At 43.0% G+C, this 62480-nt stretch overlaps 4 protein-coding genes across 10 annotated transcripts; 3 read left to right on the top strand and 1 right to left on the bottom strand.

Moving 5' to 3' along the window:
- Nucleotides 1–669: 669 nt before the first annotated feature.
- On the bottom strand, nt 670–4168 carry LOC139382528 (eukaryotic translation initiation factor 3 subunit K). Its single transcript, XM_071126626.1, has 8 exons — nt 3972–4168; nt 3459–3557; nt 2191–2311; nt 1883–1960; nt 1525–1591; nt 1351–1428; nt 1081–1206; nt 670–814 (listed from the first exon to the last, which is right to left on the bottom strand). The coding sequence occupies exons 1-8, from the start codon at nt 4031–4033 to the stop codon at nt 783–785; spliced, it is 663 nt and encodes a 220-aa protein (XP_070982727.1). The 5' UTR covers nt 4034–4168; the 3' UTR covers nt 670–782.
- A 2644-nt stretch (nt 4169–6812) lies between these two features.
- Nucleotides 6813–27550, top strand: LOC139382896 (mitogen-activated protein kinase kinase kinase kinase 5-like). Of its 6 annotated transcripts, XM_071127157.1 has the most exons (33): nt 9889–10067; nt 10262–10295; nt 13583–13640; nt 14553–14643; nt 14797–14861; nt 15633–15688; nt 15820–15867; nt 16165–16207; nt 16319–16391; nt 16498–16629; nt 16968–17030; nt 17167–17248; nt 18414–18530; nt 18722–18803; nt 18928–18980; nt 19451–19512; nt 19684–19728; nt 19846–19866; nt 22010–22055; nt 22741–22900; nt 23094–23194; nt 23274–23315; nt 23628–23783; nt 24049–24109; nt 24283–24385; nt 24656–24714; nt 24906–25009; nt 25481–25658; nt 25788–25856; nt 26022–26114; nt 26234–26357; nt 26450–26575; nt 27462–27550. In XM_071127157.1, exons 3-32 carry the CDS (start codon nt 13631–13633, stop codon nt 26544–26546), a joined length of 2436 nt encoding a protein of 811 aa, XP_070983258.1. In that variant the 5' UTR covers nt 9889–10067; nt 10262–10295; nt 13583–13630; the 3' UTR covers nt 26547–26575; nt 27462–27550. The 6 variants fall into 6 exon arrangements, with proteins under 6 accessions (XP_070983253.1, XP_070983252.1, XP_070983257.1 ...); XM_071127152.1 differs by lacking the exons at nt 9889–10067; nt 10262–10295 and adding an exon at nt 6813–7116; XM_071127156.1 differs by lacking the exons at nt 9889–10067; nt 10262–10295 and adding an exon at nt 8581–8775.
- A 572-nt stretch (nt 27551–28122) lies between these two features.
- Nucleotides 28123–33767, top strand: LOC139382424 (WD repeat-containing protein 20-like). Its single transcript, XM_071126467.1, has 4 exons — nt 28123–28596; nt 29286–29468; nt 30694–32061; nt 32275–33767. Exons 1-4 carry the CDS (start codon nt 28123–28125, stop codon nt 32320–32322), a joined length of 2073 nt encoding a protein of 690 aa, XP_070982568.1. The 3' UTR covers nt 32323–33767.
- Nucleotides 33768–42378: 8611 nt separating this feature from the next.
- Nucleotides 42379–59997, top strand: LOC139382507 (hypoxia-inducible factor 1-alpha-like). 2 transcript variants are annotated; one of them, XM_071126599.1, is made up of 15 exons: nt 42379–42538; nt 47178–47365; nt 47546–47700; nt 48576–48660; nt 48757–48872; nt 51009–51196; nt 53078–53184; nt 55414–55561; nt 55680–55885; nt 56165–56307; nt 56429–56521; nt 56665–56795; nt 57053–57164; nt 57713–57836; nt 58016–59997. In XM_071126599.1, the coding sequence occupies exons 1-15, from the start codon at nt 42507–42509 to the stop codon at nt 58075–58077; spliced, it is 1890 nt and encodes a 629-aa protein (XP_070982700.1). In that variant the 5' UTR covers nt 42379–42506; the 3' UTR covers nt 58078–59997. The 2 variants fall into 2 exon arrangements, with proteins under 2 accessions (XP_070982700.1, XP_070982699.1); XM_071126598.1 differs by having other exon boundaries at nt 42394–42538; nt 47543–47700.
- Nucleotides 59998–62480: the final 2483 nt, after the last annotated feature.

Consider the following 62480-nt stretch of genomic DNA (forward strand, 5'->3'; position numbering starts at 1 on the left):
TGCTGATTTAGGTCTACACAATAACTGGTATTATCAGGCTGTATAGCTAATTACGCTTGCTCTTACTCAGTACATTTATTAGCTAGCTAGTGATTAGCAGCTAACAAGATTTAAGAACTTGCTAAGAAAAATACAAACTAGCTGTTTGCAGATGTAAGAAACATAAGCTAATAGAACGCTAGTAGATTTTTATTAAGAAGCAAAGTGACAACTGCATCGTTGTCATCAACAGTGCTGCGTTGACCATGCAGACTGAACACAAGTGTCTCGTGGTTGAGGAACATCAAATGCGCTCCTTGAGTGTCAGGGTGGCGTGGCTAGGTCTGTGTGGAAAGCAGAATAGAGAGAGTGGAGAGAGATGACTCAAGTAAGCGAAGTAAACTAAAAAAATGGATGTTACACACTGCGTATCACATTTAACAAACCAAACATTAAAATACCGGTATAGAAGGTAAAGTAAAAACCCAGTGGCCCGTGCATCAACACCAGTATATCACAAAAAAACAGTATACCGGCCAGCCCTAGTGATACAGACAACAGTGTTTATTTAGTGACATGCCAAGTCAAAGATAAAATAGCAGTCCCTATTTTTGGTAGTAATTCCTGGAATGGACTTAATGTTATCAGACTAGGTCAATGTAATCAGTGAAAAGATCGGCACACTTCGGGTCTGATTTTGAATGGATAATTAACATTTATTGTAAAAGGTTGGTTTGAGGAATATGTACTGCTGTCTGGCTGATTTTTTTATTGTGCATTGAGTGTGCAGATGCGTCTGGGTATCACTGAGATGTGGCCATGATGCTGGATACACCTGTGGAAGAGGGACAGAAACAAAGGAAAATACAGGAGAGAAAACAGGGAGAGGAAGACAGGGGAGCAGGAGAAAAGGGAAAGAGAAAAGAATGTCAACAAAATTGTCTTTCCATGAAAAGTCTTAAATCTACACTGACAGGAGGGGGTGTAAGGAAAAAGTTTAACTTTGAAGTTCTAAAAGTGACTACAGACTAGACAAAAGCCACTTCACTGGATACCAGCAAGCAAGACAGAAACTGAGACACAAGACAAGGAAACACTCACTCTCAAAGTCAATCTTCTCCACAATGTTCTTGGGCTTGACACTCTCCTCCTGGTTAAAGATGAAGATCTGCCCTTCCTCATTCTCCGTCCACCCGTACTTGCTCATCCACACCTTCACCTGTGTGTCTGAATGGGGAGCAGGAAGTCAACTGAGCAGGGGGAAGTGGCATATGACTTACAGATAATTAACACTGTAGAGTCACTGAAAGAAAGGAAATCAATAGGACAACACTCTCCAAAAGATATACATCATAAATGAATGGCCTTTACCAAGGGGGTCACCCAGCATCTCAGCTAGAAGTCGATGCTCAATGTTCTGGTATGTGATTCCAACCACATGGCAGATAACTGTGGAGAGAGCAGCAGTTAGAAAGGCTATTATCAAGTTTGTATTGCAATATTATACAGTAAGCAACTAACTTGATTTCCATATGTTCTACTCACACTTGCGCACTGAGTCCTCAAAGCCTGTGATGCCATCAATGAATTCCCTGTTCTCCTCCAGGCTGGACTGAGTGACAGACAAAGGAATGAGTACCATACAATCATACCATTTGGAGTACTGGAGGTCACACTTCATAATCAAGTCATGATAGGGGTTGTCTATTGGTACAGCCGTCAATCTCCAGTTAGAGCCACAATGTACAGTCATGTTTAATCTCAATGTTCTGTTTGGAACCATTCCTTCATATTAGAATACGACCCCCAAAATTCTGACAATGACTGGAAAGTTGAGTGAAATGAGCAGGGCAAAAAGCAGGTGAAATAAAGAGACAGACCAAGATATGTATTGTGTACATACCCAGAAGGACTGGAAATGGCAGGTCTCCAGGAGGTTCCCCAGGTACAGGATCTGCCTTATGGGGCGCTCCTCCTGCTGCTTTACTGTAGTCAAGGCAAAGCACCACACACACAGCAAACAACTGGCCACATAATAGACAGTAACGTCCACACCAATACCACTCAATAAGGTATACCGCCCAGGACTAAATGATTGTCTGTTTTTGAACAAATTATTGTCAATGTTGTTGTTGACAGGGAGTACAGAAATGGACTAACTGCACTAGTTGCAGGGTTTATACTAGAATATACAGAGCACCGAAAGGATACGTGTGTCTGGTCAATCATGCACTTGCACAGAGTAAAGTCTGTGTGTGGTAGGTTGGTCAGGGCCTTGAGCAGAATTTGCGACGTCACTGTGACCTGGAAGTAGGCAGGGTTGAACTGGTACCTATAGGAACAAGAACAGCATCTCTGTTATTGATATGGCCATGAGTGGTGTTCTGCTAGCCCAAGAATGTACACCTTAAGGGCCAAGTACCTTATGTTATTTTCAGAGGTAGACTGGCTCTGTCAGCGTAACAGCCAGATACTCCATATAAATGTGAATCGTTTCTCAATTGCGATACGGTTCTAGAAACATAAAGCTCTTTCCATTCATATCACATCAAAATAATTTCACAAATGCAAAATATACACTTACTGTACACAGTTTTAACAGTCTTTATCACAGTTGCAGCCGACAGCATTTTTCATTGACAACACGTTTCTGGCGGCCTTCTTTAGTTACATACATGTTCGGAGCATGCTAGATAGCAGGGATGTGCATCCCTCCCTTACAAGCACAATTCAATACGCATCTAGAGACATGGGCTCCGATACAGGTACGATACTATTAGTTTGAAACGATTTGGTGCGTTTTGATGCAACGCACAAACAATTGTTGCATGAACACATTCATTTCCCATTCTAAATCGATATCTGATACTGATCGAGCTCAGGAGCTGGATCGGTCTGAGTTGACTTCTCTGAGCTGCCCTGTGTGTGTTTGTGTGTGTGAATGATGTAGTATGTGCTGAGCCATATGGCAGACCGAGCGTCTACCACTGTTCATGTAAAAATGACCAAATGCACTGACTGTTTAAATATTTTGTACGGTGTACATGGCAATCGGAAAGCCCCAATCAGCAGTTGTGCTGATGTGCGATCAGTTGTGTCCACCCGGTAGCCCACACAGCTCCACTGATAAAAAAAAATATTTTGGGAACAATGACCAGCAAATGACATTGGTTGTCATTTAAGATCGTAAAAGCCATTTAACAAACATCTGAACGCTGAAGGTGACTTGCAGATGTAGCCGGTTTTCTTTTGGAATTGTGGAAACACTAACCTTGTTAATGTTCAGATTGCCGGGTTGATAACAAAACTTGCCCATACAGAAAAAGCCTTCACCCAATTACTTATGTGTAATGGAATTGAGATTCATGATCAAGGGCTGCTTGCCACCCAGCAGACAAATCGAACTACATATGTTAACCATTTTGTTCTAGCCTAACAAATGTGATAGTAGTCAGACAGTCAGAGGTAGGGTGACTCACAATTTGAGGATAGCCAAATTGGCCTCTAGGTCGTATGCATTCTCTTTAACTTGTGTTTCCACGTAGCGTTCCAATGTTGCAAGGTTCTCTGGGTTGTATCTGTAAGAAATCATAAACAATGTAACATTAAGGGCATGTGTTCAACAGATAGCCGACACAGCTAACAAACTACAACAAGTTGAGCAAAAATATGCATAGAGTCAATCAAGCTACAACCAACCAACTGTCAAATGATGTTGTGTTAGGTAAATACCGTTAGCTTAACGTTACAGTTTACCGGTAAAAGCCTGTGTACCTAAATAGCTAACGTTAGCTTACAAGTAGCATTGGGTAAAACAAAGATCTGACACAAACACGTCGTTAGATGTTGGATATGTCTAATTAATGACCCAAACAGCTAACTGTAACTTTCTATATAATGTCAAACAATCAAATGTAGCTAGCATTACGTAGTAGCAGCAAGCAAACTGAATGGGCTAGCTAAGCTAGTATTTGTCAAACAAGTCTGCATACCTATCAATTCCTCGTAAGAGCTTTCCCACGTTGGCTCTCATCTGCTCGAATGAAGACGCCATTTAATCCAAACTCGTATTGCGGTCTTTTTGGTGCTAAATTTGAGAAAATCCGCACGTGGACCGAGAAGTGGAAAAGCGAGTGAGTGGAGCGTAAATGTCTTGGAACGGAAAGGGCTGTGGTGACTTGACGTAAACAGGAAGTTAGTTTACTGACGGACCACTAGTTAGAAACTGCAGAACATTTCGCTGAAATATGCATTGGAGACAGCATATGATCAACAAATCAGTATGTTTCATTTGTGAACATATAGACGAATGGCCAAATATATGCACTATAATTATCATTGACGAGCGTTTCGAATGACGTGAATGCACCGAGGAGCCTGAATGTGATGGTTTTACTACCACTAGACTGAAACCAATTTGGTTCCTGGTTCCTACCCAAACAAAATGACTGCTGCATTGTAAATTTACTGCCTCCTATTGTTGTGATGGAGTATGAACTATTAAGATAAATATATTGGTTGCTGTAAAAACAGTATATTTAGTATTGCTCTCACATTGTAATATGTTCTATAGTTACAGGGTTTTGCTAATTAGCAAATCAACCTTCATTTGTTTATTTTACCTGAGAACACATTCTCATTTACAGGGGAACAGTTACAGGATGAATGAGCCAATTGTAAACTGGGGATGATTAGGTGATGGTATGAAGGTCAGGTTAGGAATTTAACCAGGACACCAGGGTTAACACCCCTACTCTTTTGATAAGTGCCATGGGATCTTTAGTGACCACAGAGAGCCAGGACACCCATTTAACATCCCATCCAAAATACAGCACCCTACACAGGGTAATGGCCCCCATCACTGCCCCAGGGTATTGGGATTTTTTTATATATTTTTTAACAGTGGAAAGGGTGCCTCCTACTGGCCCCCCAACACCACTTCCAGCAGCATCTGGTCTTCCATCCAGGACCAAACCTGCTTAGCTTCAGAAGCAAAGCAGCAGTGGGATGCAGGGTGGTAAACTGCTGTTGGGATCATCAGCTAGATCCAGCAGGGGACAGATTTTTTCTTGAGGGGATGCTCAGGAGGCCGGTACAGCATTACAAATTATTTGTAGACTGCAATTTGACTGCAAGAATCCCAAACATATATAATATTTGACTAAAACATAATCATTTCAATCCTTGCTTACATTTGTATACAATCACCTATAGTGTCTCTAATATGCGTGGGAATACTTGGGAAAAGATTTCCAAAAAGTAAATAATTTGGAGGTGATTTCCTGATGTTTTTACAGTATTTTATGTCCAACAATGAACATTTGAAAAAATACAAATGTGTATTTATTTTTGCTCAGAAAACCATTGGTTTCCAGTTGGGGAACACTGTGCTAGTGCATGTGGTATGTGATATAGCCTGTGCCTAATGCAACAGTGATCTATTTTTCAGTGGTGATGTGTGGTTTCTAGGAGACTACACAAGTGCAAGACATTACTTCCTTTTATGGCCAAACCTTTAAATGACATAGGCATCGACTTATCTCTCTGCCTTATCTCTCTGCCTTGAAACTCCATTATAAAGTGACATTTCTATTATCAGTTAGTGCACACTGTCATATGCATATCACAACTAACGCCAAATAGTCTAATTTCAAACCTGATCATCAGCCGTACTATCCCATAGGCCTTAATTGCCCTTTCGTTATTTTAATGAAGGTTATCTGTGGTTGCTTTCTATATGCCTATGGCAAACACCAGTGGGTGTTTGTGTGCTATGGCCTTTGACAGACACAATTTGGGCTTTCTTGTATGCTCAGACACGCACACACACTTTCACACTCATCATCATACGCTGCTGCTACTCTGTTCTTTATTTTACTCATATTATGATCTATCCTGATGCATAGTCACTTAACCCTGCCTTTGTGTACATATCTACCTCAAATACCCTGCACAGTGATCTGGTACTGGTACTTCCTGTATATAGCTCCACAGTGATCTGGTACTGATACTTCCTGTATATAGCTCCATTCTTGTGTATTTTATTCCTCTTGTGTTAATTATTATGATTTTTAACTCTGCATAGTTGGGGAGGGCTCGTAACTAAGCATTTCACGGTCAAGTCTACACCCGTTGTATTTGGCGCATGTGACAACATTTGATTTGACAATATTATGCGATAAAGCCTGCTGTCATTCTAACAACAGTATATGCATATTATTGTACAATGTTTTTAGTGCTCTCAGCAGGTCCAGAAAATGTTTTCTCTCTTTTGATTTCTTACAAATTTCTTATCACCAATACTGGAGCAATGTGATGCCTTTGACTTATGTCCTTTGGTAGTCAGTGAGTCAGAGAATTCAATCAATTAAGTATGCGTCAGAAAGTTTTTTTCAAGTTTCCTCATTGGAAGTAATATTTTAGATAATGAACGCTACCACTCTGAAGCATGGCAAATAATGGTTTAATGTTTAACACTGTTCTTGTTTCTCATGTGTATCGACATGCTACTGTTGCTCTACAGGAAGTCAGGCCATTATAAATGGCTCCAAACGAGAGCAGTGTTGCAGATTTGTAGCTCACACCTCTGCAGGCTTGCCCAAGTGACAAGAAAGAACCCACACAGAAAACCGAGTAGCGCAGCTGCACGCACGCACGCACGCACGCACACACACACACACACACACACACACACACAAATAATGTAAAACAGCCAATGGTGAAACTAAGTCTCATTCCCTCTCTCTCTCTCTCTCTCTCTCTCTCTCTCTCTCTCTTTCTCTCTTTCATACACTCATACCTTCACAGACATACACCCAACAGGAAATAAAACCAGAGTAAATGTAAATGAGCTTCACTGAGCATGCAACAGAGAGAGAAGAAAGATACCAGAGGGAGGGGGGTTTAAGTGGGGAGTGAAGAAGGAAGGTGAGAGAGAGTGTAGTGTGGTGTTTGTTCACCTCAGCCGGAGCAGCAGTCAGTGGAGCGAGTTTGCGTCTGTGTGTGTGTTTGTGCCATGCCCCAGGAGTAATGGACTCCCAGAACCGGGCTGCACTGGACATCTCCACCCGGAACCCCCAGGAGGACTTTGAGATTCTGCTCCGGGTCGGTGGAGGCACCTATGGCGAAGTTTACAAGGTCAGAGATTAAAACAACTCACAGCCAGGACATTTTCAGAGAGTTTTATGCTACCTTGTTGTTGTGCTTTTAACTTTTTTTTGTCATGCTTCTAATGGTGGCCTGTGTTTCGAATGTCAATAGTCTGATTAACAGTAACATTTTCCCATTTAAGATTGTATTTGTGGGGGCAGGCAATGGTTTGATTTCATGTAGGCCTAAATCATGTCTCAAGTAAATTAACCTTGTTGGATTATTTCATTCACATTCTCACGGAATTTAGACTTTGATTTTTTTGTAATTCCTATTAAGTGGTTTTAGAAAAATAGATTTTAGATGAACTTTTTTCATGTACAGGTTTCCTTTGTCTCTTCATCTTTCACTTTTGGTTAATGAATATGGGCCTTTGTATTACCTAAAAGTGTATTACATTAAAGAACACTTCAATCACTCTTGCTTTATCTCAGTTCTGTTTCCTCAAATAGTGAAAGATTGGCTCATAGCTCACCAGGGAAAAGAGGTTGATCTGTTGTCTTTCTTCAGGTAACTAAGTCCTATACTCTTACCATGAGGTCAGTTGTGTTTACTTCTCACAGCTCAACCCCAGCCAGTTACACTGTGGCTTTGTATGTAGCAGTTTTGTTCATGGGCAGAATGTCTTCTCAGTCAGTAACTGTGTTGGAACAAGACAAACTGTCACTGCTCTGGAGAATTCACCGTCCTAAAGACACATTTATTGTGACCACATTAGATACACAATGTGTTCACCTTGAATCAGGAGAGGTGCGTAAAGGATGTGACCAGTAAGTGAGTTGGAACATCACATCCATTAAAACAAATACAGAATCTTAATCATTGATATGCATGGATGTTGGGAGGCAATATCAAACTGTATCCTGCAGTACCACTTGTTTTCTACAAGTTGCAAGGACACATTCTATTTCTTGAGTAAGTCATACTATCGCCAGTCACAGAACTTTGCAGAAATGCAGTGTGCTTTGCACCTGTTTGAACACCACATGATGAGTGTGCTATTCTGCACCAGCCCTGATCATTTCATTCAGTTGCTACGTGCCTTCTCTGTGCTGGACGCTAATGCTACAGTATAGGAACATTTGGTGCAAATTGTGTATCTTATGTGGAATGTATACCCCTTTCCAGGATCCTGATACACTCTACAATGTCAATAATGGTATTGTAGAAAAATGACAAAGATTTTACAATATCATGAGTGGCCTTACTGAACGAGCATAGGCAGAGTATGCCAGCTGCTGTGTTCAGGAGCTTGCCCACTGTACATCTGACTGATGCAAAGTCTGAGGGATATGGAGCTCACTTCCTCTCCAGAGAGAAACGGAGGCCATCGATAGATTCTGCTCTATTTTCACAGTACTTTGCATTTTTTCAACAACTTATGGTAGCAATGTCTGCAAACAGTTTTTTTCTGCAAAGTGAATAAATACACATTCAAAGCACTGAAGCCACAAGGGCTTTCACAATAATACACTCACCCACAGGCACATACACACAAGCCGACACACATAGACACACACAAACACACACACTTATTCACTCTCTAAGGCCTATGTGTTGATTCAACAAGCAGACAGAACACTGATGGAGACCTGCAGATGCGGCACTTTGCTTACCCACAGTGTCAAGGAAACAGGCCAGCCTTGAGTGAGCATTTTGTATTTTTTAAAATTATACCTTTATTTAACTAGCATGTGGGGAAGAGGAAGAACATGTTTGGTTTGCATGCTGTCTACGTTAAGTGTCTGGAGGGGTTGAGGTGGGGGCGGTCAAGGAAAGAAAAATAAACACCAGAAAAATACCTGGACTTCTGCCAATGTTTGTCAATGTCTCATATGTTCATTATCGTGGCAAGTTGTTCTTGCTGGGCTACAACATGAAGCTCAGTAATTGAAAGAGCTGTGGGGTTTTATGTGTTTGTAACTTTGTACTTCTGCTTTGGCACGCTGTTCTATGAAAGCAGAATACTTTTTTTTGGGTACACATTTAGCTAAGACTCTTTTTTCAACTTCAACTCCTATCCTCTATCTAGGTTAAAACCATTTGAATTCAATCACTTTTTAATAGCACCCGTTTTGATTTGAATTAAACCTTCCATACATGCAGTATTTGCCCATTGTAGAAGTCGTCATAAAAGTGACTTTTTGGACCTGAATGCCAAAACATTCAAGAATAAAGGTGCTCAAAGTTGACCTATTTTGTATACCCCACCATACCATGAGACAGTGATCACTGGAAAAGATAAACAGTTGAGATTTATTTCATTTAAAAGCTTATGAACAGGTTTGTCAAACGGTTTTGTAATTCCTTGATAAAAACAGTTTTTATAACAATTTAATATTTTGATAACCTTAAATGTAAATGATCTAAAAAAAACATGTACATCTTTTTTTTTCTTCTTCTCATATTTGCATATGTTGTAGCTTAGATCCTGTTTAACATCATCTGAGGTGTTTGTGTTGTGCCCGCCATCAGTTGAGGCACAACATGCTCCTGAATACAGGGTAGGTGTCAAGTTTTGGCTGATAAATGTACTAAAATGGGAATAAAATAGAAATGTCTACTTTCAAATGGTACCACAAAGATGGTTGGAGGTCCACACATCATAGAATACCGTTTTTTAAAAATGTTATATACTTACGTCAATCCTCCATAGGAAAGTATTGAAATCCTAGAAATATAGATGATAGAATAGACATTTAAGTTGACATTCGACCATGGGTGGACCAGCGGCCATCTTTGTGGTAGTAATTAGAAGTAGAAATTTAAATTCTATTTAAATGTCAATGGTGGACCAGCTAAATTGCAGTGGTCTGAAGGGGTAGGTCCATTCTATGAAAAAAAAAATCACTGATTGAAATGATACCCACCCTGTATTCAAGAGCATGTTGTTTCTCAACCGATGGTGGGATCAACAAAAAAAACTCAGATGATGTATGGTAGGGTTTTAGCTGCTACATATGGAAATATGAAACAAATCTGAGTTTTTGTGTTTTTCGATAATTGACACTAAACGAAAATGTATGTCATAATCTTAATTGAAAAAATATTTTCCAAGAAGTTCTAAAATAGTTTGACAACCTTGTTAGTAAGCTTTTAAATGACATAAAATTCCACCGTTTATCTTTTCCAGTGATGAAGACATGGATGACTCATAGTATGGTGGGGTATGCCAAATTTGAGCACCTCTATCTCCTGAATGTTTTGGAACTCAGGTCCAAAAAGTATCTTTCTGACCACTTCTTCCATGGGCAAACATGTATGGATACTTTCAAAAAGTGGTTCAATTCAAATGGATTTACCCTCTATGGAAGTAGACTTGTTTTGTTTGTAAGCAGGGATCCTACTGATGTGACATTCAGAAGAACTACTTACACAATCTCAAGTTCTCGATGCAATACAATTTATCCCACAGGCTCAAATGCATTGACTCGTCATGTACCAAACTAAAAAGGACAGGATAAGGTTGAGTTTCCAATAAAATGCACTGACATGCTGTACCAGGTGCAATCTTTGGCAACAGGCCAGAAAGTGGAAATAAAGAAGTGAGAGAGTCATTAGTATTTATAGTATCTACACTTCACAAGAAATAGTGTGTGTATGGGTGTGTCTGTGTGTGTGTGTGTGTGTGTGTGTGTGTGTGTGTGTGGACTTGTGTGGACGTGTTTAACTAGACTTGTAGAAGTCCCCACAAGAATAGTAAACAAAAAAAATTGAACCAACTGGGGACATTTTGTTGGTCCCCACAAGGTCAAATGCTATTTCTAGGAAGTTGAGGGTTAACGTTAGAATTAGTGTTAGGGTTAGAATTAGGTTTAGGGTTAGGGTTAGGAGCTAGGGTTAGTTTTAGAGTTAGGAGCTAGGGTTAAGGTTTTTGGGTTAGGGTTAGGCTTAAGGTTAGGGTTAGGGGTTAATGAAAATAGGATTTTGAATGGAACTGAATTGTATGTCCCCACGAGGTTAGCTGCTCAAGACTTACACTGTAATGGTAAATGGTGACACGTGACCTTTAAGAGTGTCCCTGTGTTTGAACTTTTTGAACTCATAACATAACTTCCTCCCAGTGGTACTTCACAAAGTAGAACTGTAGATGACCTCTTACTTTTTGTTTGGCTGAATTCTTTATTTTACTCCTCCGCCCAAAACATCTTCTGCATTCGCCTATTTTTATAGATTTAATTTGAGGGATCATAAGTCACTCATCATTATTGACTGCTGTGCTTCTTAAGACATTTATCCTCTATGAGTATAAGAGCTGGTGAGTGTCTGCATCTGTGTGGTGTCAATCTGTCAATAATGTCAGTGACGTCACCATGGAAACGGCCTGACTTCGATCACAATGTTTCCAGTGGTCTGTGAGAGGAGCACTGTTTGTTTTGTGGCTTTCCTTCAGTGACCATCTCTCTCCACTCAACCCAGCCCCCCGCCAGCTAACCCCGCCCTATTGTCTGCCTACTTTCCACTGTGCACACCCAGGGGCTTCAGTTGAAGTCGGAAGTTTACATACACTTAGGTTGGAGTCATTAAAACTTGTTTTTCAACCACTCCACAAATTTCTATAGTTTGTTAACAAACTAAAGTTTTGGCAACTCGTTTAGGACATCTACCTTTTGCATGACACAAGTAATTTTTCCAACAATTGTTTACAGACAGATTATTTTACTTATAATTCACTGTATCACAATGCCAGTGGGTCAGAAGTTTACATACACTACGTTGACTGTGCCTTTTAAACAGCTTGGAAAAATCCAGAAAATTATGTCATGGCTTTAGAAGCTTCTGATAGCCTAATTGACATAATTTGAGTCAATTGGAGGTGGACCTGTGGATGTATTTCAAGGCCTACCTTCAAACTCAGTGACTCTTTGCTTGACATCATGGGAAAATCAAAAGAAATCAGCCAAGACCTCAGAAAAAAACTGTAGACCTCCACAAGTCTGGTTCATCCTTGTGATCAATTTCCAAATCGCCTGAAGGTACCACGTTCATCTGTACAAACAATAGTACGCAAGTATAAACACCATGGGATCACGCAGCCATCATACCGCTCAGAAAGGAGACGCGTTCTGTCTCCTAGAGATGAACGTACTTTGGTGTGAAAAGTGCAAATCAATCCCAGAACAACATCAAAGGACCTTGTGAAGATGCTGGAGGAAACGGGTACAAAAGTATCTATATCCACAGTAAAATGAGTCCTATATCGACATAACCTGAAAGGCCGCTCAGCAAGGAAGAAGCCACTGCTCCTAAACTGCCATAAACGGCCAGACTGCGGTTTGCAACTGCACATGGGAACAAAGATCTTACTTTTTGCAGAAATGTCCTCTGGTCTGACAAAACCAAAATAGAACTGTTTGGCCATAATGACCATCGTTATGTTTGGAGGAAAAAGATGGAGGCTTGCAAGCCAAGGAACACCATCCCAACCGTGAAGCATGGGGGTGGCAACATCATGTTGTGGGGGTGCTTTGCTGCAGGAGGGACTGATGCACTTCACAAAATAGATGGCATCATGAGGTGGGGAAATTATGTGGATATATTGAAGCAACATCTCAAGACATCAGTCAGGAAGTTAAAGCTTGGTCGCAAATGGGTCTTCCCATTTGTTGTGGCAAAATGGCTTAAGGACAACAAAGTCAAGGTATTGGAGTGGCCATCACTAAGCCCTGACCTCAATCCTATAGAGAATTTGTGGGCAGAACTGAAAAAGTGTGTGCAAGCAAGGAGGTCTACAATCCTGACTCAGTTACACCAGCTCTGTCAGGAGGAATGGGCCAAAATTCACCCAACTTATTGTGTTAAGCTTGTGGAAGGCTACCCGAAATATTTGACCCAAGTTAAACAATTTAAAGGCAATGCTCCCAAATACTAATTGAGTGTATGTAAACTTCTGACCCACTGAGAATGTGATGAAAGAAATAAAAGCTGAAATAAATCATTCTCTCTACTATTATTCTGACATTTCACATTCTTAAAATACAGTGGTGATCCTAACTGACCTAAGAGAGAGCATTTTTACTACGATTAAATGTCAGTAATTATGAAAAAATGAGTTTAAATGTATTTGGCTAAGGTGTATGTAAACTTCTGACTTCAACTGTATGTTTAGTGTTGTTGTGTCAACCAACAATCAAGGGCTCTCATTGGTGTTCTCTAGTGTATGTCGGGTGTGTGATTGGGCAGTGCTGAAGTAAATAGGACAGTCTGGACTGTCCTGTTAGGTGTTTCCTCACAGCGGACCACAGATCTTTTTAGCACAGTAAACAAAACAGTGAACGCCACAGAAAAGCTACACCATATCAACTCTCAACAGATAATGAACACAGTTTTTCAATGGAAAGTAATTGTCGCATAAACTCATAGACCCAACATGATCTGTCCTGAGGTCAGTGAATCAGGTTATACTCCCCTTCCATAACAAGTCCACTGACTGATGCAGCTGTCTGTTACTCAGGCTCGGAACAAGCAGAACGGGGAGCTGGCGGCCATCAAGGTCATCAAGATGGAGCCAGGTAAAATAACCCCCCTCCATTACTACAGATACTGGAGACCACACATGTGCTCAAATCAATTATTTATATATACACTAGATGACTGATAGGGGGTGCTGTGTTGAAGCCACCATGCCTCCATCTTGGTACTCCTCCATCGGTGTAAAAAATGTTTTGGAAACTATAGAAATACATTTATTAATGTCTATATTCATTTTGCCTTGTTTATTCTATTACAGACACCTTAATGCATACTTTAAATTATATTATGTGAGCTAAACATACAAATTAAAAAATATCTATATATATTTTTTATCCTTAAAGTATGATTTTTTGAGATTACTAATGTTACTGTCCCCACTACAACAACAAAAAAATACTTAAATACATGTAATTTTGTCCTTGAAACATTTAATTGAAATACTGTAGAATTCCATTCATTCCTATGGAGGACAGCACCTACTGGGGAGTGCCAAGATGGCCGACCGGTGGCTTCGAAGCCTCTCAATGGCCAATACATAGCATCAGCAATCCAGGGTTTATATACATCATTGGTTCAAATACTATTTCATATCTTTCAAATACTTGGAGCGTTTGCTTTAACCTGTCTGGAGTACCAGGTGGGTGGAGTTTGGTCATTCTAGACATTTATGTTGGTTCCATTACAACAGGCAAGTTTAATTGAGCACAAATATAGTATTTGAAATGATTTCAAGTAGTATTTGAATCCAGGTCTGAAAGAAACAAACCTTTCAATCCACACTGGTATCAGATTTCCGAGGTAATGCTGTTGTCAAATGTTACCGTTCCACAAAAAGAATTGGTTACAAACCAAGATGATGTTGTGGTGCTATATTGTGACATCATCTGGCATCACCATATACATTGCAGTGTGGAACATGATATAAAATGATATAACCTTTTCCCACACAGAGGAGGACTTCTCAGTAATCCAGCAGGAGATCGTCATAGTGAAAAGCTGCAAGCACCGCAACATTGTGGCCTACTATGGCAGCTATATACGGTGAGTGGGCCAGGCCCTGCCACACACAGCCACATATCATACTCTAGTTGGAATGGGATGATACAGACTAACTGGGAATATTATCAGTTGTGATCATGATAAAGTTACTGGAAGTATAAACCTTTAATATGACAGAACCATGTGTGTTTCCAGGGCCAACACGCTGTCGATCTGCATGGAGTTCTGTGGAGGAGGCTCTCTCCAGGATGTCTACCATGGTGTGTGTGTGTGTGTGTGCGTGTGCGTGTGCGTGTGTCAGCTTAGGTTGATTTGTGATGTATTAACTGAGAAAACTCTTGAGGAGGAAGGTGAAATTGTTAGACTAACAGAAGGTGAGAGGTGATCTACAGTATGTGTGGATGAAAGAGACATAAAGCTGTTTGATCAGGCTTTGACTACAGATCAGTCTCACAACCAGCAGGGTTTACTCTGTGAAGTACCTCTGGCAGGAAGTTTTGTCACGTTAGGACGTGCACAAAGTTCAAACACAGCAACACTCTTAAAGGTCACCTACACTCTTGTAAAAACAAAGAAGGTGCTATCTATAACCTAAAAGGGTTCTTCAGCTGTCCCCGTAGGAGGACCTTTTAAAGACTATTTTGGACTCCACGTAGAACCCTTTCTACAGAGAGTTCTACATGGAACCAAAAAGGGTTATCCTATGAGGACAGCCGAAGATCCCTTTTGGAACACTTTTTTTCTAAGAGTGTATCACCATTTACCATTACGCTGAAAAAAAACCTCCGCCCAAAACCTCTTCTGCATTCGCCGATTTTCATAGATTTAATTTGAGTTACTCATCATTATCATTATAAGTTACTCATCATTATTGACTGCTGTGCTTCTTATGACATTTGTCACATTGTCCTCCAGAGTAATGTGTGTGGGTGTGTGTGTGTGGGGGTGAACTGGAGCAGATTACGATCTACAACTGTAACAGAGTTTATAAAACAGTGTCCTACTTTACACCCTCTCTCCTCTCCCTCTAGTGACCGGACCTCTCTCTGAGCTTCAGATTGCATTTGTCTGCAGGGAGATGTTGCAGGTTAGACCACTCATATCACACATTACAATATAGCATGGATAACATGTCACTTGGCTGTTTTAGGTAATAGTTTTGATATCTCCAGCTTTGATATATCAACACGTAACAGTGTACTAACTGTCTACCTGCAGGGTCTGGATTACTTACATGGCCAAAAGAAGATTCACAGAGACATAAAGGTGAAATGACCAGGTTTGACTCCCTAATCTGCTGGGATGAGTCATGCCTCTATAACGGGTATGAATGGCCCATGGGGGCAGGAGCCTATCTCCTGTTTCAGTAGCATGAGTCAACTTGATGTACTAGTACACCTCCTAGACAGGACACTAGTCTGTCGCTAAGGGCCGTTCTGGCTGAGACAATGCTTGCTTTAAGTTATGATGCAATGTTTGTTGTGTTTTCATGCTGTCCAGACAGCATATACTGTACACATTGCTCTGTCGTGATGGCTTTTGTCTCTTCTTCCTGTTGTCCAGGGTGCCAACATCCTCCTGAACGACCTTGGAGAGGTGAAGCTAGGTGTGTGACTGTGAAGCCCTAGTACACTCATCAGGAAGTAAATAATGACACCGAAATGATACATTTTCTGTCCTCACACTAAACAAGTGACGTATTTATCTGGCTGTTTAGCGGACTTTGGGATTTCGGCACAGATCACGGCTACTCTGGCACGGCGGATGTCCTTCATCGGGACTCCTTACTGGTGAGGTTGAAGGTCAAATGAGTCTCCTCCCTTTGGCTCTTCTTGAGGTTGTATCTGATGTCAGATGGTCTTGATGTTGATGGTAGCGGTTGCCCGTGTCTTCCAGGATGGCGCCAGAGGTGGCTGCCGTGGCGATAAAGGGGGGTTACAACGAGCTGTGTGACGTGTGGTCTGTAGGAATCACTGCTATCGAGCTGGCTGAGCTGCAGCCCCCATTGTTCGATGTGCACCCACTAAGGTAATCACACACACACAAACACACACACAAATCATTCCTCTCATACACACACACACACGACATTCTTTCTTACATTCACACTCCCCGCAGAAAGAATCAAGACGTTCCTCTTTCTACACCCCCTTATGTTCCAGTTGTATGTACATTCATGCCTGACCTTTATGCACATGCCGTTTACCCACTTTTTTACATTTCATTTCACCTTTATTTATACAGGTAAGTCCATTAAGAACTCATTCTTAGTTACAATGTCGACCTGTGATGACACACACCCACAAAAACACACACACAGACAGACAGACACACAAACCTCACATCAAAGTCTTGTCTTTTCTCAGGGTGCTGTTCCTCATGTCCAAAAGTGGCTACCAACCTCCTAAACTAAAGGAAAAGTCCAAATGGTATGCAGTAAAACCATTACTATCCACCTGGGCTGTGGCAATGATACCTGTATTCTTTAATTCCGTCAATTAATCTACAGTCTGTAATATGCAGTTGGTTAAAACAACAGTATTTCTTCCACCACTTTCATGTTAGGTCCTCGATTTTCTATAACTTTGTCAAGGCAATGCTGATCAGGAACACTAAGAAGAGACCCAGTGCCTCAAAGATGCTGACAGTGAGTAAACCTCAAGAAACACAGAGAATGTCTCTCTTCTCTGCTCGATCTCACTCACTCACCCACCGGTTCTCTTTCTCCTTCCCTCACTTTTCTTCTAATGCACTAGCTGCAATAGTGAAAGTGGGCAGTAAGATCACAGGAGTGCAGCAGAGTAGTCCGTCTGACCTGTACAACAGAGAAGGGGTGAGAAAGGAAGAATCCATCCTGTCTGACTGTTCCCACCCCCTACAACATGAGTTCCAGGTCCTACCCTCTGGCTCCCAGTTTAGATCCCCCACTGTTAAGACTAACAGGTCCAAGCACTCCTTCACCCTTATGGCCATTGCCCTTTTCAATACCGGGAAGAGAAGGAGGTAGGCTAGGGATGATGATGATGATGTTGAGGATGACGACCGTAATATGTTGTTGATGATGGTGGTGTTGACGATGATGTTTTTTTTGTTTTTGCCGGCACGTTGTTGATATATTGTTGACTAGATGATCTGAAAATGCACTGAGCACTTTACTTATTAGGTGACTTTGGCTTGCTATACTTTTGTGCTGCTGCTAATGTCAATCACTAGTAGGCCTATTGTATACACTCAGTATACCAAACATTAAGAATATGGTATTGATATTGAGTTGCACTCCTTTTTGCGCTCAGAACAGCCTCAATTATTCAGGGAAAGGTGTCGAAAGAGTTCCACAGGGATGCTGGCCCATGTTGACTCCAATGCTTCCCACAGTTGTGTCAAGTTGGCTGGATGTCCTTTGGGTGGTGGGCCATTCCTGAAACACACCGGAAACTGTTGAACGTGAAAAACCCAGCAGCGTTGCAGTTCATGCCACAAGGCCTAAAAATCCTTCTTTAACCTGTCTCCTCCCCTTCATCTACACTGATTGAAGTGGATTTAACAATTGACATCAATAAGATATCAAATCTTTCACTTGGATTCACCTGGTCAGCCTATGTACACTCAGTGTATGTGTCTATTGATGGCTGCCCTATAACTTCATGTACTAGCGCACAAATAAAGTTGAAACTTGGGCTCATCTATTCATCTCTTGTAATCACTGTACGCCTTTTTCTCTCCTTGATACCCCCCCCCCCCCCTCTCTTGCTCTCTCTTTCTTTCTTTCCCTATCTCTCTCTGTCTCTCTCTGTTTCTCTCTCTTCCTGCAGCACCTGTTTCTGACCCAGCCGTGTCTGAGACAGGATCTGATCTTGGATCTGCTGGAGAAGCAGCGTCACCCTGAGAAACTGAAGCCCTCGCTGCCATCTGAGGAGGAAGACGTGGAGGTCAGAGCATCACACACATACCCTTCACAATCAAACACACACACACAAACACTGTAATATCATATAGTAATATATTTTGTATACACAATACACATGAATGATACATATCAATAAACATGATCACACATTGTAAAAGACATGTAAAATGTAAGAATGCAGTACTCATGGCTATATGGTGATATCTCCTATAGGTTGTGGTACCCGGCTCCCTGAGAAGGATCTACTCCATTAACAGACACAACCAGGCAGAGAGAACCAACTCTGACATCAGCTGTGAGATAGATATATATATATAATTATTATTTTCCTTTGTGAACCTGTCCAGGAAATGTACTCGGTTGTATAGATGTGCGACTAATCACTGGATTTGTGTGTGTGTGTGTGTGTGTGTTATCAGTGGAGCAGCTCTACACCAGGAGGCCAGTAAAGACAGCCTCACCAGAAGCAATGGTAAGTGTGTGTGTGTATGAGTGTATATGAGTGTGTGTGGGCAGTGGTGTAAAAAGTACTCAATTGTCATTCTTGAGTAAAGATACCTTAATAGAAGGTTACTCAAGTAAAAGTGAAAGTCAGCCAGTAAAATACTACTCGAGTTAAGTAGTACTTTAAAGTATTTTTTTACTTAATACATTGCATATTAAAACATGAGCTAGCGCACACCCAGAATAATAGTTTGTGTGGAGGTGCTGACTAACGGCGAATAAACTATAAACTATCAAAATAAAGGAATCTCCCAGCAATTTATTATACATGGAGTGTGTGACTTTCTCTCTTTTGATAGTTTATACTTAATACTTTACACCACTGTACCTGTGGTGTATCCATGCCTGTGTACCATTGTGCTTCCTAGTGTGGATACAAATGTAGGCCTGCGTATCTTATTGATCAGAGTCTTCTGTCATTGTCTTTCTGTACTTCAGGTACGGTCTACAGTGCAGTGGCACACACTGGGATCCACTGGCAGCGACAAGAGCCTAATTAGGTAGGGGGATTACTTCTCAGCAAACCAATAACACACTGACTGATGTCTCCATCATCTCCAAGTCTTCCACTTACAGGACAAATTATCCTATGGGTAATAAGAAGACCACTCTTGACTACCGATCTTATCTGGCACTGTGTTGATCTCCTTCCCTTTCTCTCTTCCCCATAGAGACCAATGCATGGACTCAGATGATGACTATGATGACGTGGACATGTAATCCCAACACACACTTGACTATTCATTCATTAGTTTATTGAAATATCTTCAGTTGTACATTTATCTGAGCTGTTTGACAACCCTCTCTCCCTTCTCTCTATCTTCTTTCCACAGTCCGACCGTCTGCACCAAAAGGTAAGCAAGCCTACTGAGACTTACTTCACCCATTCAGTCTCATCTGTATTTCTGAGCCCATATTCACACAGTCCCAAAGTAGGAGTGCTGATGGATCAGCACCACCTCTCTTATCCATTATGATAAAACTGATCCTAGATTAGCACTCCTACTCTGAGACACTTTAGTGAATACAGGTCCGGATGTACACTCTTAGAAAGAAGGGTTCATCAAAGGGTTCTCCTAGGACAAATAACCTTTTTTTTCTGAGTGTACTGTATTTCTCAGTTGGGATGGAGAGGATGGACTTCGCTCAACATCATTGTCTTTACCATGGTTAGGTTCTGAACAAATGGAGTAAAAACTCAAAGACAACTAGTACAAAGCTCAAACCAAGTTTATTCACCCACTGGGACAAACAGCGGTCTTATACACATGTCGCGCTTCACATATCACTGTTGTTGACAACACACATAACAAAAATGATTCACAATTGTCTCCCTATTTCCATATAATCTGTCACAGTTCCCCTAGGCAACCTTTTATCACCATCCACATTCCCACTCACTGACAATGTTTCATCAGCACAGATATTCTCAAATATCTCCTATTCTCCATGGTATGCATTTCTGTCCTTTGTCCTTCTAGATGGGCTACTTCTCTACAACCTTTCGTACTAGTACACAAGCATGACAATTTATCCATACACACGCACACTCTACGGCCTCACGGCCACCACGGCTGGGACTTTCGTCCCAACTACGGATCTTGCCCCACTAGGGACCTATCCTTACGCAACCTACCCTACACTGTAGTGTCACCCACGGATCTCGAGGAGAACCAGCTCCACTCGGGACCTATCCTTACGGAACCTACCCTACACTGTAGTGTCACCCACGGATCTCGGGGAGAACCAGCTCCACCCGGGACCTATCCTTATGGAACCTACCCTACATCAAATATTCACGACTGGTCATTACACAATGAGCCTACTGAATAAACTCATGCTTTCTAGGTCTGTATCCTATAATTGGTTCAGCCTACGACTCTCATCTTCCCAAGATGTCAGAATGAATGGTAAAAGGTATAGGAACTGTGCCTACCTTGTTTTTGGTGCCGGCTCCTGTTTCACTGATTCGGACTCTCTAGTTCGACTGTAAATCGTGGTGAATCCTGCCGACAACGCCAACTGTTATGTTCTGAACAAACAGAGTAAAAACTCACGGACAACTAGTAAAAAACTCAAAGCAAGTTTATTCACCCACTGGGTCAAAACAGCTGCAAAGACATGATTACACAAGCACATATATTTATACCCCCTACTAGGAGTCAACTCCTTGCACATCGAGACAGCCCTCTGTTGCCAGTCAGTGTTATGAAATGTAATTTTTTTAAATTGTATATAACTGCCTTAATGTTGCTGGACCCCAGGAGGAGTAACAAAGCAGCAGCTAATGGGGATCCTTAATAAATACAAACACAAATGGGACAAAATAGACAGGGTTGGCATAGAATGTTGACAACATGTAAACTATATTTTAGTCTCCAAATGTTTATTGAAAACATAAATACATTTGCACAATGAACACTTGATGTCTCTCAAATACATCGTTACAGTTGTTGGTTAGCTAGCTAGCGAATTTTTGCCAACCCTTAGGAAAAAAGGTTGTGGTCAGAGTGCAGTATAACTGCAGTACGCTACAAATACTGTGTCCAAAATAACACCGTTTTCTTTTGCAGTGTAACTGCAGTTACAGTACAGTATAACTGCTGTTCAGTTATTCTGCAATTACTGCGTCCAAAATATCACAGTGGACTGCAGTTACTGCACTTTTACTGCAGTTTCAAAACTTCAATTTTTTTGTTGTACTGGATATTAGCATGGACATGTCATCAGTCAAAACACCTCAAAACAAGACATGGTATCAATAATAAGACACAAAGAGCTGAAATGAGCCGCCAACGATACCCCACATGGCAGCTTCTTGTAATTGTTGCTAGCTAGCTGACCGTTCAGAATGATAACAACGCCCAACTTCTGGACATTTTCGTGACATTGTCAGCCGACCGGTCTATATAGGAGCTGCATGGGAAAATAGATCCGAAGATTTGGATGAAAACAACAATCTGAAACACTGAACTATTTCTGTTTCTCCCTGAACAGTGTAACAATCCCACGAGATGACATCCCACCCCCACTCCCTCCTAAGGTAAACAAACACTACATTTTCTATACTATGGCCATTCGTTACCTCTACATATCCCATGTGTCTATGAATATGGTGTTGACATAGCCTACAGCATAAAGTTGATTAAAGCCACAATTCCAGTGCTTCATATTACTACGCAGTGGTGGAAAAAGTACCCCATTGTCATACTTGAGTAAAAGTAAAGATAAGTAAAAGGCATCCGTTAAAATACTACTTCAGTAAAAGTCTAAAAGTTAAATATACTTAAGTATCAAACGTAAAAGTAGAAATCATTCAAAATTCCTTACAGTAAGCAAACGAGACAGCACCATTTTCATGTTTTTTTTTTAAATTTACGGATAGCCAAGGGCACACTCTAACACTCAGATATAATTTACAAACTAATAAGTTGTGGTTAGTGAGTCTGCCAGATCAGAGGCAGTAGAGATGACCAGGGTTGTTCTCTTGATAAGTGTGTGAATTGGACCATTTTCCTGTCCTGCTAAGCATTCAAAATGTAACGAGTACTTTTGGGAGTCAGGTAAAATGTATGGAGTAAAAAGTTTTTTAGGAATGTAGTGAAGTAAAAGTAAAAGTTGGCCAAAATATAAATAGTAAAGTATTGTACAGATACCCCCCAAAAACTACATAAGTAGTACTTTAAAGTATTTTTACTTAAGTACTTTACACCACTGTGCCCACACAGCCCAAAGTTTGTCACAGTTCAGAGGAGATTGTAACAGGAGAGGACGAACGTGGCCAGACACTTCACTCCCTCTACGCCCCCTCGCCCCTCCTCCGGACCTCTAGTGCCACCCACACACGCCCCGTCCCCCGTCCGCGCTCCCAGCGAAACGTCAACTCCGGTGAGTGTCAGCTCCACACTTATCCCTATTTGTTACCTACAGTAGGATCTTCATTTGATGGCCCTGTTGTCCCTTCTGAATTGTATACTGTACCATATACAGTGAATGATCTTTGACCTATGACATTTACCCTGAAGCACATCTTCTCCATGCTCTCTAATGTACAGTAACAACATGATTGTGTCCCCTGTAGACCCTGTTTCCTTCCCATTACACATAACAGACAGACCAGCGGACCTCCAACCACCTGAGCTGCCCCCCAAGAAAGACAGGAGAAGGAGACAGCCCCCCCAGGTATGGATGGGACCAGGAAGTAAAACAGCATTTCATTCCAATATGCATGTTTAGAGTATGTGTCTGTTTTCTGTTGCAGGATCCAGTTGAATGTGCCAGCCCTGTGCTGAAGAAACCTCCAGTAAGTTTGTCCACCAGTCTCACGAGTATGTCGCTCTACATCTTACGACAGTTACTGTAACTCTGTATTGATGCACTGAGACGTACTCACACCTTTATCTGGAACACTATACACACACTACGAACAATGACAGTGACTCCTGGGCCAATGTTTATAAAGAGTCTCAGACTAGCAGTACTGATCTAGGATATGTTTCGTTTTGTTTATCATAATGATTCTGATGATATGGACACGGGGTAACTGATCCTAGATCAGCTCTCCTACACGGAAACAGTTCATGACTATGGGTCCTGTTCTCCACCTCGTCTCTAGGTGTACTTTAAGAAAGTATTCCATGGCTGTCCGTTGAAAGTGAATTGTTCAACGTTGTGGGACCATCCGACAACTAAAGACCACCACCTGATCCTGGGAGCAGACGAGGGGATCTACACCCTCAACCTGAACAGCTCAGAGGCCACCATGGAGCTGGTGAGAATCTGCTCTAATGTCTTTCTATGTCTGCAGTGAGGCTAGATCTGGTCCCGTGTTGAACGTGTCCTAACGCCCTGGACCAGAGCTACAGTGAGGCTAAACGTATTGTTTGAGAGACTAAGCTCATGCTACAGTATGACTGTACAATTCAGTAAAATGGATGTTATAGCTGCAGTATTGCATTTTGCTTTGATATTGCTTGTAATCTCTACCTAACTTGAAAACCATTGAAATGTTCTCATTGCCCGACTCTCTCCTGCAGCTCTATCCAGGAAAGTGCAGCTGGGTTTACACCATTAGTAATGTCCTCATGTCAATATCAGGTGAGATCTGCAAACCATAGACATTCTACAATACTAACATCTGTCAAATAAATAGACTGAAATATGTGTGTGTGTGTGTGTGTGTGTGTGTGTGTGTGTGTGTGTGTGTGTGTGTGTGTGTGTGTGTGTGTGTGTGTGTGTGTGTGTGTGTTTGTGTGTGTGTTCATCCACAGGTAAGTCATCCCAGCTCCATTCTCACTTACTGAAGGAGCTGTGTGAGCAGGCCCGAAAGGAGCAGCGAATGGTGGCCTTGCCAACCCACAGACTATTGCCTAGGTAACCCTACAACTCATTGCCATACGCTAGTGCTGCCCTCTTATTCATCAGTGAACACCGTAGCAAAGCCTTTCCCAACAGAAAAGCCTAACAAGCATTTCTTATTCTTATTTCTTATTAAGTTCAGTAGATGTCCCACCCCTGTTTCGGCCTGTTTCCTTCCGCTTTGTTCCTAGTGAATACAACCCTGGTGTTTGTTGTTGATTATAACAATGTCTCCCCCTGTAGTTAGTATTACATATCAACATACATTTTATTTCGTATTTGCAGGAAGTTTTCTGTGTCATGTAAGATACCGGACACCAAAGGCTGCAAGACCTGCTCAGTGGGTGAGAAAAGAGAAGTTGAGAAGTTCTGTTTAGCTTGATAACTAAAGGGTTCAGGCGGTTTGGTCACTGAACTTCAGTTGTAACACGAGTGGGTTTGAAGTCAACGTTGATTTAGATCAATGTGTCTGCTAAATGACTGTTATACTAGAATGCTGAGGTCCTCTTCTGTCCCCCCCCCTTGCTCTGTGCAGCCAGTAATGTGCAGCAGGGCTGTGTGTTCCTGTGCTGTGCCCTGGAGACCAGTGTGGTGCTCCTGCAGTGGTACGAGCCCATGCATAAGTTCATGCTCATCAAAGTGAGTACACACATGATCCCACAGCATCCCTTCTCATCATCCTGCTGCTCACTGTCTTCCTGGGTTCTTCAGTAGGACACATCGTAGCAAAACAGTTTGCAAAATATCTTATTGGATAAGTTCAGATAATTGCTCACTGTTTCACACCGTTTCAAATAGTTCTCTCCCTACTAGAGACAACCCTGTAGTCACGTCTACTGTCACAGCTGACAGACCCTGACTATTTCCCTGACTATTTCCCTGACTATTTCCCTGACTACTTCCCTGACTACTTCCCTGACTACTTCCCTGACTACTTGCCTGACTACTTCCCTGACTACTTCCCTGACTACTTCCCTGACTACTTCCCTGAATACTTCCCTGACTACTTCCCTGACTACTTCCCTGAATACTTCCCTGACTACTTCCCTGACTACTTCTCTGACTACTTTCCTGACTACTTCGCTGACTATGTGTATTTGTCCCATGCAGCACTTTGACTTCCCCCTGCCCAGTCCCCTGCGTGTGTTTGAGATGATGGTGGCACCGCAGCAGGAGTACCCTCTAGTGTGTATTGGGGTACACAGGGGTCCCAGTCCTGAGCAGCCCATTAAACTGGACAACATGAACCTCAACTCCAACACCTCTTGGTTCACCAACACTGGCTTAGGTACTATGAACTGTACACATCCCAGAGCATGCTTGTTTCTATGAACATACTGTCCAATGGAATTGTGAGCTTTGTTCTTAGTTTGGACCAATCTTACAGTTGTGTTGTAACTGTGTGTTTGTGTTCCAGAGAGCCGGTGTCCTGACACAGTGCAGGTGAACCAGCTGGACTGTAACACTCTGCTGGTGCTCATTGAGAGTAAGTCATGTTGTTAACATCACCATCCACAGGAAGAGTAGGCTAGTTACAGACCAAGTCTGTTTTAACCCCTGAATGACGTTGTCTCTATCAATCTATATGAGGAAAATGAAATGTGTAGGAAGGGCTAATGTGTGTGTACGTACCTCTCTCGCCTTTGAATAGATTCAGTACATATTGTGGACTTGGAGGGGGTGCAGAGGAGCCACCGGATAATTCAAGCTGAGACTACTTTCACTTTTGATGTGGAAGCTGTAGGTAAGAAGGGGAGGAGGAGAGGAACATGGTCATCATGATAAATCATTGTGAGGTTTGAGGGGTGTGGGGATTGGGAGACAGAGGGCCTAATGCACATTCTCTCCGTCTGTCCGGTTCAGTGTATTTTGAGAACACTCTGCTGGCTGTGTGGCGTCATGGCTGGCAGAGGAGAGGAGAGGGCCCATACGTACTGCAGGAGATCACAGACCCCAAGAAGACTTTCCGTCTAGTGGGATCAGACCGGTATGTGTGCCTGTATAGTTCCATGGGATACACACTCACACACACAATCAAGTAAATATTGTTTTGATTAACACATTAATAACCCCCTGCAGGATAGTTGTCATGGAGACAAGGCAGAGTGAGGACAATTCGGGGCTCTGTAACCTGTACATCCTGGAGATTGCGGAGAACTATGTCCCAGTACCTTGAGAACTCTAGCACATGGGACCAATCTCAAGGTAGCACCACTGTGAACACTCCAAGCAGCAGCCATGGCACTGTGTCCATGCCCAAAAACACTGCTGTGCTGCTGGTTTAAAGGAGCACAGACAGAATTCATCCCTCACAATCTAGGTGCAGATGGAGTGCTTCCACTGCCAGCCCACACAGGCAGTGTGCCCAGACACACATGTGCATTCATTCTTCCACAAATACCTATTTATCCTGTAACAGTACTACAGTACTTGACCTCTGCTGCAACCTGGTCTCAGAGCATTTCGTATTATTCTGTATGTGAATCAGATTATTCTGTATGTGAATCAGAGACACTCCGTTTGGTATGATATGTTATGTTTCGTACGGTATATATTAATTTATGGATTTCCATCACCCATTTCATATGTTACGAATTACAATTCATATTATATGTTATGAATTTCCAAATGTATAATGTGTTACGAATTTGCGAAAATGTACAATATGTAGCGCATTTGCAAAATGTATGATATGTTACGAATTCTAGCTAGGTGGCGAACATTAGCTAGCTTGCTAACGTTAGCTAGGGGTTAAGGTTAAGTTTAAGGGTTAAGGTTAGGGTTATGGGAAGGGTTAGCTAACGTGCTAAATGGTTGCAAAGTAGCTCAAAAGTAGTAAATTGTTGAAAAGTTGCTAATTAGCTCAAATGTAAAAGTTGTCTGAGATTATATTTGAAATCGCAACCTTTCTGTTGATAGATGTTTGGGTTATAAGCCTACCCATCCACCCCACTTTCGTTTTTGCCTTATGTAACAATCTGTTTTATGTAACCATACCAAACTTAACATGGCATACTAATTTGAGTGTCCCGGAATTAAGTTTACTATATTACGTCTACTCTGAGACCAAACCGTCTTTTTTCATCCTCAGGCTCACAGACACAAAGGGGCTCACAGACACACTTCCCATCACAATCTATCCAAATAAATGGGGAACATTACCCAATAAAGATCTTCCAAGTCTGATTTATTTTTCATAATACTGTAATGTCAACAAGTGGCCAAATGGTTTTACAGTGCATGAAAGTGTTTTTGGAGTGCCATAAAGTTGAATTGCCCATACACACTATTCTGAATGGAGCTCCCATTTCTCTGAGGTCTGCGCAGACTGCACTGAAGGCCTCCTTCAATTTGTGAGTTGTCCTGATAATGTTATCCGGAGGTTGCTGCAAACTGATGAAAAACCTAGTGAAAACCGTAGTTGAATATTATTTGCTAGATCATGATGGTCAGCCAGAGGGAAGAATACCAACGCTTTAAATCACCTCATTCCACACATCAGTAGCCAAGCTGCAGCTCCTCATTACAGATGGATAGCGACTGCGCAGCGCAGGTGTCCGACACACAATAATTTGCAGCACCACTCGCACTATTCGATGGGGTGCGCGCGCCCCGGGCTGCCGATAACTAGATAACCGTGACCAATGATTTATGACGCTTGAAGAGGGTCTCTCAATTTGTTCACTGAATAGCAGTCTTTTAAAATGCGTTTGAAGACCCATTAATTTCTTGGATCTACAGGCTCACTAACTATGCCCGTCGCTCCCATTTTCATTGTAGTTTCGATAATTATTTCCAGGTCAAAATTTCAGTTTCCTGTGCGGCTTGTTAGTAGGCTACTAAAAATGGCCGGTGATGGAGGCGCTCTGAAGGATATCAATGAGATTAAATCCCAGTTCAGGACTAGAGAGGGTTTTTACAAACTGCTGACCCTCTCGGATTCACAACAACGAGGCGGACTACCTCGGGGTCTGTCCGCAGGTACCACGGTGGGCCCCGGGGGTGGACCGGGTTCGATACCCGGTGGTGGTTTAGGTCTGGTGCAGGGGCCCGGAGCTGCCTCCTCCTCCAGTGCCGCAGCCAACTCCTCTCCGGCGGGCTTCCTCCCTCCTGTCAGGGTCTCCATGGTGAAGCTTCAACCGGAGGACCCGAGTGAAGAATCCGAGAGAGTGTGTTTTAACATCGGAAGAGAGCTTTATTTCTACACTTACACAAATATCAAGAAGGTAAGTTGAATAACGGCGTTGCAAGTAATGAATAGACGACTGAGATGTATTATAAACTAACGTTAGCCAATTTGCTTTAGTTTGGTGTAAACTCGCCTATTTTCTCGGGTGGCAGTAGCCGCAATGTCCCAGATTATTTTGCTCTAGTGGTTTTAATCCAAATAGCATATCCAGTAAAATCGTGATCACGTTATTTTGAGACAATCAAGTCGTGCATTCATTATTGTTTTGCTATTTTTATTTCCATTTATTTAACCTTTATTTAACTAGTCAAATCAGTTAAGAACACATTCTTGTTTACAATGACGGCGTCCGTAGACCACAAAATGTTACATTTCAGAAATACAGTTGCAAGAATGTAGCTGCATTGATGTTGCAAGTAACGCGTTTTTTTTTATAGCAAATGTTTGCATCCGGTTTTACACAACAATCAATCGTAGTTTGTAATGCAAAAATGCCTCAATGGGGGGATCTTAATATACAACAATTATTTCCTCAAATATTCTATACTCAAAATGTATTTTAAACATGTACCAAATTGAACTTTCACAAAGGGGACAAACACTGAAGTAGAACACAGAAACAGGGAAACATTTTTGAAAAGGTTCTGTTGGATGAACAAACCTTCACCTGTTCATTTTAAAAGCTGCTTGCTCCTAACTCTCTTCCCCTCGGTGTTGTCTGTGTAGGCTGTGGACCTCAGTAAACCCATAGACAAGCGTATCTACAAGGGCACCCAGCCCACCTGCCATGACTTCAACCAGTACTCTGCCACAGCAGACAGTGTGGCCCTCATTGTGGGCTTCTCAGCAGGCCAGGTTCAATACCTGGACCCCATTAAGAAGGAGACAAGCAAGCTCTTCAATGAGGAGGTGTGTCTGTCTGTCTGTGTGTGTCTTAGTGTGTGTCTTTGTCTGTCTGTCAGTCTGTCTGTCTGTGTCTTTGTTTCTGTGTGTGTTTGTGTGTGTCTTTGTTTCTGTGTGTGTCTGTGTGTTTGTCTGTTTGTCTGTGTCTTTATCTGTATGTGTGTGTCTTTCTGTCTGTCTGAGTGTGTCTTTGTCTGTCTTTGTCTGTCTGGTCTGTCTGTCTGTGTTGGGAGGGCGGGTTGAGCTATAGCCTATGTCTGTGTTGCCATTTGCTTTATTTCATTGGAATATTTGGAAAAATGCAAATACTTTTTCAAGAGCTCTTTTTTTAAGTACTGCCTGCCTTCTTGGAGAATGATGTTTTTAAAGGCCCAATGTAGCCATTTTTATATAAATATCAAATCATTTATGAGTAACAATTTAAGTACTTTACTGTAATTTCCATTAAAATGGGGGGGGGGGGGGGGGGGTTCTAAAGCAAGAATGTTGCTAGTGAAACTGAAAACAATCTGTTATTGACAGAGGGTTTGGAGCTGTCTTTGTTATTGGTTTATTAACTCATTTACAGAATGCTGATGTCACCATGGACATGCAAACCTGCTGATTAGAAGGTCCTGTGTAGATTGTATTTTCAACCAGCAGCTATCAGGAATTAACAATGATAACATTTTTCCTCAGCTGTTGTACAATATGATATTCAAAACAGAATTTTGACTGCACAGGGACTTGAATTAAATTCAGATGATGGAGTGTGATGATAAAGAGTACTTCTCTTTGCCTTTGCTTGGTTTCTCCTCTAAGTCAATGAACCTCCTCCGGCGCACTGGATCCAAATCCACTCTCTCTGCTGTTCTATCTCTGTCACAGAGCTCAGATATACCAACATCCCTCACTTTTATCTGGTTGTCCGGACAAACCCTAGTCCTGGACTTAAAGCACTTTGAGTGGAGAATCTCCCTTGAACATGCTTCTTTGTCCAGGACTGTAATCTATGTCTAGGAAGCTGACCCATAGTCTTTCACTCCAGATGTCATTTCATTTAGGCTGTTGTTTTTTTAACACTAGTTTATGAGGACATATAACCTCTAACAGTTCAGATATTAGTTACAGTTGTTGTGACACCTGGCATTGTCTTTCAGATAAATTTATTACCACTGTCACTGAACATAGCATATAAGCTTATTAAATGTACCAGTGTTGCTAATATCAAATTCTTCATGTTGCCTTTCAGAGGATGATAGATAAGTCCAAGGTGACCTGTCTGAAATGGCTGCCCAAGTCCGAGAACCTGTTCCTGGCCTCTTACGCCAGTGGCCACCTCTACCTCTACAATGTGGAGCACCCGTGTGGCACCGCCGCCCCACAGTACTCCCTGCTCCGCCAGGGCGAAGGCTTTGCAGTCTATTCCTGCAAGACGAAGACGCCCCGAAACCCGCTGCTGCGCTGGGCCGTGGGCGATGGAGGCCTCAACGAGTTTGCCTTCTCGCCAGACGGTGTGCATGTGGCGTGTGTGGGCCAGGACGGCTGCCTGCGCGTCTTCCACTTTGACTCCATGGAGCTGCAGGGCGTGATGAAGAGCTACTTCGGCGGCCTGCTGTGCGTCTCCTGGAGCCCCGACGGCAAATACCTGGCCACAGGCGGTGAGGACGACCTGGTGACGGTATGGTCGTTCGCAGAGAGCCGCGTGGTGGCCCGGGGACATGGCCACAAGTCCTGGGTGAACGTGGTGGCCTTTGACCCCTTCACCACCAGCCTGGAGGACGAAGAGCCCATGGAGCTGAGCGGCAGCGAGGAGGACCTACAGCAGGGGCCGCTGCACTTTGGCCGCGTGCGCACGAGCAGCACGCTGTCACGCCTCTCCCGCCACAGCTCCAAGGGAGGCTCGCCCTCCGTCACCTACCGCTTCGGCTCGGTGGGCCAGGACACCCAGTTCTGTCTGTGGGACCTGACAGATGACGTGCTGTACCCGAGGCTGCCCCTGTCCCGTGCCCTCACCAACACCTTCGGCCCCACCATCCCTCCCTCGGTCAGCAGCACCATCAACAACACTACAGGTGGAGGGGTCATAGGAGGGGTTGAGGGCCACCACCACCCCACCACTAACCCCCACCAGCCACCCCCCATGCCCCTGCCACTCCCCCGCTCCCTGTCGCGCTCCAACTCCCTCCCCCACCCCGCCGTGGCCAACGTCTCTAAGGGCCAGAGCACGACGGAGGGCGGGGGAGGGAGCGGAGGGGGCAACGCCACCCCCTTCAGTATCGGCCGCTTCGCCACGCTCTCTCTGCAGGAGCGTAAATCAGACAAGTCTGGAGGGAGCGGCGTGGGCGGGGAAAAGGAGCACAAGCGCTACCATAGCCTGGGAAACATCAGCAAGAGCAACGACAAGATCAACGTAGCGCCACGCAGCAGTCGCCTGGACGCTGCCAAGGTCCTGGGCACCACGCTGTGTCCGCGGATGCACGAGGTGCCCCTGCTGGAGCCCCTGGTGTGTAAGAAGATCGCCCACGAGAGACTGACCGTGCTGGTGTTCATGGACGACTGCATCATCACCGCGTGCCAGGAGGGCCTCATCTGCACCTGGGCACGGCCGGGTAAAGTGGTGAGTCCTGCGCCCAGCGTCCGTAACGCTATGGTAGCAAAACATCTATCAATGAATAATGCTCTTTAGGCTGTCCTATCAGCTTTTAGTTTACTAGTTTATACTCCAAGTTATTAGAAAGGACCTGAGGGTATTTATGGATTACTTGCCATGAGTCTAAACGTTCTTCCTTCCTTTCTCTCCTTCCCTGATGCTGCCTGGCCCCTCATCCAGAACTTGACAGCACAGAACGGGAACTCGCCCAGTGGCACGGTGGTATAGCTGGAAGTGGAACTTTGCACCCCTCACCAAACCCCCATCATGGCTGAAGAGGGGCCAGCATCTGCACCGTATCATCCCAGTATTGACCTCTGATGTATCCCCTTGCCTCTCACCGCTTCTCTTTAGGAAGACTACAAAACAAAAACTGGGACCGTCCCTCTTTTCCCAGAAGCATAGAGAAGGCCGACTCCTCTCCACCCTGCAAACACGAAAGTAATTGTATTTTATTTATCTTATCTCAAGACTGAAGTAATTTATATTGTAAATAATACGAATACTCTATCAATACAGAGGACAAAGAGTATCAAAATATTGACTCAAGCGAGTGGAAAAAAAATAAAATATTACTATATGAAAATCCTATATTGTACATAGCGACACAGTTAACATTGAATGTCTGCAGTTAGGGACCTGAAGATAGTGTTTTTGTGTGATAGAGTTCCTTGATTTGTCGTGTCTCTTGAAGCAAACTGGTTTGTCGATGGAGATGGACGCATTTAGGGTCTCCGGCATCAAAGACTTCACCCTTGTGCAGTACGGAGAGCAATCTTCCTATGGCTGCTACTGTTACTCTTCAGCTGAGACTGTCCGCTCCCAATGATACTTGTTCCCAACATTACTGCACAGTGACACACCGTACGCTTTCAAGCAGTGTAGCATCCATTAGCCTCCATTCCCCCTCACACCTGTAATGCCTCTTGCAAGATTTTGCACATTCAACATTGGTCATTTTAGCCCACAAAAGGAAACTGGAGGCAATTTGTCCTGTGATTTTCCTTTTAATTGACATGGCTTTTATTTCATGTCATTTTAAGCTACTGATTCTAACTCGGCTGTATTATTTGTGGATTATTCTGTGTTCGTGACATCCATGATATTCTACCAACCTGGATAAATGACAATGATCAGTGGGTCTTGCATCAAACCATTGTTTTACTTAGAAATGAAATTTAATGTGTGGGATTTGAGGTTCGGTATGCTGAAAGGCATGCGACTGACATGAGTCAAAGCTACCGGTGTAAAAACACCAGACTAGAAATGGTGGTGGACCAACTACAACAATTTGTAGAGAAGTGACTGTGTTTAGGATCTGTCCAGTTATGATAACACTGTTGATAATGGTATGTACACTGACAACTACCCATTATATTAGTGTGTGTATGCCCTAATAACAGTCATGTGAAATGGCAGAAGGGGACACTAAAACCATCAAATCATTTACTGTACACCCGCTGAAGGCCTTTTTCAATACTGCAAGAGAATGGGAACTAACCATTTTATTCCAGGGGAAGAAAATCCATTCCATTTGTTTTTCTTTTTGACCGTTTACAGACCATAGCATGTAATGTCTTTTTAAATTCAGTGTGCATTATACACACACTTACACCTGAGGTGGCAAATTATATCACAGTATTAAGTTTGTATGTAGGGGATCTGTTATTAAAAGTCTAAACCCAAATGCTACATGTTACTCTCCAGGCTCTTGCACTTTATAATCACAAAATATAGTACTCGTCATCAAATATCTATTATCTTGTTATCAAAGTTACGTTTTTCATGACTTTGAGAGATGTGCAGCTGTATGACAGAATGCAAATAGTTTCTTGAACATTGAAACCCTGTCATGATTGTTATCTTGGGCATCTTTCATGGCAAATGTTGAGTCGAAAGTATGCCAGAGAATGGTCATTTATAGAAAGAGAAATATGTAGACAGATATACTTACGTTTGACAGACAGGCTTGCGTTTGAGTTTGCAATGAGTTTTTATTTCACTGAGCTGTAAGATGGAGTCCAGAGAAATGACATTGAATAGGATGAAAACCGTCTCTTGCTCAGACAAGGTAAGCAGAGAAACAAACCACCGTATGCATCATGACTTTCAGGACAAATAACATCTGTTTGGAAAACACTTCACATTACCTATGCATAACTATAAAGGAGTAACCTATGGAGTAATCAAGTAGTAAGTAAATACAGTCACGTAGTAATGTTTGGTAATACAAGTGTATGAAGAAAATCATGAAAAGTGAAAGTTCACTTTAGCATGTCATTAAGGGACAAGTAGAAAATTACTGGGGGGAGGTCCAACTCCAGGTACCTCCCCATGTACTGTAAAATAGGTTGCACACAATGTTTACGACCACAAATAACTGTAGCGACCCTGTGTTTATAAGCGTGGATATCGACTTTACCACTACCAGCATGCTTTTGTGGCGCAGTTGATGCCACGCACGGCTAAGGTAGAGGGTTCGCCGACCACCACCGACGAGCTCACTCTCACTGCCTGTTTAATTACACTACGATCAGAGCCAGCTGCAGATGATCAGCTAGGGGGAAATAAGATTTTCATAATGTAAATGCTATATTTATATGCTATGCATTTTCCAACAACAAATGTGTGCCAATGCCCCAAACAACCAATAAACAAAGCATAGCATACTCGATTACCGACTTTGGGCTCTTCAAAATCATGGTTTGCGTTTACAACACCAAATCTCGACAAAAATAAAATACATCCCTTCCTACCTTGTACCCAGTATCGAAGGCTTGAGAATCTCAGAATATCAGTTGTTGGTGTTTTGTAGCAGATCTCTTTCCATTCATCAGTTTGAATGCAGGAATTATATTAGAGTGGAGTGGACGAATGTGCGCAGGTAGGCTATAGGAGATTTTTGAAGTAGCCTAATCAGATTAAAACATGGTACTGGGCACAGCACATATTTTCAACGTGGAGAATTGGGTAATATCAGGTAGAAACGTTGATTAATCAGATTCCAACCTATTTTCACCCACTCAACTGCTAAAAGTTTGTTGAATTCCTAATGTGTTATCACTATGCTTTCAACCATCTAAAAACACAACCAAATTCCAATAGAAAAATCATTGTAAAATGCTGTTTATTTAAGTAGAACTGAATGCGTTATCACTGTTCTTGATCTAATAGCACAACCAAATGACCTGGATTGCAGAAAATGTAGATTTCATTAAAGTACATGGTGCAAGTGATCAATGCCTTTGAGATTTTGTGCAGATTATTATAACAATTGAAGATTTCTACAGACCTGCTGAATTGTGTTTGGTTGTTAGCGCAACCAAATATAAACATTTGAAGGAGATGTATCTTCTGATTGGATAGCTCCATCTGTGCCACTGAGCCTGGTTTTAATTCCAGTTTGTCTGCAAATTAATAATTGATATGTTGGATTCACATCTCATATTCAACCAAAATCTAAATTGAGGAATATGACTACATTTTAAATGTACTTTAAATGCAGTTTGATTTGATCCTATTCTTTAACTTTTATTTTTGGTTGATGTGAATCCAACATATTTTATACAAGGTTTGTCTATGTTGAAATTACTTACCACCATGACATAATCCTGTGTTTGAAATGAGTTATCCTCAAAGCAACAGTTTACGTTGATGACTTTCTTCAAATCCAATGTATTTTCCACATAGATTACAAATCACAATACGTTGACAAATTACGTGAAAACATTTTGACTCCAATGCATCCCACAGTTGTGTCAAGTTGCCTGGATGTCCTTTGGGTGGTGGACCATTCTTGATACACACGGGAAACTGTTGAGTGTGAAGAACCCAGCAGCGTTGCCGTTCTTGACACACTCAAACCGGTGCGCCCTGCACCTGCTACCATGCTCAGGCACTTAAATCTTTTGTCTTGCCCATTCACCCGCTGAATGGCAAACATACACAATCCATATCTCAAGGCTTAAAAATCCTTCTTTAACCTGTCCCCTCATCTACACTGATTGAAGTTGATTTAACAAGTGATATCAATAAGGAATCATAGCTTTCACCTGGATTCACCTGGTCAGTCTATGTCATGGAAAGAGCAGGTGTTCCACATTTTGTCAAATTATTCATTTTGTGTATGGTTTCCTAGAATCAAGGGTGGCTCAACTTAACCTTTTAGCCAAACTTACCCCACTCTCCCCTCCACCATGGACACATGTCCATTTTATATCAAATTTGGTGTGTCAATCTGTCTGTTATATGTGTTGCTTGTGTGCACCACGATGTGTGCATTTGTGATGCTCTGGACTGGATACTGGCCCCTTTTGGGATTGGGAGACTGAGGACTGTCATGTTATTCACAGCCCTACAGGGGGCACTCTACTAACCTTTCCCTGGGCAAGGTGAGTCTCACACAAGCTCAAAGTACTTTTCTTTATTTTAAAGGTGTCAAAACAATCAAACACCACATTTGTTCCTTAGATACATTTTCAAAAGGGTGAATTAACTATTTGGGAAATTTAGCTGTGGCCAATATTACACAATGCTTGAGACACTACCCTCCGTATTATTGGCCAACGTACAATCATTGGAATACAAACTGAACAATGTAAGATTAAGACTATCCTACCAACGGGATATTAAAAACTGTAACGACGACACATAATATAGAGCTGGCTGGCTTTTCCATGATTCTGCAGGACAGAGCAGCTACTTCTGGTAAGACGAGGAGTGGGGGTGTGTGTCTATTTGTCAATAACTGCTGGTGCGCGATGCCTAATGTTAAAGAAGTCTCAAGGTATTGCTCGCCTGAGGTAGAGTACCTCATGATAAGCTGTAGACCACACTATCTACAGAGAGAGTTGTCATCTATATTATTCATAGCCGTCTTGTTACCACCACAAACCGATGCTGGCACTAAGACTGCACGCAACGAGCTGTATAAAGCCCTAAGCGAACAAGAAAATGCTCATCCAGAAGCGGCACTCCTAGTGGCCGGGGACTTTAATGCAGGCAAACAAATCTGTTTTACCTAATTTCTGCCAGCATGTCACATCTGCAACCAGAGGGGAAAAACTCTAGACCACCTTTACTCCACACACAGAGACACAGGCAAAGCTCTCCCTGGTCCTCCATTTGGAGAATCTGACCATAATTAAACTCAGCAAAAAAAGAAACGTCCTCTCACTGTCAACTGCGTTTATTTTCAGCAGACTTAACATGTGTAAATATTTGTATGAACATAACAAGATTCAACAACTGAGACATAAACGGAACGAGTTCCACAGACATGTGACTAACAGAAGTGGAATAATGTGTTCCTGAACAAAGGGGGGGTCAAAATCAAAAGTAACAGTCAGTATCTGATGTGGCCACCAGCTGCATTAAGTACTGCAGTGCATCTCCTCCTCATGGACTGCACCACATTTGCCAGTTCTTGCTGTGAGATGTTACCCCACTCTTCCACCAAGGCACCTGCAAGTTCCCTGACATTTCTGGGGGGAATGACCCTAGCCCTCACCCTCCGATCCAACAGGTCCCAGACGTGCTCAATGGGATTGAGATCTGGGCTCTTCGATGGCCATGGCAGAACACTGACATTCTTGTCTTGCAGGAAATCACGCACAGAACGAGCAGTATGGCTGTTGGACTTGTCATGCTGGAGGATCATGTCAGGATGAGCCTGCAGGAAGGGTACCACATGAGGAAGGACTATGTCTTCCCTGTAACCCACAGCGTTGAGAATGCCTGCAAAGACAACAAGCTCAGTCCGGTGATGCTGTGACACACTGCCCCAGACCATGATGGAAACTCCACCTCCAAATCAATCCTGCTCCAGAGTACAGGCCTCGGTGTAATGCTCATTCCTTCGATGATAAACGCAAATCCGAACATCACCTCTGGTGAGACAAAACCGCAACTCGTCAGTGTAGAGCATTTTTTGCCAGTCCTGTCTGGTCCAGCGAAGGTGGGTTTGTGCCCATAGGCGACATTGTTGCCGGTGATGTCTGGTGAGGACCTGCCTTACAACAGGCCTACAAGCCCTCAGTCCAGCCTCTCTCAGCCTATTGCGGACAGTTTGAGCATTGATGGAGGGATTGTGCATTCCTGGTGTAACTCGGACAGTTGTTGTGGCCATCCTGTTCCTGTCCCGCAGGTGTGATGTTCGGATGTACCGATTCAGCTCGGTCAGCTGTCCGTCCTGTCTCCCTGTAGCGCTGTCTTAAGCGTCTCACAGTACGGACATTGCCCTGGCCACATCTGCAGTCCTCATGCCTCCTTGCAGCATGCCTAAGGCACATTCACGTAGATGAGCAGGAACCCTGAGCATCTTTCTTTTGGTGTTTTTCAGAGTCAGTAGAAAGGCCTCTTTAGTGTCCTAAGTTTTCATAACTGTGACCTTAATTGCCTACTGTCTGTAAGCTGTTAGTGTCTTAACGACCGTTCCACAGGTGCATATTCATTAATTGTTTATGGTTTATTGAACAAGGATGGGAAACAGTGTTTTTAAATCCTTTACAATAAAGATCTGTGAAGTTATTTTGATTTTTATTAATTATCTTTGAAAGACAGGGTCCTGAAAAAGTGTTTTTTTTTTTATTGAGTTTACATGTTTCAAACATACCACTGTAGTCCCTGTGCCCAAGAAAGCAAAGGTAACCTGCCCAAATGATTACCTCCCCTTAGCACACACGTTGGTAGCCATGAAGTGCTGTGAAAGGCTGGTCATGACTCACATCAACACCATCATGCCAGACACCCTAGACCCACTTCAATTCACATACTGCTCCAACAGATACACAGATGACACAATCTCAATCGTACTGCACACTGCCCTTTCCCACATGGACAAAAGGATCACCTATGTTAGAATGCTGTTCATTGACTACAGCTCAGTGTTCAACACCATAGTACCCACAGAGCTCATCACTAAGCTAAGGACCCTGGGACTAAACACCTCCCTCTGCAACTGGATCCTGGACTTCCTAATGGGCAGCCGCCAGGTGGTAAGGGTAAGCAACAACACATCTGCCACGCTGATCCTCAACACTGGGGCCCCTTAAGGGTGCGTGCTTATCCCCCTCCTGTACTCAAATCAAATTCAAATCAAATCAAATGTATTTATATAGCCCTTCGTATATCAGCTGATATCTCAAAGTGCTGTACAGAAACCCAGCCTAAAACCCCAAACAGCAAGCAATGCAGGTGTAGAAGCACGGTTCACCCACGACTGCGTGGTCAAGCATGACTCCAACACCATCATTAACTTTGCTAACGACACAACAGTGGTAGGCCTGATCACAGACAAAGATGAGACAGCCTATAGGAGGAGGTCAGAGACCTGGCAGTGTGGTGCCAGGACAACAACCTCTCCCTAAATGTGAGAAAGGCAAAGGAGTTGATCGTGGACTATGGAAAAAGGAGGGCCGAACAGAACCCCATTATCATCGACGGGGCTGAAGTGGAGCGGTCGAGAGTTTCAAGTTTCTTGGTTTCTACATCACCAACAAACTATCATGGTGCAAACACACCAAGACAGTTGTGAAGAGGGAACGACAACACCTTTTCCCCCTCAGGAGACATGGGCCCTTAGATTCTCAAAAAGCACCCTGCCCAGTTGCACCACCGCCCAGTATGGCAACTGCTCGGCATTGATCGTAAGGTGCTACAGAGGGTAATGCGTACAGCCCAGTACATCACTGTGACCAAGCTTCCTGACATCCAGGACCTATATACTAGGCGGTGTCAGAGGAAGGCACAAAAATGAAAGCCCAAAGGGACACCCAAGTCATAGACTTCTCTCTGCTACCGCACGGCAAGCGGTACCGGAGTGCCAAGTCTAGGACCAAAAGGCTTCTTAACAGCTTCTACCCCCAAGACTGCTGAACAATTAATAATATGGCCACCATTTACATTAATTATCTATTTAAAAGTCATTTTTCAAATGACCTCGACTAACCTGTACCCCCACACATTGACTTGGTACCGGTACCCCCTGTATATAGCCTTGTTATTGTTATGTCATTTTCTTGTTACCTTTTTCTTTTCTTTTTTACTTTAGTTTATTTAGTAAATATTTTCTTAACTCTATTTCTTGAACTGCATTGTTGGTTAAGGGCTTGTCAGTAAGCATTTCAAGGTAAGGTCTGTATTCAGCACATGTGACAAATAAGATTTGATTTGATCAATGTTCACCAACGCATTCTGCTTTTCGCCACCCAACTCTTCAAGCCAATAGGTGGTGGTAGTCAGACAATGGCAGCAAAATACCACTGATCCATCCATAGAAGTAGAAGAAGAAATTGGACCGTTCGAGTTGATCAATTTCCCTAAGTTGGTGAGCATTGTTGGTCATTGCCTTTCAAAATGTCGACTGCATGAACTTGACAAAAAAACATGTCATCAAAGGTCCTGCAGTTTTTAATGAAGTCACCTTCAAGTTGCTGCAGTTGCTTCTCACTGGCTACCTACACAATGCAGCCATCAGCCTGGCAAGTGGGAGGCACTATTTGTCAACCAATCATTAGGGTGTTTTTAAATGGTGAATCCCAAACCCGCCCCTCACCCCTGCCAACTAGGAGGGCTCCAGGTCGTCACGTGTTTCTGACGAAACTCTGAGGGTGACTTCCAGAGAGTGGTGAGGGGATCAATAAACCCATCGGGTGTGTTCGAGCAGGAAGGCTTAACTTAAGCCAAATGTAGACGAAAGTCAACGAGTGAAGTCGGAGGAGGAGGGGCACGGTTTACCTACAGCAAGAGAGAGACTATTAAGACACTGCAGACCTGCAAAATGACTATCCAAAATCTAAAACTGACCTTTAACTTTAACTTTAACTAAATCCTTACCTACTTTGGTCCCAGGGATTCTCACAGATAAAAACTGATATTCACTAATTTCCTTCATCTGCTTGCACTGCCCTCATATTTTCAGGAGTATTGAATTACAAAAAAGTACCCTTCAAGATACACTTAAGTATCTTAAGTACACCTAGTTATTACATTGTACATATGTAGATATTACATGTCCTCTGTGGTGTACTAGTGTGTTTAGGTCAGGAGTGTCCATATAGCCTTCTCCCTAAAACAAGGCTCCGTGCAACATGGTTGTGTTGCCGTTGCGGTTTGCAGCTCAGGTGTGTCCGTATAGCCTTTAACCTACAGCAAGGCTCCTAGCAACATGACAGTGTTTCCATTGTTTATAAAAATGTTTAATTGTTTGTAATGTCAAAAATAAACATGAAATAAGCAGCTACAGCGACTTCATGCAGTTGACATGTAGATGCAAGGCAGGCTTGCAACACACTTTGAAAGGCATGACCACAGACAGAATTGATCAGCTCAAACTCCTCCATATAAAGAATAATGTGCTCGTTCGAGCTGATCACTTTTGTCATGTCGGTCACCGGCTTTCAAACTGTGTTGCATTATTGGGGGGAAAAATGTCGGACTTGCACCTTCATGTCCACTGCATGAACATAAATCATGTGATCAAAGGTCATGACATTTTGACTGCAGTCTACTGTTAGTTTCTGCAGTTGCTCTTCACCAACGCCACCGGCTGCATTGTGGGAGGCTCTAATTGTCAACCAATCATGATTGTCTTTTTGTTTGACCTACATGAACCTGACCAAATACGTTACTGAAACAGGAACCAACTTTGCTGCAATTCGTGTATACAGTGGATATGTACAAATTCATGTGATATTTGGGACTGTCACTAATTGATTGAACAATGTACACACATTTTTATTTCAGTTTGTGCTTGCGTGATATGGGGGTTGGAGGCATGTTTATTTTGACATGATAAAGAAAAACTTTGATAAACAATGACCCCGCCATGTTGATCTGAGTCTTGCTGTTGGAAAACCACATTAGTGTCCGACCATTCGGCTGACACCAAATGCACCTCCCCCAACTTTACTCCAATTTATTCTAATTTCGGTGCCTTCAGCCTTACCACTCAAACGAACACAAAAGACAAAGTTGTGCCTGGGGTTCGGTCAGTTCGATTGAATGTCTGCTACGTTACGTCACGGGTTGTACTGAACGGCACGTTTCCTCAGAACGCCCTTCAACGTTCTTGAACAGACTTTGAGGTACGTTTGATGGGTATGGTTTTAAAGCAGAGAGGGACGTATTTAAAGTGCCGTTCCCCAACCCACCATCTCTCCGTTTATGAACTGGTCGTTCAGAACCGCACCTTGTCCCTTTAATTGAACGTTGCAGTACATGTTTTCGTACTGAACGCATTCCTGTTGTTCATGCGAATCTGCCTTCTCATTGGCTAGAATGTCTGCCAAGGCGGAAGCCAGTCGGGATGAGGCGTTGTTGTTAGAGCTTTCTCGAGTCAAACAGTCTCAGTATAGAATTGAACAATAATAAAACAAACCAGAAGTCTGATCCTTGAAGTTTACGAGTTTAATATGGATACGAAGGAAGAGCCTGTTGCACAACGGTAAGACATTTATAAATGAGTTATACATGTGCGTTTTCGGTTTCAATTAAACATCGTCGACATATTCCAAGTGTTCTCGTAGCCTATTGTCTGTTGACTCCAAAATAACTTGGACATGCGCACGAATGTACAGATGCGAGATATCAAAAAGTAAAATCCATTTTTTTTCCAAGTCTTCTCCCAGGGGTGTCATGCACCCAAATCCGAGGGGGCACAAAGTATGTGCATTTTCAAACACCTGAAACGGCTTTTTCCTGCAATCTATGGCCCAAAATCTTGCTTGCCTTTCTGAAGTCTTACCAACCTTGCCAGCAGTCATGTGTAGCACATGGGGATGTGTGAAACGGACTTTAGCTAGTTTTTAATGTGGAGCTGACTGATAAGATGTTTCAGGATGGCAGCCATGTGTGCTAGCAAGGCAGAGGTCCAGAGTTCGTGCCAGGTATGGTCCAAAACGGGAGGAAGTTGTACTGGCAAAGCAAGCAACATGACGTTGTTTACACATGCCAGCTAAGATATTTGGACAAGTAGCTACTCTAACTTGATTGATAGCCTGAAATGGCTTCTTGGTAGCAAGTTATGAGGTTGGGATATTGGAAACCTATCTGGGCTAGCTAAACCCAACTTGATCAAATTGTGGCTAGTAGTATTACAGAGAAATATATATATATATATATTTTTTTTTTTTTACAGGAGAAATCTGAAGGGGCACTTACCCCTGTGCCCCCTATGGGCATGACGCTTCTGTGTCTCTGCATTTAGATCTTGGCAGTGGAAATTGTGCAATAACTATTAGACAACCTTATTTAAGTATATATTTTACTACATAGTTTTGGTTGAGAGATTCTTTATAGTTTAGGATATGATTGAGCCTACTCAATTCACACATCTCAATATCATCAACTCATTTTGAGGCAGGATTAAATGAAGAGCCTAGTAAACCTGTAAAGCGTGGAGTTGATGACGTCATTGACCTTATTCCAGAGGGAGTAGAGAGGACAGGGTGGGTATAATTTGTGGAACGTTCCAACAGGAAGATGTTGTAAAGTACAAGATTGCCAACAAACAACGCATACAAAATAGCATGGTCAATTCACCTAGCTAACTAGCTGCCGAATAGGCATCAACCCACCACGTAGCTTATTCTTAATGTTTGTCCATAGGCTCCAGAGTGAAGACAGACATTTTTCAGAATTAACGTGGTGAGTGAAAAACATAATGAAATAGCCCACTCCCTACCCGGTATCTTATTCTGCCGCTATACAACTTTGTATGCGTTGTTTGTTGGCAACCATGTTATTTACAAAGTTTTTGGAACAGATTCATGTTGGACCGTTCCACAAATTATACCCACCCGAGAGGACATATTCCATTGGTGTTCATTCATGTTTGCCAGGTCAAACTGACACTGCCTACAGTCAGTCTTGCTGTTATGACTCCAATTGCATTGCATTGGGTCATTTCACGTAGGCTACCAATATGCCTGGCGGGTAAATGCTCTGACGCTGCCCAAATGCTCTATCTTAATATTGATACGCCTCGCTTTCGATCTACGGTTTTGGAACCGTTTGGAACCTAAATTGTATATCGACGACAAACTATTTAAAAAAAACAACCGGTTAAAGAGAGGCCTAGTTCAGTCAATCTATATTTGGGTCGATTTACCTTAACCTTGAGATGTCTAAACTGAAGTGGTGACAATATATTTTTAGGAAATTTCAGCTTGCAGTGCAGCATTGCTAACATCGGTTTGGCTGTTTACATTCATGACATTTGACGATGCGGACTGTGGCAGAAGTAATAAATAGATTGTTGTGGATTCTGTCACCATGGACCTTGAGACACAACTCAAGTTCAGGGCAATTAGACCCAAATATAGATTTTGACTGAACTATGCCTGAACAACACATTTTATAGGGCTCCATCCTGTTCCAGTGGAGGGCTAAAACAGAGTCACACACAGTGTTGAAGTCGTCAGGCAAGCTCAGTGGGTCAATATTTAATTTCAGTGATTCCCCAACATCTTGTCAACATGTGCACAAAAAAATGGAACAGATATCTTATACCAATCTGTATGTATACATTATCCTTAACAAGGCCCAGGTGTCCTTGAGGTGTCAAAAATCTCTCAAATGTCAAATTGTGTAAAATATTCCCATTAATTTCTGTAATTTATGACAGTATTTGTATGGCCAAAATGGCATTCCTTGATATATACTATCATTTTTTCATGTTGTCTTGAGTGTTTGAGTTTAGGTCAATATTTGGTCAAAAACCTCTCCAAATACAATTATGTTTTTAGACATATTCACAAAATATCTTGCACTCTCTTTTATCATTTCAAAAGCTGAGAGGCTCCAGCTCACTCAAACACCCCTCCCCCACTCTAGCATACCAGCCACTGAGCTATGAAGATCCCAGGAGCAGAAAAGGAGCTGACTCCAATAAACTGACCAATCAGCAGTCAGGGGGCTTGGCAGGCAGTGCACTCTATAACCCCTTAAACACAACAACTGGTACTTCAAAAGCAACTAGTGTATTATGGGACAGTATGGGTAAGCTGCAGTATTGCTGTGAGATAGGAGTGTGACTTCATAGCCCATTTAATCTCAGAGCCTATACAAGACAGGAGATAGAAACACAATCCTCTATTGACAAACAAAATATTATTTTGCATAGTGTGGGCTGTAGTATTTACTTTTAAATTGTTTGAATAATTGAATAACAATCAATCATGCAGAATGCGCGGCCAGTGTTGGAGAAATGCAGAAAACCGCTCATCTGTAGGCCAAACTGTTCAAAACTAAAGACCTGGGCTGCAAATCAAGCTGCTTCACATACACCTAAAATAACTTTGCGGGACTGGGGTTGGGTTCAGGAACAGTTCTTGCGGGAGCAGGTGGGAGTCGGACAAGAAGTCAGCGGGAGCGGGTGGAGGCAGTATGAAAAGCAGCCTGAGCGGGTTGAAGAAATCAGTCCCGTACTGTACTGTATTATCTACTGTGGTGTACTTTGATGTCCAAACTTGTGAAACGTAGACTTCTATGATTGGTTCCGATTTTGTCTGGACCAACCAAATTTGGTCTTGCTTGGTAACAGAGCTCATTAAAATAATAGCCAGTATGTAGAATAATACCCAAATATGCAAAGGAGGATATTGCATATTTCGACCTTTTTGTGTACCTATTTAGGATACACCATGAAGAGAATGACACTCATATCCATAATTATGCATTTCTGTGTTGTACAGATCAGGGACCCATGATGAAATTACATTACCGTATTTCTGTTACCAGGTGTAAATCCACGTTACTTACTGTAGTTCTGCACACACATCTATTCAAAAAACGTGGTCACATAAAAAAATGGAGGGAGATTTGGTCAAAATTCTGTTTCCAAACTTTGTATCTGCACAGTTGTTCCAGTAATGTTTTTTGTTGTACATTTTCAATGTTAATTGTTAAAGGTAGTCCTTGTGCGTACAGTTGTATGGTTTGTTAAACTTTGAAATCAATGTTTTTTTGGCATACTTTTTAAGTGAAAAATCTAAATTCTGTTACCATGGAAGTGCCCTTATGTTGCCTGTTTCCCTGACCCCTCACAGGCTAAGTCTTTGAGAACACATATCTGACCATATTAAAATCAAACCCGAGCACGTTCTGTCACACCCTGGCCAGTGAGAAACTCATTACTCTCACGTCATATTACCACAGCTGGTAAGGATCAATTACAGTTATTAAATAATCAATGATATTTTCTTTGGATAAACACAGATTGTGAGATGCTAAGGGACTGGGAGAACTCCTGAACTGTCTCACCCGGCCTGCAGTCATACATGGAGATACACCATTACTTCTGTTTAAACGTCCTGTGAAAAGCCAGGGGGATAGAAGTGAGGGCACAATCTCAGAAGCTCTCTGAGACTATAGAGGACAGAGGGACAATGGAGGACACGGGGGGGGGGGGGGGTCTGTTGATTTGGCATCAGATGCCATAAACGGGTTAACAGAGCCTGCCTGTATCCCCGTGGTGCGAGGGAGGAAGCTAAGGGGAGGGAGGTAAGGGGCGATTAAGGGCTGTGGTTCAGGGAGGATCGTTTCCCTGCCCCCTCACAGACACAGTGTGAGACTCGGTGAACACTTCAACTACACAAAGAGAAAACTATTTAGGAAATACATTTTTTGTTCCATCTGTTTGTATGTGTGCGTTTGAATATTTAGCTATTTGCTTGTTCGGTTATGGAGGTGTGATGGAGTAAAGAGAGGATCAGAGACGTTTGATGAAGAAGAGTAATAAACAATGTTTGAATTTTGTTTGTCTGAAGAAGGAAGTGAATATTACACTGTGGGTGTTAAATATCTGGTTTGACTTTGTGTACACAATGACTGACTTCACAGATAAAGTTGAAATGTGTGTTGAAAGGGTTCAGGGCGTTTTGTGATTTTGTTAGAATTTCACACATCGGAAAATTGGATGACATTTGTAATCATTTGCAAGAAATCACAAAGGATTTATCTTCATGAACGAACACCTCTTCAGTATGCCTTGCTCCTACACCGCCTTGGTCTGTTCTACTTCTCTTCCTGCTTCATCACTTCCTCACCACTTTTTTTTCTCTCTCCCTCTTCCCTCTGTCCAGGTCGGGTACGGATCAGCGGAAGGTGCGTTCCCGGGATGCGGCGCGCTGCCGGCGGAGTCAGGAGACGGAGCTGTTCTACGAGCTGGCCCACACCCTGCCCCTCCCCCGCAGAGTCTCCGCCGACCTGGACAAGGCCGCCATCATGAGGGTGACGCTCAGCTTCCTTCGCATGCACCACCTCCGCTCAGGTGGGCTCCCATTGGCCAGTCATGTCCGTGTCCTGTGACTGAATGGTTGAGAGCTTACTTTCTTCACTAATTTCCTAGTAATAACCAACTCCCAAGATGGTGGTAGTCTAGACCCTTGAGTCGAAAAGATGGTGACATGACGTGCGTTTTCTAATGACGTGGGTTTTAATGTCATAGCAGGGGACACGAGTGAGGAGCGCGTCACAGATGGGGACGAGGGCACGATGGATGGGTTCTACCCCCGGGCGCTGGCAGGCTTCATCATGGTGATGACCGAGGAGGGGGATATGATTTACGTGGGTGACAGCGTCGACAAACACCTGGGCATCCAACAGGTACATACAGCCAGCCGCACATGGTCTTGGTAACATCAGGGTCATGGGTTTGATCCCCACTGGGGCGATCCGTATGAAAATGTAAGTCTCTGTGGATAAAAAGCATCTGCTTAATGCCATATAGTAGTACTATTGTAATATACAGTTCCACTGCTGTTGTGTGATTTTGTCTGTATCCACAAAGCTCTAATTGAGTATAGTCAAGTAGAATGAATCCGTTATAGACTTACTAGAATGTCGACTGCAGACTCGATACAAAAAGTGGATTCTCCCACTTACCGAATGGCAACGAGTAATGTTAATAATATTCCGTTGTTAGTTTTACCACGTCTTTATTCATGGCCTTTGATGAACAGTTTGCTTGTCCAATTGGTTAGTTTTATGTTGCAGAATTGATTTAACGGTTTGAAATCATGAGGCTTTTAGGATATTTCAGTGTCTGACATGTGAGTTAAACCACACGTGATATGTGTTCTTTATACGTGCTTCCTTTTCTTCCTTCAACATAGGCTGTGGTCTCTCAGAGCCCTCAAGTTCTACAGAAAAAAAATTAATTCACGAGAAGTCACCCCCCCCCCCTTCTTAGCTTATCTTTATTTTTATTATTTCACATGCAGGCTCGTAGTACAATCATAGCCAAAAGTTTATGGTTCCCTAGATTACCCTGCAGAACAAATTTAAGAGTCTGGTTGGTTGGATTACCAAGAAAATGCAGACATCATCATGTTTGTAGGAGTTAGCAAATAGATACAAGCTACGAAGCACCAGGTGTGATATTCTCGGCTTTGCAGTGCAGCTTTTCTTAATCTGCAGTTCATGGAAAAGGCGCCTGTGTGGCATTGTATTGACATGGTTGTATTATTGTTGTTGTCCAGCTGGAGCTGCTGGGCCAGAGTGTGTATGACTTTGTCCACCCATGTGACCAAGAGGAGCTACGGGATCTCCTGGTGCCTAGGCCAGGTGAGACAAACTACCCGTTATGTGTGTGTGTGTTCATCATGCATGCTCACACAGAGCTATAGGCCTGAACCCTAGAACATATTCTCTCCATCCCAGGTGTATTCAAGAAGAAACCAGTGCAGCAACACACAGAGATGACCTTCTTTCTTAGGATGAAGAGCACTCTGACTGTTAGAGGGCGCACTGTCAACATAAAGTCTGCCACCTGGAAGGTACGCCCCCCCCCCCCCCCCCCCCCCCCCCCCCCCCCGCAGACACACACAGCTGAGCCCTACTGAGCCACCAACACCCCAAGCCCTGTACACCTGCGTATTCCACACCTGCATAGGGCGATCTTTACACTTGAAATTCACACTTGAAATGCACAACTAATGCTTGCTAGCAAAATATCTTCTAACTATACATTTGACTATCTAAGATGTGCCATATCAATTCTCTTCAGCTCTGCATTTGGTTTGCTAACTTCCTCTCTAGCTAAGTTGCTAGCTTTCAAGATTTACAGCAGAGATGATCAACCCCCTCCTTGATCAAGATCCCCGTTGTCTAATATTTGTTTTGTGCGTGCAGAAAAAGAGTACCCTTTTGAGTATAACTTTATGAGCTGGGCTGTCTGTTCTTGCCATTCGTTTGTCTGATTGCGCTTGTTAGCATTTAGCTAGTGTCCGCTATGGAGAGAGAGAATGCATACAAAGTGCTGCTATAACGGTAATACCATGTACCCCGCTATGGTACTGGATTAATATGAAGGGAAGGGGGATACCTAGTCAGTTGTACAACTGAAATGCGTCTTCCGCATTTAACCCAACCCCTCTGAATCAGAAGGTCTGAACATCTGGATATTGGCCAACCCTATTCGGGCCATCTTTCACCATTCAGTGAGATTCATATGTTGCTGTTACCAGTGGCGTTGCTAAGACATTAGAGAAACATCCGAGCTATAAACATGAGATGTGTTTTGGATTCAGAAGGACAGGACACTTAATCCATCTGAAAGGTTAGGTAGGACAGTCTGGCTGGCCTAGATATCAGGGATTTGTCTCCATTCTAATGATGAGATGTGGGGATTAACCATATCTCTTGGGTTTATGAGTCTGGTTCTCTACTTAATCCAGCCTGCCTCCCTGCCTTACTTTCTTTCCTATTGGAACTTTTTTTGGGGAGTAAAAATGTTTGACCTTTTAAAAATACAATTTTCCCTAACCTTAACCCCTAAACCTAACCTTAACTTAAAACTCTAAAACCTAACCCTTAAACTTTAAATAGAATTGTAACAAATTCCGGACAAGAAAAAGGTTAGTGTTTTCCTACCTTGTCAGGACGTTTGGGTGAATTGTTAGACCATTGGGGTGCTGATAAATTAGGAAAACAAGTACACACACACACACACACACACACACACACACACACACACACACACACACACACACACACAAGGCATGGGTCCATCAGTGACCATGACTGTCAGAAAGCCTTGGCCCAGTTACGCTCTGGATTCCAGTAGAGGTGTGTGTGAACAGTGTTGACTCAGCATTTGTGTTATTGTGGTGAGTCTGTGTTCTCACTCTTGGCCGTGTTACAAGGGTGTCACATCCTATTTTCATACTGCTGTTCCTCTCCATCTCTGGTTATTTGGTCTGCGCCAGAGCTCTGGTCTGAAGTAGTGCACTATATAGGGAATAGAGCTCTGGTCTGAAGTAGTGCACTATATAGGGAATAGAGCTCTGGTCTGAAGTAGTGCACTATATAGGGAATAGAGCTCTGGTCTGAAGTAGTGCACTATATAGGGAATAGAGCTCTGGTCTGAAGTAGTGCACTATATAGGGAATAGAGCTCTGGTCTGAAGTAGTGCACTATATAGGGAATAGAGCTCTGGTCTGAAGTAGTGCACTATATAGGGAATAGAGCTCTGGTCTGAAGTAGTGCACTATATAGGGAATAGAGCTCTGGTCTGAAGTAGTGCACTATATAGGGAATAGGCTGCCATTTGGGACAGAGCCTTCCTCTTGTATAGAAAAATCCTTACATTCCTTTATTTTCTTCTAACACGCCATGTCAAGTCCCACTGTGAATGTGCTGAACATAGTTATGTCTGCCCTGAATTGGAATGGGCAACTGGCAGGCAGCCCGCGGCACAGCCCCCCTTTTTTAAAGGCCCTCGTATCAATTTCCACACAACTACAAAAAAAGTGAGCTACTGCGGCCCCTCATGATGAGTTGTCTTTTTTTTTTTGGTGCCCTTTTTGTGCCCTCGTCAAATTTGCCCATCCATGCTCTCCAACATTCACATTGGGACTAATATGGATAGTCATGGTTGTCAAACTAACCTTCCTGCACTCTGTGGCCCCCAGGTGCTGCACTGTACAGGCCACATGCGTGTGTGCTCCAGTGACGAGGACTCGTCACCCCCTGCAGGCAGCTTCATGACGGTGCTGTGTGAGCCCATCCCCCACCCGTCTAGTGTGGAGTTCCCTCTGGACCGCAGTACCTTCCTCACTCGACACAGCATGGACCTGCGCTTCACACACTGCGAGGGCAGGTGAGGCTGAGCAGACACACACACACGCGTTGAATTCATTACGCCAATTCTGTTGCAAAGCGTTTAGTCTGTTGCAAAACCTTTTGTTGCAAAACCATTTAATCCAAACGCTCTTCAACGTGACGTAAAAGCTGTTGCATTCTTAAATGGAAGGAGATCATTTAAATGTTCTGGTTTCCACGCGTTGCCATTCCAATATGACAAGTCTGAAGTATTGGGCTCAAGCTGCACATCTATAAATTATTAATTCTTCCATGCTCTAAAGCAGGGTTTGCCAACCACCCTCCTGGTGGCATCTTTTGGTTTTTGCCCCCAGCACTACACAGCTGATACAAATAACCAAGTCATCATCAAGCTTTGATGATTTGAATCAGCTGTGTCGTGTTAGGGGCCAAACACTATGTACAAGACAGTAGTTTTGGAATTGTTAGTTAGATTACTTGTTATTACTGCATTGTCGGAACTAGAAGCACAAGCATTTCGCTACACTCGCATTAACATCTGCTAACCATGTGTATGTGACAAATAAAATTTGATTTGATTTGACACTAAAACGCGCCCCCAGGGGGGGCCCATGACTGAGTTTGGGAAACCCTGGGGCTCCATCCAAATCTTTCCAGAAAGAGAAACAACTGAACAACAATTTTCATTTGAGAACAAAATGAAACTCAACAGCATTTGAAGTAAACAGTTTCGTTTGCAAAACATTTTGCAATAGAATTGGCCGTAGTGGTTACACCCATGATTAAACTAGACTGAACACTACACTCACTTTTAGGCTAATACACACATGCATAGCAACAGAAACCTCACACACAAACACACACCTTCATACACACTCTGTAAAGGGGATTGTGAAATGAATAAAAGCAGGGGTTGGAACCGGTTCAGGGAAAAGTGTGAACTAATTAGAGGACAGGAAACAGAACCGGAAACGAAAGTGTTTCGAAAGAGAAAAGTTATTTTAAAATTATGAGAACCGGTTAATAATATGATTTATTTTTTAATATTCAGAATATCTATGATATAATTCTGTTATTCAGTGAAGTTCTGATGCTAGTAATAGCCTAAACACATTCCAAGTCATGCCATGATGTTCAGGACATCAAGCCACCTAAAGGTCTCGATCTCTCCCTACCCGTTATATTTTGGTTCCAATCCCCTGAATAATTGTGAAGAGTAGTTGCGGTTATAGTCAATCATAAATCAATTCGGGTTCATACAAGTTTCAACGGGAGACAACCTCCAGCATAGAAAAAGTCTGCCTGGCCTCCTCGGAAAAGGCCCTTGTATCCACTATCAGCAGACAACTGTTCAGTCTTCATGGTCACTAAATCTTCTGACTCCCAACTAAGACAGTAGCCGTTGCCACTGTCGACACAGATTACCAGTAAGTATACCATCAGCACCTAAACAGGTCAAAGGTCTAAGAAGTAAAAGGATATCAGTAGTCAGTTACAACATATTTATAGACTATCAGAAGAAAACCAAACATGGCGTTAACATGGGGGTACATGGCTAATTCCGGTTTCACCTCCCAGGGGAATGCCTCGGTCCACGTCTCTCCGCGTATACAATTATATTTAGAACATATCATTAACCAATCAAGTACAGAAAATCGTGAATTAAATAATTTCCCACTACACACAAACAAACAGACCGCTGGAGATGGCCATCTCCATACCGTGGGAAAGTTTATAACCATTGTTTGTTGCCCACTCTGAGTGGGGCTCATTACAATAACTCATAACTTAATCTGCTGGGGTAAATGAGTCATTTTATACCATTCCCTCTTGCAAAACTACCATACTGCATCATCGATGGGTTGTTGACTACAAGCTGACCTCTGACCCCCTCCTTCTGTATCCACTGTGTTGCCAGGGTGGCAGAGCTAGTGGGATACGAGCCAGAAGATCTGATTGGCAAATCTGCCTATGAATTCCATCATGCCCTGGACTCGGATCATGTGACCAAGAGCCTGCACATCCGTGAGTCTCTGAGAGCAGGGTGTGTGTGGATTGTAGGTGGAAGGGGGCATGCTAAAACATTGGTTTCACCGAGCTAGTCTCCTTTGTAACATTATCATGTGACATATAACAGTTCCGTGAGAGTCAGTGTAACACTGTAAGGCGTTATGTCGGTGAGTGATACAGAAGTAAAATGACACTGTGCGAGTACTGGGGACGACGTGTTGTTGTGACAGCTGTTGTCAGGCAGACTTGCTACTGCTCAGCCTTTCCTCCTGGGTGTCTGGGAAGCAGACTGAACAGTGAGGACAGAGTATTGGACAAATACAACTACTGCTAGACTGCGTGAATACATGGGGTGTTTCTCAATTTGCGTACTACCGTGAGAAGCGCTTACACTCCCCCCTACTGTATTGCCTCACGCTGCACCTCGCATTCACTGAAACCTTCTTTCAGCCAGCAAAAATAGAGATGAGACCACACAGGCAAAAATGACCTAAAAGTAATGTTGTGCAAGGTAGATGTCAATTCTTTGTGGGTAGCTAGCTAACAATTTTTCGTGACTATCAGGCTAGCTAACAGTAGTGTCTGTTTGCTCCTCATTACACACCACGGACCAACAAATACTCTTTACATTAACAACATAGAAATCACTACAAAACTTCTTGTATGATCTCTTATACACTATATTAGGCCCAGCCTTATATATTAGAACTTAGAACTTTAATTTTTTCTAGATATGGCTACTATATTGTGATCACTACATCCGATGGATCTGGATACTGCTTTCAAGCACATTTCTGCAGCGTTAGTAAAGATGTGATCAATACATGTTGATCATTTCATTCCTGTGCTGTTTGTAACTACCCTGGTGGGTTGGCTGATAACCTGAACCAGGTTGCAGGCGCTGGTTACAGTTTGAAGCTTTCTCTTGAGTGGGCAGCTTGATGAAAGCCAGTCCATATTTAAATCACCCAGAAAATATACCTCTCTGTTGATAACACATACATTATCAAGCATTTTACACATGTTATCCAGATACTGACTGTTAGCACTTGGTGGTCTATAGCAGCTTCCTAGCAGAAGGGTCTTTAGGTGAGGCAGATGAACCTGTAGCCGTATTACTTCAACAGTAACATGAGATCATCTCTAATCTTTACAGGAATGTGGTTCTGAATATAAACAGCAACACCTCCGCCATGGGCATTTCTATATTTTCTATAAATGTTATAACCTTGTATTGCTACCACTGTATCGTCAAAGGTATTATCTAAGTGAGTTTCAGAGATAGTCAGAATATGAATGTCATCTGTTACTAGCAAATTATTGATTTTATGAACCTTGTTTCTTAAGCTACATATGTGGGCAATTTTGAGCACTTTTCTTTTGGGACTCTTACTTGTTTTCATTGCTTTACAGGGAAGCTTAGCAGAAGTAGATATGCTCAGGTTATTTATGTCAGTGCAGGGTGATCTGCACACAGTGGACTTCCTCCTAGGGCACTCTGCCTCAGTGCTAACAGTATAAATCGGGTTCATAGGCACGTGATTACTGCATACAATAGCTGTGGGATCAGCAGAGACATTTAGGGCAGTTAGAGGGACATAAATTAGGTTACTTACATTGTGTCTACCGACTCCCCTGGTGTAATGTCCATTTGCTGAAGCATTATGACAACTCTGTGCCACAATGGTAGAGGATTAACTGAGCTGGACTTGGGTCATTGATAAGTCATTGTCTCAACGCAGCCTTATAATGCTATGAAAGGATCCAGGAACCCAAATGATTTGGGTGGATCCCATCCTCCTTATAAAATGTGTTTGGTTTCTGAAAGGTATCGTAATTGTCAACAAAAGTTACACACATTGAGCTGCAATAATCACGTAGCCAGTTGTGAAGAGAGAGAATCCTGCTAAAGCGTTCAATAGTGCGTTTCAGAGAGGCCACGGGGCCAGATATGACAGGTCTTCTATTAGTGTCTAGCAGAGAGTCAGTCAGCTCTTTTAAAATCCAGTTTCAACTGTTCATAATGTCATTAAAACCCACATGGACTCCTGACGTAGGACATTCGGGAGCAGTTTAGTAATGTCATTTACTCCACCTCCGGGAAAGGACATTGTTTTATGAGCCTTGCACAGCCTTTTAAGGGTGCTATGGTGAAATGGTCGACTTGAAGTGTGCCTGTGGGTGTGTGCGCGTGTTTGTCTGTGTACATTGATATGTCCACTGTCCCCCTCCCCCCCATCCCAGTTCTGTCTAAAGGCCAGGTGTGCACCAGCCAATACCGTTTTCTGGCTAAGAGTGGGGGCTTCGTGTGGGCAGAGACCCAGGCTACAGTCATCTACAACAACAAGACCTCTCAACCAGAGGCTGTGGTCTGTCTTAACTTTATCCTCAGGTAATGTCCCACCACCTCTACTCTCATCTCCTTTTTCATGACACATACATTCACCCCTTTCCATTCTCCCTACCCTACATAATCTCTTTCTCTCTCTCTCTCTCTCTCTATCTCTCAGTGTGGTGGAGCAGGCAGATGTGGTGTTCTCAGTAGAGCAGACTGGCTGTGGGCTGAAGAGTGATCCTGTCTCTGAGGCCTCAGAGGAGACTTTGTGTGACAGTGACAACAGCAGCAGTGGAGAGCTCTTCCAACAGTTGAAGGAGAACCCAGAGGACCTCCTCCAACTGGCCCCTGTCTCCGGAGACCCCATCGTACCCCTCACAGGTCATCCTCACACTTTAATTCACACCGTAGTACTGTACCATCTTGTGGTTAGTGTCTCCCCTGAGGTTGGGAGTTTGATCCCCGGGTCGAATACCAAAAGATTCTAGGGCCTGAGGCGGACCTGCGACAGACTAGTGTACTAGTAGATCAAGCTGCCTCATGCGGCAGCCTCCTGCCCTATGGGCCATTCTGGCTGAGACAGGGCTGGCTTACTATATATTCATTCACTGTCATAAGTGCTCAAAAGACTGTTTGTGTTTGCGGCTTGTGTTCCTGCAGACTTTGCGGAGCTGTCGTTCAGCCTTCCATCAAGCCCTGACTCCGCCCCAGTTTTCCCACAGGACCTGTGCACCCCCGAGCTGTGGACGCTCCTCTCACCCATATTCGACAAGCCCACCTCATCATCACCAACACCAGCACTGGTAAGAACTTTAGTTGATTCTTAAATGTCAGTGAGGATACAGTATCTCCTTAGAGTCTATAACATACGAACCCGATGTGTTCTCACTGATGAGGAGTCCACTATATATCTGTCCTTGTCAGATCCCCATTGAGGAGCTGCAAATAGAGGATGAGGTGGAGAAGTTGTTTGCCGTCTGTCCAGAAGAGGTCGTGCAGAAGGAAGACCAGCCTGAGGTACATGCAGAACACAGCCAAACACTAAATGATGAGCATAGTTCTTTCCTATTTCTACAATAAGTCAAACTATTTTGAGAGAGGGAAATTAGGAAGAGGGAGCCTATACCTGTGATTGAGCAGTCTGTCTCCTGTGCTTGCAGGACGTGGAAGTGGTTGATCTGGACATGCTGGCTCCGTATATCTCCATGGATGATGATTTCCTGCTCAGTGTCCAGCTCCCTGGGATCCCTGACAGCCCCTCCCCAGAGCCCCCCACTGCTACCAGGAAACGGTACAAATCTATTCTACTCTACTGACCCACTGCTGTCTGGGTCACACCAGTGAGAGAGACGAGACGCCTGGTTGGATTGAGTGTTTTGGAGTGACAGACAGTGGTGTTGGGTATTTGGGAGTGACAGACAGTGGTGTTGGGTGTTTTGGAGTGACAGACAGTGGTGTTGGGTGTTTGGGAGTGACAGACAGTGGTGTTGGGTGTTTTGGAGTGAAAGTGTTGCTGAATGTTAACGTTCCTAACTGTAACTTCCACAGGAGCCATGAGCAGGATGAAGACATGCCCTCCCAGCTGATGAGTCAGGACAAGAGACCGAGACACTCTGTGTCCCCCATCCAGCAGGAACTGCTTCTCAGCTACACCCTATTGGTGAGGAGGGGGTTTAGGGTTGGGTGAGGAAAGGGGTTTAGGGTTGGGTGAGGAAAGGGGTTTAGGGTGGGGTGAGGAGGGGGTTTAGGGTGGGGTGAGGAGGGGGTTTAGGGTTGGGTGAGGAAAGGGGTTTAGGGTTGGGTGAGGAAAGGGGTTTAGGGTTGGGTGAGGAAAGGGGTTTAGGGTGGGGTGAGGAGGGGGTTTAGGGTGGGGTGAGGAGGGGGTTTAGGGTTGGGTGAGGAAAGGGGTTTAGGGTTGGGTGAGGAAAGGGGTTTAGGGTTGGGTGAGGAAAGGGGTTTAGGGTTGGGTGAGGAGGGGGTTTAGGGTTGGGTGAGGAAAGGGGTTTAGGGTTGGGTGAGGAAGGGGGTTTAGGGTTGGGTGAGGAAAGGGGTTTAGGGTTGGGTGAGGAAAGGGGTTTAGGGTTGGGTGAGGAAAGGGGTTTAGGGTGGGGTGAGGAGGGGGTTTAGGGTGGGAGTTGGGGAGAGTGTATGAAATGACTTAATGAACAATGATGTGCTATTAAAGTTGAAATTGTGTGTGTGTTTCAGGACTGCCTGGAGGATACAGACAGCCCAGAGTTGGAGCTGGGGCCACACCCCCACAGGCGGAGTCAACTGCTGACGGACAGAGACCCCATCCTCGGGGAAGCCCAGGGACGATGTGACACCGCAGGTACAAACACACGGACACACGTCATGGTACTACTGTATCTTAGGCAAATATTTAGGCTTCATGTGTGGCATTTGCATACCGTACCTACCAAATGCACTCTTGCTAATATCTACTGAAATAGGTTATGACCAATCCAACTCAGTTCTCCTCTTCCCCTTCTCTCTCATTTTCTCCCCCAGCCTTGATGAGGGACCTCTTCTTGTCCCGCCCACCTGACCCCCTGACCTCCTCTCTGACTTGAGGAAGCAGCTGCCAATCATCCCCTGCCAGCTGCGGAGTTCTGAGATCACAGCGCCTCAACAGCATTCACACACTCCCCAACCAGACGCGCGCATTCTCTCTGCCAGCGCCTCCAACTCAGAGACTTTGTCAAGCTGGCCAACTATGTCCACAACAACAGCTTGATATGGTTTTCTGCAAGGATGCCTGTAGCTTAAACCTGGTTCCTCCTCTTCTCTCCACTCTTGTATGTCTCATGTTCTAGGGGGTAGGTGGCAGTACTAGGTTTAGGCCCCCCCCACCTCTCATTCAGGGTTGATAAAGGTGTTCTCCTCAGTTCTTGCGAACACTTGTAGATTTTAGTCTAAACACTACACTTGACCCAATGGTGCTTCCGAGGTCAGAACAGACTCAAACAACACACGCACAAATCAAGCCTAAGACACACACGTCCAGTAAATCTGAGAGTGGTGTTTTAGGACACAGCGACGACCCTTCAGTTGGTGTACTCTTCTTCAGTACGGTATGTGGACCTGGCAGTCTGTACGGGACCTTTGGGTTTATTATTATGATATTATTTTGTAACGGAAACGCACAACGGTTATAAGATATTCCAATATTACCTCAGAACGATCGTCTATGGGTCATTTTTTATAAGGAAGGATCAAATGAATGACTAACATCCCAAGCCATTGCTATTGAGCAGTTGGGTGCAGTACTCAGGCAGTTGTTACCTCAACAGATCAGCTGTATGCTGCGTACTCGACTGCCATCTCTTTCCAACCAAACAGACAAATTATTTCAGTGGCATCTTTTTACTTGGTATTTTTATATACTTTACATGCTAGACTTTAGAAGAAAAAAAACATGTATTAAATGAATGTTTTGTCTGCTCGCTTATGGACGACTATTGTATAAACCGCAATGGTTTTGTTGCTTTTATCATGTATTTCTAGGTGGTGCAAGATCTTGTCATATTCAAGCAGAAATGATTTATTTTCGGAATATGGTTGCTGTTTTGCAAATTCAGTGGATAAAATATCGGATATCTGCCTTTTTCGCATTCATTTCACGTACTGTAGAAATGATTACTTAACATCTTATCAATCACGCCCCCGTTGTCATTATTATGAATCTATCGTTTAAAGAATGCGAAAGAGATAGAAAGATAATTGGTTTGAAGCACACATAGGATTTATTTTACCTGCATGAGTATTGCATTTGCAATAATGAAATGATCCCATGGTGGCATTAGGTTCGTCTCTATAGATTCATCAGAATGTGTTAAGTATCGTTTATCTGCCCTGTACGATGAAAGAAGCACCGTAACCTTGTCACCTGTACGCTCTGTAGTGTAAACCTTTCTGAGAGTATTACGTTTTTGGCCATTTGAGCTTTTTTTTTATTTTTAAGAATGTACTTTTCTTTTCATTACAAAATAATCTTCAATAGCAGGGTGGCATGGGGTTACCCCCCCCCCCCACCCACTTTAAATGACTCCAATAAAATGATTGAAGTACATTGATCTAATATTTTATAATAAACAGTGATGTATTCTAATGAAGTTAGATCTATACACTTTAAAAAATATATATATTCTAATAGGGGAGCCAAAAGAGAATTTCTCTCTAATCAAGTGGATTATTTATCCGTTTTTAATCAAGTAGTACAATTTATAGTGAGTATGTTTGGCAAAAAATGGAATTATGCCCACCTATTTCCCTTCGAAATGTGTTTACCTGCGGACGGCACATATCAGTCTTACCCCAACCTACCCTATAATGATGTAGGTCTACCACCATTTATAGTTATGTAATTTACATAACATAATACTTCTGTTTATAAATTTGGCTTTTATCATAACTTTCATTTTCAAAGACTAGTGTTTGTCTGTACTGTTTTGAATTGTATTATTCACTGAATAAACTGAAATGGATATAAATGCACTTTTTATTCAAGAGTATGTAATGTAAAGAAATACTGCCATCTTGTGGTGTTTATGGTAGATTCATATGTTCGTAGTACAGCTTGTTTCTTTACTTTAATAATGCTCCTTTGTTTCCCCTGAAAAAAAACAAGCTAATCTCGGAAACCCAGAACTAAAAAATCTCAGTTATGTTACATACGTCTGTCAACGAGAGATTAGGTTACTTCTGACCTAGTTTTATTCAGTTAATGTAAAGTTTATGCAGGGGCAAGATTATGCAGTACCCCCAGACTAGTTATAAATTGTGTAACGGTGTAGTCTACACATTAGTCGCTCTAAACACAGCACACCATGTGTAAATGGCATCACCTTTAAGTTTGTCGGTGCCAAATAAGTTGAACATGTCATGAACATAACACCCATATGTATAATGGCCACAATATTTCACAATAGTTACAAATGAACTGGCACTTTAGAGCAGAGGTGTCAAACATACGTGGGCCAGATCCGGCCCACGAGGGGTCCAATCCAGCCCGCGGGGGGCTTGAGTAAAAAAAAAATATATATATAATAATCAGTATGTATATTTTGGTTGGTGGGGGAAACAAACTCCATATACTTTAAAATGACTAAAACCAAATCTAAACTGTGTAAAATGATAATGGACCTACATTCATAGTTTATTGACTGTGTCCAGTTCACTAATAATCACAGAAATGAAGCTAGACAGGGAGCATCGGAAATTACAAATACGATCGATATAGGACATTTTTTTAGCAAATTTTAACGTGGCGAGGAAATAGTAAAAATGTTCAGCACGACTTTCCGGACCGCGTTGAAGACCGAATGCGTCCCCCCCCAAAAAACCTGTGGAACTATGTTCTATTACATATCACTTCCTGCTTGAAACTGTTTGATGGGGAAACAACCATAATGCACCAACTCTATTTTGTCAATGGGTCTTTCCATTCACTAACTACAACCTCAAATCAGGGCTGAACACACAGTAGTTTCTCAACTGATTTCAGTAAATAGGTCAGTATAGCAGTTCTGCATTCCTCATAAGCGGATGTTGTACTTCTCCATTTGGACACAGTTAGCAGTTAAAGTGAGTCTACTCCACTTCCCTCACAGTGCCTTTCCCTGGCCATCCTGTTTGTACAAAGTTCTGTGTAACATAACGGAAGAATGAGTTGGTCAGAATGTCAGATCCCATGTTACAACTTGGCTAAAACTATCCTTTTTATATCATGGATGGTCAGTCCTGCCTATGAATTTGAGAGTGGTTACATTTCTCAGGCCCATCCTTCAGCTTTTTACTGAAACGGGTGACTTATTGTTTCAACTGCTGATTGCCGCTTTAAGCTGAAATTCTCACATAGAACTTAACTTAATTATTCAACATGAGCTGGTTATTACACTAGCTCTGTCTGTGCCGTGTCCCAAATAGTGCCCTATTCCCTACTTTCTAAAAATGTATTTTACCCCCTTTTCGTGGTATCCAATTGGTAGTAGTTACTGTCTTGTCTCATCGCTGTGACTCCCCTACGGACTCGGGAGAGGCGAAGAGAGGCGAAAGTCGAGAGCCATGCGTCCTCCGAAAGACAACCCAACCAAGCTGCACTGCTTCTTGACACAACACACATCCAACCCGGAAGCCAACCGCACCAATGTGTCGGAGGAAACACCGTACACCTAGCGAACTGGTCAGCTTGCACTGCGCCCGACCCGCCACAGGAGTCGCTAGAGCGCGATGAGACAAGGATATCCCTACCGGCCAAACCCTCCCCTAACCCGGGCGATGCTTGTGCACCGCCTCATGGGCCTCCCCGTCGCGGCCGGCTGCGACAGAGCCTGGGCGCGAACCCAGAATCTCTGGTGGCACAACCACTGCGACTATAGTGCCCTACTTTTGACTAGGGCCTATAGGGCTCTGGTCAAAAGTAGGGCACTTTATAGGTAATCGAGTGCCATTTGAGTGCAGACTGTGTCTCAGATCAACCATGCGATCTACTTTCCTTTGACTAATTATTCCCAGAGAGCACCATAACTGAGTAAGGCCAAGAGGTTTTACAATTAGAAACAATGTTGACGTTTAATCTTCTGTGCAATGCAATAATTGCAATATTATGTAAATGTTACATTACATACATCCATTACATTTTTTTCTATTGAAAAGAAAATGAGAAACAACTACATTCAATGTCTATAACAAATAAGTACATCCTGGGGGTTTCTACCCCAAACCCTCCCCAAATTCTGGTCAATAATTCAAAGCAGATAGGGGAGAGGTGCAAGGCGGGAACAGGGTCGGTCTGCTGGTTTCTATATCGACGCTACAACTCTGCCATCATCGCAAATCATAAACCAACAAAAAGGACACGCAGGTCCCTGTGATGTAACAGTAATATCATTACCAAAGTCACCTCAACAAACGAGGCTCAGGTCCCATCACTGATGGGATATAAACCATGTCTCCATGACAGGATACGTCTCAT

Source organism: Oncorhynchus clarkii, chromosome 24 (assembly GCF_045791955.1).
Source record: "Oncorhynchus clarkii lewisi isolate Uvic-CL-2024 chromosome 24, UVic_Ocla_1.0, whole genome shotgun sequence".
Lineage (NCBI taxonomy): Eukaryota > Metazoa > Chordata > Actinopteri > Salmoniformes > Salmonidae > Oncorhynchus > Oncorhynchus clarkii.

Coding starts and splice junctions, on each gene's coding strand:
- LOC139382507 (XM_071126598.1), top strand. CDS start 42,507: ATGGATACGAAGGAAGAGCCTGTTGCACAACG. Junction 53,185..55,413: donor GACCAAGAGCCTGCACATCC/GTGAGTCTCTGA, acceptor CCCCCATCCCAG/TTCTGTCTAAAGGCCAGGTG. Junction 57,165..57,712: donor TTCTCAGCTACACCCTATTG/GTGAGGAGGGGG, acceptor TGTGTGTTTCAG/GACTGCCTGGAGGATACAGA.
- LOC139382424 (XM_071126467.1), top strand. CDS start 28,123: ATGCCCGTCGCTCCCATTTTCATTGTAGTTTCGATAATTATTTCCAGG. Junction 28,597..29,285: donor CTTACACAAATATCAAGAAG/GTAAGTTGAATA, acceptor TTGTCTGTGTAG/GCTGTGGACCTCAGTAAACC. Junction 29,469..30,693: donor GCAAGCTCTTCAATGAGGAG/GTGTGTCTGTCT, acceptor GTTGCCTTTCAG/AGGATGATAGATAAGTCCAA.
- LOC139382528 (XM_071126626.1), bottom strand. CDS start 4,033: ATGGCGTCTTCATTCGAGCAGATGAGAGCCAACGTGGGAAAGCTCTTA. Junction 1,429..1,524: donor TGAGGACTCAGTGCGCAAGT/GTGAGTAGAACA, acceptor CTCTCTCCACAG/TTATCTGCCATGTGGTTGGA. Junction 1,207..1,350: donor GATGCTGGGTGACCCCCTTG/GTAAAGGCCATT, acceptor CTCCCCATTCAG/ACACACAGGTGAAGGTGTGG.
- LOC139382896 (XM_071127151.1), top strand. CDS start 7,009: ATGGACTCCCAGAACCGGGCTGCACTGGACATCTCCACCCGGAACCCC. Junction 22,901..23,093: donor CCAGCGAAACGTCAACTCCG/GTGAGTGTCAGC, acceptor TGTCCCCTGTAG/ACCCTGTTTCCTTCCCATTA. Junction 24,110..24,282: donor TGTCCTCATGTCAATATCAG/GTGAGATCTGCA, acceptor GTTCATCCACAG/GTAAGTCATCCCAGCTCCAT.